Source organism: Cupressus sempervirens, chromosome 11 (genome assembly GCF_028749045.1).
Source record: "Cupressus sempervirens isolate cs-2001-9-10 chromosome 11, ASM2874904v1, whole genome shotgun sequence".
In the NCBI taxonomy this organism is placed as follows: Eukaryota; Viridiplantae; Streptophyta; class Pinopsida; order Cupressales; family Cupressaceae; genus Cupressus; species Cupressus sempervirens.
Window position 1 is genome coordinate 2,781,138 of NC_143128.1, and position 72,089 is coordinate 2,853,226.

A 72,089-nucleotide genomic window follows, 5' to 3' on the forward strand; every position below is an offset into this window, starting at 1 on the left:
ATCAAGGATGACATCTTGTGGCAATTCTGAAATGTACTCTGGTGAAAGATCATCAACTGATGGAACTTGAACACTAACGTCTTCATCCAAGATCATTGGAGGCTCATACAACTTTAGATTCTCAACATTGACAACTAATAAATTTGCATGTATGGAGGAAGATTAAGGCGGAAAGCATTGGTACCAATCTTTTCCAAGATCTCAAAAGGACCATACCTGGTAGGCTTGAGCTTCCTTCCTTCACCTTGCATTCTTTCCTTGCTGATATGTAACCAAACTCTATCACCAACTTGGAATTGGTGATCAATGCAATGCTTATCATGGCGAGCCTTGTATTTTGCTTGGCTTTGCTCCAACTGTGCTTCTACTACCTGATGGATTGCTTGGACCTTCTAGATGAACTTTAAAGCCTTTTTTGCATCATGGCATCCATCTACAATATCATTGTTCTCAAAAGCAAAATCCATTGGTGTCTTAGGCAAGTAACCAAAGCAAGTCTTAAAAGGAGACCTCTTTGTAGAAGAATGTGCCGCATGGTTGTAAGCATGTTGCACATAATGAAGACTTTCATCCCACAACTTAGGATGTTTTTTGTAGTAGCCTCTTAGTAGATGCACAACTGTCCTATTCACTACCTCTATCTGTCTGTCTGTCTACAGATGGAAGACTGTACTCTTCTTCAGCTTGGTGTCCATAAGTCCCCACAAAGATGACCAAAATTCCCTGAAGAATCGAGAATCTCAATCTGATACAATAGAAGTGGGTAACCCAAAATGAACCCATACATTTTGAAAGTACAAATGAGCTATCAGTTCAGCAGTGACCTACTTTTTACAAGGCATTAAAATACACATTTTGCTGAACTGATCAACTACTACATACAAATAATCATGACCCTTCCTATACATAGGTAAACCTCCCACAAAGTCCATAGACACACTTCCCCATGGATAGGATGGTACAGGTAATGGTGTGTACAAACCCAATTTCCTATTACTTGGTTTGCTAGTTGCACACATTACACATCCTTTTATATACTTAGTGACAGTTCCTTGCATATGAGGCCAATAACAATACTTTTGCAATTGAGCTAATGTCTTACTTACCTCGAAATGCCCTGCAATCAAAGAGGTGTGTGCTTCACGGATAACATGTGCCTATTCATCTTTAGGAATGCATAGTTTTCCCAAGTGGTACAACAAATTATCATGCACATAGCAATCTTTCTCTTCCACATGTTTACCCTGGATTAAAGCTGCATAGATATCCTTAAAGTTTGCGTCATTAGCATATTGTTCCTAATAACTTTCATGAACCATAGAGCTATTTTGAAGGATTATCAAAGCATTCTGAATAGGAGGTCTAGAGAGCATATCTGCTACTTTGTTATGGGAACCCTTCTTATACTTAATTACCAAATGAAACTATTGTAGAAAACCCATCCACCTAAAGTGCCTACTTTGTTGCAACTTAGATTGTGAGTGCAAATATTGTAGTGGCTGGTGATCAGTGTGGATTACAATTTCTTTTCCCATTAAGTAATGTTTCCATTTTTTAACACTCTGAACTAAAGCATAAAGTTCTTTATCATACAGAGGATAGTTACTTACTGCTCCTAAAAAAGTTTCAGAGTGGTAGCAGACTAGTTTACCTCCTTGCATGAGTACAACTCCCATGGAAAACTCGCTCACATCTGTCTCAATCTCAAATGGTTGATGTAGATCAAGTAGAGCTAACACAGGTGCAGTACTCAACTTTTCCTTCAAAGTGTTGAAAGCCTTTTGTTGTGGACCTCCCCATTGAAAAGTTTCCTTGGTAATGGTCAATGCATGCAATGGCGATGCAATAAAAGAGAAGTTTGCAATGAACTTTGTCCAGTACTGAACTGCACCTAAGAAACTCCTAACTTTTGTAACTATACTTGGCTTAGGCCATTTTACAATGCATTCAACCTTCACAGGGTCTAATTTTAATTGAGTATTCCCTACGACATAGCCTAAGTATACTAAAGATGTCTTTGCAAATTCACATTTTGACATCCTTACATAGAGTTTTTCTTTTCTCAGTATATCAAATACTTTCTTTACATGAATTACATGATCATCCCAAGACTTACTGAATACAAGAATATCATCTAAATAGACTATGAAAAAATCATCAATAAAGGGATGAAAGACATCATTCATGACTCTCATGAATGTAGCTGGTGCATTACAAAGCCCAAATGGCATAACGAACCACTCATAAAGTCCTTGTTTTGTCTTAAAAGCAGTTTTCCAAATATCAATTTTTGTAATTCTTATTTGATGATATCCACTACATAAGTCTAGATTAGTGAAATAAATTGCATGTTTCAACTGATCAAGTAAATAATCAATTCTAGAAAGAGGGTACCTCTTCTTTACTATTATCTTGTTCAGAGCCCTATAGTCAATGCACATTCTCCAAGTCCCGTCTTTCTTTGGAACCAACACAATAGGAGAACCACAAGGAGAAGTACTAGGACAGATAACTCCTTTCTCAATGAGCTCTTCAACTTGCTTCTTGATTTCTTCATTTTGCAAGATTGATAAGTGGTACATGCCGATATTAGGAAGTGGTGCATCTTACTGCAACTAAATCTCATGTTGTATCTCTCTCTTAGGAGGCAATCCTTTTGGTTCGTGAAACAAGTCATCGTAGGTGAAAACAACCTTGACCAATTCAGTCTTATGTTTTGGATCACATCCCTTAAATGCCTCAGATGTTTCATTTTCTTTGGCTTTTACAAGCATTGACACAAAGTTCTTACTAGAGTTGACTAACCTTTTCATTTGACCAGCATTGACTAATGCCAGATTAGTCTTAACCTTATGTGCCCGTACAATGTATTCAATATTGCCTTTAAACAAATGATATTTATTTTCCCCCCTATAGAAGATAGCCTGTCGATCATACAAATAAGGACTCCCAAGTACAAGACCACAAATATCTAAAGGGACTACATCAGCTTCTACCTCATCCACAAAGTTTGCAGTGATAACAAATCTTAACTTGCATTGTTAAGTTACCTATAACTCTGCATCATCGCAAACCCATCCAAGAGGATATGGTTTTGGATGAGGTGTTGTAGTCAAGTTAAGCTTTTTAACAACTTCCTCAGATATCAAATTAACTTGAGAACCCGTATCAAATAATGTATCGACCTTAGTATGCTTGATAACAACTCGGATATGAAATAATTCATTCCTTTGCTTATCATTCTTAGGAGAAGATTCTTTACTTGTACTTGCACTTATACTAGAAGAACTTGTAGCTGATGAAAGAGATATACCTTTTCCTTTACCTTGAATCTTGGTAGCAACAATCTTTGTCTCATCTCTGAAGTCAGATCCAAGATCTTGTTGAGTTATAGCAGCAGTCTTTTGTTTGCCTTTGTTTCCACCATATCGCTTTGGCCTCTTTTCAAGATGCAACTTCCAGCACTTAGAATCATCATGCCCTTCTTTCTTGCAATGTGAGCATGTGGGTTTCTCACCCTCTTTCTTTACTATTGCTATCTTTTTATGCTTCCCTTTTCCTTTGGACTTTTCCTTAGACTTAGATGGCTTTTTATTAGACTTATCAATGAAAGTACCATTACCCCTTGATTCTAAATGTGTTGCCTAGACACATACTTCATCCATATTACAAGGATTCAGGATGAGAATAGAATGCCTTAGGTAAGAATGAAGACCACCTATATACTTGAGTAATGTGTCATGGGTATATAATGAGACATTTAATGAAATAGCCTTTTTACAAAATTTGTGGGTGTAATCCTGGATAGGTTGACCTTTCCCTTGCCTAAAATGTTGCCAGTTCATCATTAACTATTGCATATGAACTAGGGGATAGAATTGCTTCTTTAAAGCAGTAAAAAATTCTAACCAAGACAAATTAAACTTACCATGCTATGAAGTTTCATCCTGGGACCTACTTTCCCACCAAGTTAGAGCTACAACACCTAATCGAAGAGTGGCTAACTGAATTCTGTCAACATCATCTACAAGGTTTTGAACTCTACAATAGACTTCTACTTGCTAAATCCAATCATCTAGTTTCTCGGCATTTAAATCCCCACAATATTTTGGCAAGTCAAATTTTACATCCAAATTGATTTGAGGCTTATATCCACCCTTAAAAATATTAGAAGACTCATAATGGGTAGAAGAAGGAGAAGAGGGGGAAGAAGGAGAAGAGGGAGAAGAAGGAGAAGATGGAGGTGTCTTTGGCGGATCACGATTAGGGCCTTTCTTTTTCCCTTTGTCCTTTTGAGCTGCACGTCTTCGCATCTTCTCTTCTCTTTCTTGTACCAAAACTTCTACCATTGTCTGCAAATTCTAAAGATTCTTCTAGATACTACGTGCTTCTAAACCTTGTCCACCACCTTTATCTTCCATTTGGGATGGTGAATTAACTCTTTGTTTTTCGATCTCAGGATTATATTCTTCAACATCACCTTCACCTTGATTTAACCTAGATCTTTTTAACATTCAAATCTGCTATACTAGTCCAAAAAAAGTTCTAATACCAAATTTGATCTGATTAGGATCTAGAAATATTATAGAGGAATGCTTATCATTATTACATAAAGTTAAATTTCAAAGCGTTAATTAGCAAATTAACACAACTTAAATGCTTAAATGAAAAAAATCATAAAAAGGTAATGACTAAAAGAAAGAGAGTAGAGAGACATAAGACAAAACACGATTGATAACAGAGTTCATCCATGGGTCAGACTACATCTCCGGGTCCTACTCCAATAGAGGGCTCGATACGATTTGCTCCAAAATCAATTACAAGTGTTCAAGATCTTCCCTTCAAGCACAATTGCAGCATTACTCTCCAATGTGCAGGAATAATTGTCAAGTCTCCAAGATCATAATCTCGTTCTCATCACCTGGATGCCTTTCCAAAGCCTACTACCCCCATTTTATACATCAAATTTAGCCAAAAATGGGCTAAAACAATTAACCAACATAATCCCCCATTTTGAGTACATATTTCAAATTTACCACTTTTACCATTATTTTTTTATGATCTCACACCCAAATTAAGGGTTTTTTTTCAACAAATACCCTTATTTAAATAAAATTGGGTGGATTTGTTATGCATAGATAACAACTCTTCCCTTAATATTCTATATACCATAAATAGCCCATTGGTTGGCCTTAATTTTAGGAAGCCAATGGTTAGGAGTTCAACTCCCATTATCTCATTCCTTTAATTCCAAATAAATAGCTATTTTAATTTGAATTTGAATGTTTTCTCTCTCTTCATGATTTTGTGATGTCATGCTGATGTCATCAAAATCCATACTTTTACTTGAATTTGAAACCATCATAATTTTTATATCTAATCTCCGTTCTTGATGAAACGAATGCCATTGGAAAGCTTTTGATGAGCTCTTTCATTAGGAATCCATTGTCCAATACTTTTAAGATGATTACTTTTTCACCCTTTTACGACCTCTGGTCCCAATTTGACCAAATTTTGACCAGTCATAATTTTTGCACTTGAACTCCAATTTTGCTCATTCGAGTTATGTTGGAGTCAAAATTGTGAACACTTTGTAATGATGTTGATTCTTGGAGCATTGGGGACATTTTACTTTTCAATAATTTTTATCCCCTGGATCAGAAATTCTACTCAATTAGAAACATTACAGATTTGTATTTTGATTTATTCCATTTTGGAAACTTTTATTGTGTGATTTTTTCTTATTTTCAAATCTACATAGTTTCCTTAAATTTTCTTAGAAACTTTGTTAGAATAAAAATTCTACTTGATTAGAAACATTGTAGATTTGTTTCTATTTATTTCTCTACATTCAAAATATTAGATTTTTATAATTTAAATATTATAATATTAATTAATATAAATTTTTCATTACATTATTTGAATCAATGATTAAATTCCTCTATCTATTATTAGAATAACATTACAAAGCTACTTGAAAATGGAAAACAAATGATAGATGATGAAATATATATTGAATGAAAAGATTATAAACTATGATCTAATTCAAAAATAACAACGATCAATAGTTCTCAAATGAAATAACCATAAATACATGCACCTGAAGCATGTTGGAACTGATTCGTATGATATGGTCTTGGAATTGGGAAATGTTATACTTGGATCTTGTGAATGGATTGACGTAATAATTCTCAATAAAATCATTGCTGCCTGCGCTCACGAGTATTGCTTTATTCAAAATTTTGTTGGCCTCTTAAATTCCTACTATTTTCTCCAACTTGGTTTTGTACTCCTTGAAGAACTCAACTTCCATCCACATGGGTATTACAAACTAGCAATTGCAAAGACAATAATAAAGAGAGTTAATTATAGATTTTCTCCATGCAAACAATAATATTCATCATTTTGAGAGACCTCCTTAATGTGAAAGTGCAAAAAGAGGAAATAATTATGAAATATATACTCCAAGTGGCTTTTCAATAGGGAGGGACCTTAAATTTTATACTACAATAGCAGTAGATTTTATAGCCAACTGTCTGATTGCATGTTAACTATTTTATATGATGATTTCAACATAGAGTTTTCAAAGTTTTAGGTTTTAACCATGGGATATATAATTAAGTTTCTAACATTCTTCTTTTGGAGCTAAAAATAATAGGCACTAGTTTTATCTTTGTTAGAACAAATTGGCGGACCATCTTACTTTCATGGTGGCTTGGAAGTTGCTGGTGGGTAGCCAAATTAGGGTGTCTTTGATAGTTTAAGAATCTAGTAGGCGGATTAATAATGGTAATTGTTTGCAATTTTTTATAATTATATATTTTACAATTTTTTAAATTTAAATAAATAATTTGTTGTAGAGAAATATAATAGTATAAAATTATAATTTAGTCAAATTATCTTTATAGAAAATTTTATATTCAAAATATTTTAACAAGAATAAAAAATGTAGTGGTAGATGGGTTCAATGTTATTTTTAGATTTGATCTTGTAAGATTTTAAATCTTTATATAAGTGTTGCATTCTATGAACTATCATCAACATGTTGAAGAGTAGTAGATAGATTTTAGATCAACTAATTATATAGTATGGGTCATTTCAACTATTATCATGATGTTAAATAAAAGTAGATGATTTTAATATCAGTTATAGCTCCTAAGAACTATTATTAAGATGTTCAACAAAAGTAGAATAATTTTTAATCAACTAATTAAATGTTATAGGTCCTATGAACTATGCTAATTATACTATTATGGGTCTTATCAACTATTATCATGATATTAAATAGTAGTAGAATAATTTAGATCAGCTCATTATAGATTATGAAGCAATTTAAATTAACTTCATCAAATTTAAATTTAGATAATCCATACAAAATTTAATAATAAATATGTGCTATAAATAAATAAACTATTATAAAATTATATTTTAATTAAAGTATTTCTGCATAAATCTAATACTTTAAAGAAACTCTTTAATAAAAACATCAGTTTTTTTTTAAAAAAATAGAAAATTGGTTTGAAACCAATCCACTATATAGTTTATCAAACATCCAAGTTTAGATACATAAGCATAGATACATATGTACAATTATAATTAATTTATATATTTATAATGCATGATACATTAATTTTTATTAACAATTAGTAATCTTTTTAATAGGTAGATCATTTTTAATATATAAAATTTAAGATTATACTATTTTTCATGTTAAATTGTTAAAATTCAGATATGCTCTCAAATTATTGATATTAGAAAACTTTTTAATTTGTTTAGATTTATTTACTATATGGAGTAGGAAGAGTTGGGGTAATTTAGTTTTTAGGGAATTCTATTATTATTTGTCAGTTTGATACTGACCATTTTTAATCCTTACATTATAAATATTAGAAAAAAATTAACTATGGATGCTCAACAAAATAATTCTGAAAACACTATCACAAGCCCAATTCTTGCAGATGACTTGGTGCAATCAAATTAAACTATTCAAACTTATTTGGATAGGTTGGGAACAATCATTTTCGAGTCTTGTAAAAAAATTACAGATAAAAGGGTAAGTGCACCGAGTTGTGGTGCCAAAAAGATGACACCCTTTTTTTCCTTTCTATTTTCAATAAGTGCGCATGCACTATAGCGCGCGCGTGTGCTATAGTGCGCACGCACTATGGCTTGTATGTGCCAAGCCATAGTGCGTACGCGCTATTTAAAAAAAATTAATTTTTCAAAGCGCGTATTCACTATTTAAAAGTATATTTAAATAGTGTGTACGCACTATAGTGTGTACGCACCATAGCGTGTGTGCATTTTTTGAAAAAAAAAATTTTACAAAGCGCATACGCGCTATTTGAAAGTAAATTTAACAAGCTTTAAATACTACCAAGCCTAACATTTGGTATTGCTTTGGGAATCCAAACCAAAGCTTTGGAGTCCATAAACTGGTCTGAGACGTGTTTTGCTGCAAACATACAAAAAATGATTGATTTTTCTTGTGTGCTCTCCGTCTAATTTCTTCGTGGTTGAGCATCAATAAAATCAGGTTACATGACATTCTAGGTCTCTTTGTTAGCTACACAACCATATAATTTATTTTTAATTTGAACTATTTTAAGCCTTTCATCCATAATTTCTTTTGAATGTATGTCTATTTTTTGTCAAAAACCAACATGTACTAATTGGGCTATAGATTTTAGGTCATTCATCGAATTTTGAAAAAACTTAGTTTTTTAGAAACTAGACTCCATTCTACACACTTTGAAAACAAGAAGTTTTGATTTTAGATTAGTTTTCAATCATTTATAGGGGGAGCACATAGATATTTCAAAATTTTCAAATGTGTCCAATTAAAAAATTCATAAAAAAAAAAATACATATTATAAAATTACCCAAAAAATCTGGGATAAACTACATAGTGTTAGGTAACTTTTGACCAGAGCGATTAAAGAATTTGAGAAAAAAATTTAAAATTTTAGGGGGACCACACTTTATACTATGTTATGTTTTTCTGGAAAAAACAACACCACTTTTTGTGGCCCCCTTTTTTGAGGACCTAAAACTAAACCATTTTGAAAAAAAATTAGTAGTTAGAAACTAGATTCAGAGGACTATGACTTTTGTTTTTGTGATATCTTAAAATTTTGAGCCCAACTATCTTAAAATTCTTGTTGAAGTCCAAAAATTGCTGATTTCAGGAAAAAGGTGTCCACTTATACCCCCCTTTTGGCACCACAACTTGGTGCACTTACCCAAAATTCATACTACAAGCTTTCATGTTCGAGGTGTCCAAGATTCTCAAATCTTACAGATGGGACAATATACAAAGGAAATTCATGAGGCATGGAAGAAATGATTTCGGTTCTTTGAATTTATGAAAGACATCCGCTATAATGAAGAGCACATGGATGGCGAAAACAACCTTTTCCTCACTGATGAATTCCACATGTTTTTGCATCACTATAATGAAATCTAGGAGTCGTATTATTTGACATTATCATTTTTTTTATAAATTTGTATGTTTGACTTATCAGTTTTGACGAACGTATGTTATTTTGCCTTTCTCTTAAACAAATTTAGTATTATACATACAAGACTTTTGGTATTTAGTATATTTGTAGATCTTCTTCTCTTATCCACACAAAAAGTTCCTTCTATATGTATGTGTGAATTGTTTAAATATTAATTAGAAATGAATAAATATCTATCTTATCTGAAACACAATGCCACTAAATTTATGTGATATTTTAAACCAATTTTATAAAAAATAGTTTACTAGATCTACTATTTTTAAAAAATGTTTGGTTACAAATTTATTTCATAGAATTGAATATATCAAGTATGAATTTCCAATTGAATCAAGAAAGAAGACAATATCAAATGGAGCAATAAAGAGCATACCAAAGAGAATACCATAGAGAGTATCACAAACAATGATGAGAACAAATGACACAAGCTGAAAGAGAAGAATAAAGAAGAAGGAACAATGAAGTCCAATGACTAAATTATGCTAGAAGAAGGGCATAATTTCCATTACAAGAATTGGAATTACAAAATAGGGAAAGAATTACTTGTCAATGAACATCTGATGAAGTATCTCATTTTCAAACACAAGGGAGACATGAAGTTGATTTTGAATCAAGTGAGAGGTACAATCAAGCATTACTTGCATTTGTGGAAATGAGTCACCAGAATGAAAATTCAAGACCAATAGAGAGTGTTTTGACAACAGACAGATAGCTTGAGAATGCCACATATGTTTTATATTTGTCAGGAATTTTATCTACGAATGAAAGTGTTCTATATGTCAGAAGGTCTAGTGTGCAATAGACGTCGACAAGAAAAGGGAAACAATATATTTTCTACTTTAAATAATATGGATCTAGGGCCACAACCTAAGGAGTTTGCGAACTTGACCCAAGTTGAGGAAATGCTAATTAGATGTGTCAGCCCCATACTTCAAGTTACACATGCAACAGGTGGCCAATATAAATATAAAGGGCATACAATAAGTTTCCCACAAAATATAGAACATGTTTCCAATATATTGCCACACACAATAGACAATTTGCCAATTATTATTGTTAGACGAAGACATCAACTTGGAACAAACTATAACTTTATTGTGAATAGGGACCGTGTCTACAAAGCACTCATATACAAAGTAGAGCACGATAAATTTTATTCAAATGTCCAAATTAATGAAAATGCTCTCAATGATCTACTTAGAAATGCATATGAAAATATCTTTTCTAGATTAAAGACAATCAATATGGGATTTGATTCATATGCAAATGAGATCATTTTTGTTGGCCTAGTCATGGAGTCAGATGGAGGAAATATAATAGATCATACAACATCAATGGCTTCAAGACCACCTAATGCCCAAAAATAAATGGAACTTATTTGTGCATGGGTCAGTAACCCGGATGTGAATCCAACATCATTGATAGATTGGCCAAGTATAGATGTATCTCCAATTAATGAATATGTCACATTAGGACTACTTGATATGGAATTTCCAACACTGTTTCTTGATGGAAATTGTGATTGGCTAGAGCCACAATTGTGGTAGGTTTATCTTCACAAATTTGTGAAACATTTGATGCATTATAGGGATCATCGTTTTGGAAAACATCCCAGATTTAGATATTTTGTGTTGAACATGATAATGAGACACCATGCACAAAACTCATCTTGGTGTTTGTGAAAAGAAGCTTTAAAGACATGCCCATTATCATCCATGAGTTACAACAACATATGGAAAACACACCCCACTCCAATTTTGAAAATAAATTGATGTGGTTTGGGACATCATTAAGGGGAACACGGTCTTATTGGACTAAATCTTGTGTAGAATTGATAGATTTTCTTCATCAAATTGGTACTCCTATTTCACATTAAGTGCAGTAGATATGTATTGGCCTAATTTGCATGCACTTATGTCAGGAATAATGCCAACTAATCCACAAGAAGCTCAAAATTGGAGAAGACAAAATATTATTGACTATCCTCACATAGTCACACACTATATGCACTTAAGACACTCAATGTTTGGAAAAGAGATTCTAGAAAAGGGAATGAATGTCAAGGACTTTTGGTGTAGATATGAATGGCAACATAGGGGGTCCCTGCATGTACATGGATTCATATGGATCAAAGGAGCACCTAATGTGGATAAAATTGATTGGTCAAATGAGGAGGAAAGAAGAAGTGTTGAAAGATATTTTCACTCAATTGTTCATGCATGGAACCCTAGAAATGATCCTCATCAACGAAATATACAAGCATGTCAATAAATATTTATATATATTCATGTAATGTGATATTAATTAGTGTAATTATTTTTTATTACCTTGAATTGTGGGCACTTATCAATTTTCAACAACATCCATGTCTCAAAAACACAAGACAACTTGCAGATGTGGATTTGGACTGTGACTATGAAGAAATATTAAACTATGTGGATCGACACATAATATGTAAGGAGGTTGTATGCCTATGAAAAAAAAGGGAAAGTTGGTTTGTAGGTAATTATTTCATCCCAATGAATATTTATTAGATATATATAAATAATTACTACAAAATGATAGGGCTAAATATAATATTTCTTACATGGATTGTAGGTATAATGCTCCCTGGCCATTAAACCTAGGGGGATCAAAATTATATGAAGACATGGAAACATGGGAAAATAAATTTGAACCAATGAGAAATGATGATAGAGTCAATTCACATAATCGCCACATACTACAATTATGGAGAGAAAATATAGATTGGCAACCTATTCTTTCCAAACATGCTATCATAAAATATATCGCCAAGTATGCAGCAAAAGCAGAGAAAAGCTCAAAAATGTACCACCAAATATTGATGCATATATCCAATATGGAAAATTTAGATTTTTAGTAGCACAAGAATATAGGATGCTTCTAACTAAGACAATTGTAGAAAGAGACATCGGTGCTCAAGAAACTTGTCATATGTTATTAGAGCTTCCATTGGTGGAGTGTAGTAGAAGATTTGTCAATCTAAATATCTGACTTAAGATGTTCAAGCTTGTAGCTCTAAATAATGAAAATGAAAATGATGAAGAGAAAAATGAAGAACAAACAAAATCATTCATTGATGGTTATAAAAAAAGGCCATTATGTATGGAAGGTGTTACATTAATTGATGCAGCTAGATTATGGATATATAATCCTAAGAGAAAAAGAGACAACAAATGGGAGCCTAGGGAAAAAGTTGCAATTGTCAGAGTATTTCCTAGGTTTGTATCTATCCCTTCATGTCAGTTAGGTAAATGGATTGAGTTTTTTTTATCAGAGTTACTTCTCTACAAGCCATTCTGTGATATTGAACAGGATATTGGTCATGATGATGCCTCTATCATACAAAATTGGGAGACATTCAATTACAACCCTTGGCATGTTCAACGTACAATGTCTACAGAAAATGTTGAAAAACCAAATGATTTTGAAATTGAAGACAATGAAGATGTTCATAGAAATACTAAAAAAAATGAATGGGAGATTATAGCTAGGTTGCACCAGGATCAAAATATACATTTCTCAGAAATAGACATGTTGGTTAGAAGAGACATTGATAGACAAACAAATTGGTCTATTGATTATCAAGGAGAAGAGTACACTGCCAGAGCAATCAATTTCATAAGTAACATGAAGAATCATGGGTTCCTTATCTATGATGAAATTCCTCAATGCATAAACTACATGACCCTTGGTAAGAAACGAAAAAGGTAGTCAACATAATCATGACACACTACCACAGAAATCAAAATGTAGAACCATTGTTTATGATAATTCAAGGAACAATAGGAATAGGAAATTCATATCTAATTGGTGCCATTAGTCAATCTCTTCAAAATGCAGCAATGCCCTCCCATTCTCCACTTCTATTACTTGCACCAAAAGGAGTTGCAACATTCAATATAGGAGCTTCTATAATTCATTAAAAATTGAAGATACCAATAAGAGATTTTTCTTAACCAGAAGGAGCAAGACTCATAAGTTTTCAAGAAGAAATGTCACATATAAAATATATTTTGATTGATGAAATGAGCTTCATTGGTCAAAACATGTTGCAAAATATGGATTCATGACTATGCCAAGCATTCCCACAATCTGCACATATAAGCTTTGGAGGTAAAGATTCTTATTTTGCATCATCAATAGCTAACTCATGTGTGAAATGTACTGTATTTGAATCAAATTTATGAATTAATACATAGTTTTTAAAATAATTATTTTCCTCAATTGTATTTTAGGTGTATCTATAATATTGGTGGGAGATTTGGGCCAGTTGCCTCTTGTCAATGATAGAGCAGCATATGACAGTAATCAGTGCTCAAAGTTTCTATGGCAAGAATTCAAGACCATTATCACATTAGATAAGATATTTAGGCAAGATGGGGAAGATATTGAACAACAAAGATTTTGACAACTTTTGACAAATCTAAGAGATGCAAACCCACAAATTGATGATTGGAGGTTGCTAATGTCAAGGACCCCTATCAACATAGATGTTGCAACAAATTTTGAATTTGATAATGATGTTCATTTGTTCTCAACAAATGAAAATGTTCATGCTCATAATTAAAAAATGCTACATTCATTGAAGCATCCTGTTGCATGTTGTGTTGCATCAAAAGCAAGTAATATTAATATAATAGATGATTTTTCAAATGATGAGCTTGATCTGGAATTGTTAATCTATAGGGATTAAAGGGTCCTTCTAACTTCAAATCTATGGATAGAGGCTGGTCTTGTAAATGGGGCTCTTGGATACATTCAAAAAATTGTCTACAAGCAAGGCAGTGCTCCGCCTGAGCCTCCAACATATGTGATGGTTGAGTTTGATGGTTATTCAAGACTACCATTCAAAGATCATAATCCAAAGATAATTCCAATACCACCAATACAGAAAGGTAGAACACTTCAACTACCATTGAGGTTGGCACGAGCATTGACTATTCACAAATCTTAGGGATTGACTCTTCCCAAAGAAACAATTGATATAGGACCAAGAGAAAGAGAAAGATTGACATTTGTGGTAGTTTCATGTGTAAAACCTCTCTAGTGTTTGAGAATAATGCCTCCTTATCACTGAGGAATATGTGATGCAGCTACATCATTATGGAGAAATGTTCTTCTTTTAGTTTCTTCTCATATTTTATATATTTCATCTGAATACTTCTACTTTGACTTATATTTCCTATTTCATCTATGTAAGTTTTATGAACAACAACATGAATAATTTATTTTCACTATTCAACTCATGAACACATACTTTTTTTCATCTATGCGAGTTTTATGAACAACAAAATAAATAAATAAATTTAACTCTTCAAATGATGTTTAAAGGTACACTTACGATATTTGATGTTACATTTTCTATGCATAATCATCAACACTATTAATAATATTTATAAAATTGAAGCTGACATTGATATGCATAGTCTGTATAAAATTTATACTCTCATTGATATGTTAGATGCCATATTATCTATGTAGAATCATCAAAACTATTAATAAAATGTATACAATTATAAAATTGATGCTTACATTGATATGTATATTATGTATAAAATTTATGCTCTCATTGATATGTTAGATGCCATATTATCTATGTAGAATCATCAAAACTAATAATAAAATATATAAAATTATAAAATTGATACTGACCCTTTAAAAAATTAACATATTTACAAAGTCGTTCAAAATTAATTATTCAAATGCATTATGTCAAATTTTATTTTAATATTTATTAATAATTAAAATTATTACTTCTAATAATTAAATAAACTTAATAAATGAAGATAATATTTTTTAAAAATAATAATAATAAAATAAATAAATATAATATATTTAAAAAAATAACATTATTAATTGTCCACCATGTCTCTAATAATTTATATATATATATATATATAAGTAGAGAGTTATCTTTCTCGAGGTGCCTATTTTCATAATCTAACTACAATAGACACCTCGAGAAGGATAACTCTTGACTTTAATATATATATATACATATATATATATATATATATACATATATATATACATATATATATATATATATACATATATATATATACATATATATACATATATATATATACATATATATATATATATACATATATATATATATACATATATATATATATACATATATACATATGTATATATATACATATATATACATATATATATATATATACATATATATATATATATACATATATATACATATATATATATATATACATATATATATATATATACATATATATATATATATATACATATATATATATGTATATATATATATATGTACATATATATATATGTACATATATATATATACATATATATATATATAGATGTACATATATATATATGTATGTATATATATATATATACATATATATATATATGTACATATATATATATATATGTACATATATATATAGATGTATATATATATATATATATATATATATATATATATATATATATATATATATATATATATATATATACATCTATATATATATGTACATATATATATATATATATATATATATATATATATAAGCTAGTATAATATCAAAATAGAAATTCTTATCATGCCACATTAACGACCAAATGTCATTTTGTTCTCATTATTTCTTTCGAGTGCATTCCGCTTGCATTGGACTGTAATTTGGGTTTTGGAAAGGGAGGGAAGGCGAATGGTTTTTGATTTGAACGGATTGTGGACTGGAATGGAAAGTGAAAAGGTTTTTCATAGCTTAAGGGAGAGGAACCAGTAGTCGTGAGGGCTAACTTTGTAAATATGTAGCCGCTACATGGGATGTCGTAAGACCTTCATTTTTTTTTTAAAATGTAAAATGGACATTGAACTACCTACAACTAAGGTTTGAAGGTTTGACTCATCACACAACTCGTTAAAATAGTGCACATAGTGAAATGTGTCTAAAAAATGACTTTTTGAACATGCAACCAAAGCTTAATCTGAAAATCTCTACTAATTGAATTTAAAATTATCATTTGTTGTTAATAGAATATTGTATAACTATATGAAATGTAACATATATGCAACTTAAATGGACCAAATAATTATTATTGATCATAAATATTTGTTATATATAACTTTTATAAATAACAAAAAAAGACAAATACTTTAACAAAAAAAAATTATTTGTTGTTACAAAAATAACACATTATTATATAAAATAAAACATATATCCAACAAAAAAGGACCATTAGTTGAACACTATTTATTTTTTACAATCTCACACATTTCATAAGAAAATACAAAGCATTTATTGGTAAGGGAGAGGAACCAGTAGTCGTGAGGGCTAACTTCGTCAATATGTAGCCGCTACATGGGATGTCGTAAGACCTTCATTTTTTTTTTTGAAATGTAAAATGGACATTGAACTACCTACAACTAAGGTTTGAAGGTGTGACTCATCACACAACTTGTTAAAATAGTGCACCTAGTGAAATGTGTCTAAAAAATGACTTTTTGAACATGCGACCAAAGCTTAATCTGAAAATCCCTACTAATTGAATTTAAAATTATTATTTGTTGTTAATAGAATATTGTATAACTATATGAAATGTAACATATATGCAACTTAAATGTACCAAATAGTTATTATTAATCATAAATATTTGTTATATATAACTTTTATAAATAACACAAAAAGACAAATAATTTAACACAAAAAAATTATTTGTTGTTACAAAAATAACACATTATTATATAAAATACAACATATATCCAACACAAAAGGACCATTAGTTGAACACTATTTTTTTTTTAACAATCTCACACATTTCATAAGAAACTACAAAGCATTTAATTATATTCACCTTTTTATATTTGTGATGATACATATTATTGATATGGTTTACTTTATGCATAAACATTGCTACCCCAATAGTTGTACACATAAGAATAGTATGTGTACACTAAGATATCAATGTTTATTTAAGTAAGCATATTATGTTTTGAGTGACACACACATATTAGATAGCTATGATATTTTGTTTGAGACAAAAAGTTATTTATTTCACTCATTAATGAATTTTGTTTTTTTTTTTTCTATATAATTTATAAGTTTTCATGTGTTCAAGTATTGGCATATTTTTTATCAACATTTGGATTTCTTTGTATTTACAAATAGATCAACTAACTACAATATATAGTGAAAATGTGTTGGAAGATTGGACTCTATGTTCACGATAGGAGGAGCGACTATTGGACCCCGCTCAACTATTGGGTCCTATCCCTATATGGCATGTCATGGATACAATGTTTCATAGTTTATTCACTGTGTCATGGATACGATTTCTTTATTTCATGCAATGGAAAAATCTATGAGAATGGCTGAAAGGAATCTGAACAAATCTCCCTCAGCTGCAGCTGATGTCGAAGAAAAATATGGCCCCATCAAAGAAGAGGAGGTTCCTCCAAATCACAAGCACTCCGAATTTGACAAATTGCTTTTTCTGGAATGTGCAGCTTTATTGGCTCTTATAGCAGGATTGCTTTCAAGCCTCATAGTTGGGCCTCTGAAGAAATGTTACATTTGGGGGTTAGAGTCATGGAAGTGGTTTTTGATGGCTCTACTTGTTTTCTCCGAAAGACTTGTTTCTAGCTGGATAATTCGTGTGGGGGTTTTCGTAATCGAGAGAAATTTCATTTTGAGAAAGAGTGTCCTCTACTTTTTCTATGGAGTGAGGAGTAGTGCGAAGAATTGCCTCTGGTTTGGCTTAGTTTTTCTCTCTTGGTATCTCATATTTGATCAAAAGGTAGTAATCGTTCCACACTCGTTTTTCATAATTGTTCTTCTCAATGGAGACGCATTTTCATAATTGTTATTGTTGTTGTGGATAGGGTTTTTCTTCTTATTCATCTGCAAATTCCTCTTTATATTTGTGATCTCTTTTACATTCTAATATTTGGTAAATTTTTGCTATCACTTGGAGCGAGCTACATAGGGACATTTCTACTTTGTCTTCTGTGTGCCTCATTTCTATGGCTATTCAAGACACTATTGGTGAAGATTTTGGCTTTGAATTTTCATGTGAAAACATATTTTGACAGAATTCAAGAGTCCATATTCCATCAATATGTTCTTGAAACTATATCTCCATCTCCAATGATGGAAATCCATCAATCCTCTCCTCTAGCAGATAAAACTAATACGAACAATGCAAGACAAGTAGAAATTCAAATAGATCCTCCTGATAATAGGAATAATGATAGGGCAGGGCACAAAGAGGAAGGGGGCACCAATGGGATAACCATTAAACAATTGCAGAAGCTGAATCAGCTGAATGTCTCTGCTTGGAAAATGAAGAGATGGATCCAAAATATCAGGCATTCGGGAATTGCTAACACGATTGACAGGTCTTTGAATTACCATAAACATGATCCGAAGATCGATAGTAAACGTCAAGCAACAATTAAGGCAAAGAGGATATTTGAAAATGTTGTTAAGCCTGGAATAGAGTATGCATCCAGTGACTTGTTCTTTGAAGTAATACCTTTACCTCACATAAGCTTTGTCATACAATGAGGTGCCGTACTAAGCTTTTTTTTTGTTGTCCAAGAATAAGAAAGCTAACATTTAATAGTCCATAGATAATGCCAATTCTAGTTTCTGGTGGATCATGGACTGGAAATTGGTATCCCAGTTCCTAACCATACTGCAGTCTCACCATGTACCCATTCATGTGTTTGGTAACTAAACCATGAACTAATACCAAAACGGCTCTGCTAAGCATCATGTGCAGCGGTTTGTATTGTATGATCACTTTGGTGCTAATACCATTGTTCTCAAACACCTAACTTTTACAAAAGCACCAAGGAAAAAGCATGAACCTACTAGCATAAATAGGACCAGAGAATATCAGGAAAATCCACAGCTCATGGTTCATTTACTTCTGGGAAAACGAATTTGTTTCAGATTTTTTTTTTTTCTTAGTTAAATTGAAGTCTCATCTTTTGCAGTTATATTGAGGAAGATAACCTGCTGAAGTTAATGAGGAAAATAGAGGTGAGCAGAGTCTTTTCCCAATTTACAAGAGCCTCAGATACAAGAAGGATCACTGAATCCTCTCTTTCAGACTGGGTGGTATGCTATTTCAAATCAGTTCCATATTGCTTTTAAATATCACTCACAACATATAGCTAGATGTAGTTTGTTCGAAACATTATGCTTATTTCATGTTCTTTTGACCTAATTTTGTTGTTTTATTCCAACGAAAGCAGCACAAAATAAGTTTTACTAGGCAATATTGATTATCTAGTTCTATTAGCTCTTTCTTGGGACATACTGACTAATGTATCTTTTTTTGTGGCAGATGAATGTTTTTCAAGAAAGGAAATTACTTTCCCAGTCTCTTAATGACTCCAAAACTGTAGTTAAACAACTACATAGGCTCATGAATGCAGTTGTGGTTATAATCATAGTAATGTTCTCTTTGGTACTTCTGGGCATTGCCAGCACCCATGCTATTGTTCTAATATTAACTTCCCTTCTTCTTGTGGCTTTCATGTTCAAAAATACCTGCAAAACAATCTTTGAAGCCATTGTGTTTGTATTTATCACACATTCATTTGACGTGGGTGATCAGTGTATTGTTGATGGAGTTCAGGTAAAAGTCGCTCCTCACCTTTCACAAATGACTGAAATGAGTGAAGATTCACCTATGAACAAAAAAAGAAAAAGTAGAAAATGTAATAGATTGGTTTTTTAATACAACCGTACAATAAATTGATATTTGAATGGTTCAAATGGTTGTGGAAGAAATGAACATCCTCACAATAGTGTTTCTGTTGAGTGATAATGAGAAAGTATACTACCCCAACTCAATATTAACTAGGAAACCAATCATTAACTATCATAGGAGTCCAGATATGGGAGAGAGTGTTGACTTCTTTGTGGATGCTACTACTACTGTGGAAAAAATTGCTGCACTTAAGGAGAGAATAAGCAGGTCCTTTTATTTGTGATTTTTTTTAGCAGTGGTATAATATGAGGCACAGTTGTACATAAATCTGCAAACACCCTTACATACGAAATACTTGATTGGGTTAATCACATAAAGTTTCTAGAAATTTATTCTTAAATCTTAGCAACAAGAGAATCATAAACAAACTCTTCTAGGTCCATTGATCCACTTTGGCCTAAAGGCCAGTAAGGTTAGGTTAGCTCATCTTATTTATGAAATAGGTATTTCCTTGATTTGTATGAATATTTAGGCACTGTGTTTGTTTATGCAGCTATATTGAAAGCAAGCATCATCATTGGCACCCAGACTATAATTTGTTTACTAGGGAGATTGAGAACACTAATAGGATGAGAATAGGCATTTGCCTCAGACATACAATGAATTATCAAAACATAAGTGAGAGATCAAATAGAAGATCTGCATTGCTACTGAAAATGAAGGATATGCTTGAGGAACTTCAAATTGAATATCAATTTTTTCCTGAAGAAATGCCCATTAAGTTTGTTGGGTCTACTGTAAGATGAGATCCTCATTCATCTCTAATGAGTTGAGGTAAATAAAGAATAACAATTTTTATTGGAAGTGTTTATTTTTCTTTGTTTTGTTTAATGACTGTTTCAATACTTATCTTGGAATCTGCATTGGTAATTATAATGACAAATTCTTTTGGATTGAGTTTTGCAGGGAACAAAGCTCCATTGCTTTGTGCACAAGGTACATGATTTTGGTTTTACATGTTCTTTGCCAGAAAATAGAATTTCTGAGGTATGAAGTACAGGTAGAAATACATTTTATTTACTAGTATTATTGTTTCTTTGAATATAATATTTTTAAAAATTTGTATGGTATTGTAGTGAGCTTGTGAGAGTAAACTTCGTAGGAATTATCACTCAAATCTTCGGCATTTTTGGCTTAAAAAACAAGGTGAGGCCTCTGTATGTTATGATTCTTGAATGGGCATAGATTGTCATGATAGCTCACAAAGTTTGTTGGGAGAAGGGGTGCTATCATTCAAATATTCCTGCAGCCTTTAAGGGAGTTGATATGCTCTATCTTTCTCTCTCATGTAGTTTCCCTCTTGCAGATTATTTTGAAGATGCTATTGCTATCAGAGGATTCTACGATTTTTATTCTAGTTGCAGGGAGTATATTCATTTGTTCATATGCAAAGTCTTCATTTACATTCCTAACCTTTCCATTATAATATTTTGATGAATTTGTTCTATCAATTTTGGCCAACTATATCCTTTTAAGGCCATTAAATTTACCTCATCTTATCTTATTTATGAGATAAATATTTCCATAGATTGTTTTAATATTTAAGTGTCTTGTTTGTTCATGTAGCCATATTAAAAGCAGGTCTCATCATTTACACCTAGAATATAATGTGTTTATTAGGAAGAATAAGAGCATTAATAGTGTGAGAAAAGGCCTTCACTTTAGATAGACAAGAAATTGTCAGAACATAGGTAAGAGTACAATTGAAAAACTGTTTTGCAACTGAAAATGAAGGAAATATTTGAGGAACTTAAAATTGAATTTTAGCTTTTGCGTTAAGAAGTGCATGCTTAAGTTTGTTAAGCCTTCTGCAGATAGGTATGCAATATCATTGAGTAGAGTTGATTAGCAAAAGATGTTGGTTTTATAGGTTTTGTATATTTTCATCTTTCTTTGGTACTCTCCACACTTCAGCAGAGGTGAATATTTTTTTGGGGGGAATTTTTTCATTGTCGATTTGCATACTGTTTCTATGACTATTGTGGAATCTGCACTGAAATTTACAATGATGATTTTTTGGTTTGTAGGAAACAAAGTTATATTGCTTTTTACACGAAGTATGTGTTTTGTGGAATTGTCTTCTCTTGCCAAAACATATAATATCTAAGGTATGAAGTGCAGACAGAAACATACTCATTGTGGCATGTTGACATCTGTTTTAGCAAGATTGCACGAGTATTTTTAAATCTGATTTTTATTGCACATCTGTATCAAGTATTCTTCTTGTGCTCTTACATAATATAATCTTGCAGTAGGATTTTCAATATTGTTCGTGGTAGAGTTGCATATTCAAAACTAAATCAGGTAATTATTCACATCATTAGAATACTGGGAAATATGACTCCTCAGAAAGAGCACAGCAATATCCTCCTCCCTCTTCACCTCTATGACTTGTGATCATACCCACATTTTCACATTTATTTTGGTGAACATTAGCATCTGTGAGTTTTGTGTCTACTAGTTACTATAGCTTGGCCTCAGACTGCTATGTTTGAATTAGTTTTTCAGAAACCTTTGAGCAATAGTGTTGTTTTTGAAATCTATGCATGATTTTTTTACAATGCATTAAAGAAAAATGTTTCCATCATCTGTACAGCAGTGAGCAAGGCTTGCAACTTGCGAGTGTAGAAATAACATAAATTGTCAGTAAGGAAAATAGGACTTGATGAATTGTAGTTGTCTTGTAGTTTACTTAACACCTTAATTATCCAATCAAATTATGGTCTCTTTTAATTTTGTATATATATAAGCGTTTGACAAATATAAGTGAGTTTTTGAGTTGTATGCTATAAAACTGAGCTAATGAGAATGAAATTTGCAAGAATTGTCACTCAATCTTCAGCATTTTTATCTTTGAAAATAATTTGAGCTCTCTGTATGCCACATTTCCATGCAACAGGAATGGGAGTGGATCTAATACTCTCTCCACAGAAGGTGGGAACTTTCTGCAAAAGTCCAATTTTTGCGGATATGCAGAAGGAATTGCATAGAGGCATGGTATGATGTAGATATTACAGCATCATATATTACATTTTTAAGGAGTGGATTTGTTCTCTCTTTCTCTAGCCTCTAATATTACAGCTATACCATTGAGCATGCTTGCAGCATGGTCAGAACTATTATGAAGCAGCAGCTCCTCAAGTGAGGGAGATTATTTTGATAGAAGACATGTTCCCTTCAACATAATTTCAGAGACATCTATGTCTTGTGTTTTTGTGTTGCAGCTTTACTAAAGGCAGCAATATATCCCCATTGAAGTCCTCGAGCCATAAGTCAGTAGTAATGACTGCGTACACATACAATCTTGTACAAAACAAAGAAATCATGTTCATCCTTTAATAAATATAATGCCAACAAAAAAGGCATTGAGAAGTTCATGAAAGTCATGCAAGTGCGTTAGTTTTCTTGTCAACATGTTATTACCACTTTGCATCTAATTTTCAGATTTGACTACAGTAGGGAGATAATTAAGTACTTGAAAAAAATAGGAGGTCCATTTGACATTATTACAGGTCATATTGATCCAAATATGGATCAAGTATTGAACCAGTTTTTGATACATCAAAATAGAACTATAACTCATTCCTTTGTAGTTTGGGCTACAACCTACCCATCTATACATTTAAAAGGAAGAGCATTCTTTTATCCACATGACAGAATCAATACACAACTTCAATGTCCTTCCATTTATGATCTCAAGCTGAAAGAACCTCTCTTTTTAAGAACTATAATTAATGTACGATAGGTACCGACAACTTTTTGAAGAAAAAATGACTCGCTTTGAAGAGTTATTGTGGAACTGAAACCCAACAAGATTAGTTTCTAGTGTTTGAGAAGAAATCAAAGAAATCATTTCATCTGTAAGTGAATCCAAAGAAGAACATAGAAATCCATGCATTCGATTTTTGGACATAAAAACTTACGTAATCAAAATTCTAAATAGCGCGTCTAATTAAATTTTCAAACTTTTAAATTTCCAATATTTCAAGAACTACAATTTAATATGAAAGTCAAATTTAAGTATGTTTTTATAGCTTCTTTCAACACTACAGTTATTCGACAACAATGAGCCAATGTTTAAAAAAAATTCATCTGGCATGTTTGCACTCTCAATATGTTATACTTTTAATTTCATTGTTGATAAAAAAAAATTAAATGAATGAACTTTCCATAACAATCTTTGTAAGTTCTAGAAGGGGTTCCACACTTAGACTCCACTACAGCAATGCAAATCTGATTACTTCACATCCATGGTGAATATAGATTTTTCCTTGCTTTGATAATGGATTTCAAAAACATTTTCTCCTCCTTTTTTGTATGGCTTATTTATTTTTATTTGCCAATGCATTTAGGGCAGCTTTGTTGGTATAAAATATTTCAACAAAAGAGAAGAGTAAGAATATTTGCACAAATACCCGGTACAATTATCATATGCATTGAAATAACTAAAATTTTATTGAAGAGCAAATGAAAGAGTCTCAATCACCTTGACGAGACCACGACCTAAGGGGCTATGAAACATAACATTTAACACATTTTCAAATTCTTTTCCTGATGCAAGTTTTCTATTGTGATTCTTTGATATCACCTCTTTATAGAAGTAGGATAGCAACACTAGTAGTCCACTCATTTGGGTTATTGCTTTATGTGGCACCATTGAAAATTCTCTTGATGTTTGGAGCAAGAATTTAGCAAGTGGTCCTTTAATGTCTTGAGTAAGTTTTCTTTAGCAGCTTTGCATCCCTCATCAAACCAAGGGTAGGTTAGGAAAGTATTTGAACTTGTCTTCATAGGATGAGATCTCCTACATGTCATCAAAGTCTTGTGCATTAAAGTGATCAGTATATTGCTGCAATATACTCACTTCTATAATCGGTTTCCTTGAGGGTGTTGCTCAAGTGCAGCCACAAAAAGCTTTTAGTTTTCTTGCTTCACAAGGAACATAACTTTTGTCTAATTTTTTTCTATTAATGTGTTTGGTTTCCCCTCATTAAAGTTCATTTGGCTGGATTCCAAACTTAACAAAGAGATGTAATGTTCAGGTTTCATTTTTGGTAAGCCAATCCCCAATATTGAACTCCAACAACTTGGAAATATAACTTCAAGAGTAAATCACATAGTAAACCATACTTTCCCCCATTATAGTTTTGCAGTGACAATGGAGTTATATGCTTCATATGTGGGTTTAAATGTGATAATATGCCAATTTTGTGATAGCATAGAATTAGAATAGGTTTCTAGGTTTAGTATGTATGTTCCTTGAAAAATAAATATGTGGATTTAAAGAGCATTTTTTTTCCTATTTTGTTATTGACTATTTAAAATTAATATATTACTAGGCTTATACCCTATTTGGCTTAAAATACACGACTTTCTCTAAAGTAGCATACGGAGCTTTGCTATCTAGATTTCTTTTCTTTCAAATCTTCAAGCTTTTAATAGAAAAGTAACAAGAATACACCCTAATTTTTGCCCCCTTTAAATTATTTTGAGCCAATACTAATGTAGGTCTTCTTTATCTACTTTTATTATTCAAACCCATGATTCTTTCATTGGGATTGTGATCCCTCTATTCCCCTTATTGTTTCAATACATTCATTCCTCATTGATACTTTGTTGTATCCTTCAAAATTTAGAACATTAAATATATTATTATCATGTTCTTTCATAGGAAAAATAATTTGTTTTCTCTTTGTGAAGGGCATTGACCTTAGTTTTTGCCTTTATAGGTAGCCTCTATAATTCCTACTTGTGATGCAATGTTGGTAGATGTAAAAGAATGTGATTCATATCATCTTGTGGCTGTAGTATGATGTTAAGGAATGTAAAAGTATTTTAGATATTAGGTTTTGTGTTCCCATTTGGTTTGCAACAAAATTTGTGTTGTTTTGAGTATCAACTTATATACAAAGATAGTGTATCAATTTATATAAATGTTTTGCATTCCTACATTTAGTGAATTTGGTGATATGACTCTTCTTATCACTTTGTCAATATTAGGTGATGTTATGTTGGACATTTGTAAGTGTCCTGGAGGTTTGCATCATTTTTGTAGTATGTATGCTAATGTGCATTAACAATTCTATTTTTGTGAGTTGAATTGAGTTGTTTAAATCCATTTGGTAAAATCCTAGGTAGCTCCTAAGATTGGTAACCGCAAGAAAACTTGAAATGCTTGTATATATTTTTCCTTCATTTTTTTATTTGGATAAAAACCAAAGACTATCTTGATTAATTCAAACCCCTTGATCATTATATCAACCTCATAAATGCATCGCTGTGGACTAATTTTGACATGAAATATAAATCCACATAGAGGAACCAAACATATTCTACCAAAAATAAATTCAAAATCTCTCAAAACATTATCTAAAGAAACTTATCAATCTTTCATACCATGTACAATTTGGCTATGGAGGTAGCTACCCAAGATATAGAGGCACGATCAAAAGCGTTATAACAAGAGAGAACCAATATGAGAAGAAAAATTGTATTCTCCTCAAGAATGCAACTGGATGGAACCAATAGAATTAAGTTCACATGAGACCCCTTGGTTAAATAGGCCAAGGTGAGATATAGGAAAGTATAATATTATGTAAACATCTTAGTATTATGCCTTTATACATAAAGTGATAACTTATTACCCACGTAATGTAGAAAAGTGCCAATATGATAAGTCCACCAAAGGTGAAAGTGACATTTAAGGTGGAAAAGTGAAAATGTAATAATACCACTGAAAGGAGAATATTCCTATGTAGACCTAAGTATGCTTAAGTAACATGTGTATTTAGGGCCTAGAAGAAGTACTAGGTACAACACTTAAAACACACCAATGAAGATGAAGAACGCAAGGTTTATTAAAGACATTTCAAAGAATATAAGAAAAGAAGAAGGAGGAGGAAACATGAATGGTTGATGAAAATTTAAAAACTAAGATATGTGATTTTAAAAGGAAAAGATTAATAATTTTCAAAATCACAACCCTAGAGTCTTTTTAAGGGAGCTACAAAATAATGAAACAAAGAGAAAATAATATTATTAATGCTCACTTGTTGGATTGTGTGAAGTTCCTCTTTTAATGGCCAAAGAGAAAAGTAGATACAACTTGTTTATGGTAGAGACACATTATACACGTATGGAGCTAGTTGAACCTAGAGTTCAATGGATAACTCTTATGGGTTATGAAGTAGATCCATTTTTTGTAACATAACATGTGGATGCAATACTCGCTTTTGAGAAGGATCCCAATGCTGAAAGATGGGGAACTTATCAAGAGAAATCTTAAAAGGTATGGGAGGAGCTGATAAGAATTTCAAGGAAGAGGAAGGTGTAGAAAATAGTTGATAACATTGTAGAGAAGTAAGGAATTTCTAAAGAGTAGATGGAAGAAAATAGAAAGAAAAGTGAATCTATGCATTCTTAAGAAAAGGTTTCTACTCGTATGATGGTACAAGGTGAAGTTATTGTTGAGTTTGAACCTTTAGACATACCAAACTCACTTACTCCAGTGGTCTCATCGACAAATATTTCTCCTTCATTGTAGAGAGTAACAAGAATATTATCAAAGAGAACACCACCTACAAAGGTTGTGAAGGGTGAGGTTTCAAAGGTAGATTTAATTGCTGAAAGAACTATGAGGCCTACAAGAACACCTAGACCTAAGGCTATGTTGGCGATTTGGCTAAGGATAGTTTATAGGGTTGTCATTAATGAAAACATAACACGAATTTACAGGTAACTAAGTAAGAAGACAAGTTTAGCTATAGGATACTTAGAAAGTTGTCTAAGTATAATAGTGGTAAAAAAAAAAATCATGCAGTTTTGTTTAGTGAGCTTCACATAAGGCATATGAAATTAGATGATCTTAGAGGAAGGTAGTATGGACATCATAGATGATGTGTGTAAGGCTGCTAAAGGTTAAGATAATTTTTGAATAAGTTTGTTAATCTCATATTGGTTTTGACAAGATAGTAACAAAACACTTAGTCATTATTCAGCAGAATTACACTCCAAGCCAAGTGATTAGAACAAGCTAAGAAATCAATGTGAATCGAGTGATCAAGGCATCTCGAGCATTAATTGCTAGACAATAGATGCTGAGTAATATACATAGTTAGTGCCAAGCAAATAGTTAGTGCCAAGTCACTCACAAGACAAGTAAACATAGTATGCTAAGTCATTTAGAAGATAAGTTACAACATTGAATATACAATGAATGTCGAGCATCAAAGACTTCAATTGCTGAGTGAAAAATTTTGGACATAATTGTTTGTAATGGCACAAACTTTTATGTAAACCATTTTTGGGCCAACTTAACGATTGTTTTACAATTCTAGAAGATGTATATAGATGTATATTATGAATCTCTATGCAGTGCATACAATGAATCAAATTGAGGGATGTTCTAAGCGGCAAAGTGGATCAACCTAAGCCATTGATTCTAACCTAACCCTAGCCAAAGTTTGTGTTTACTTAAGGAGACAAACCCTACATAGTTTGTATTGCATGAAGGAAGAGAAGGAGATGCAAGAGAGATGAATGCTAAAAATAGCAAGCATTCATGATGGCTATGGTGGTTGTGACAATGTTATGAATTGTAGAATTAGTGAGAGAGAACAAAGAAAAGTAAAAAGAGGATAGAGGAGACATATCTGATTAGAAGGATTGGATACACACCAGGAAAGAGAAATTCTAACATCTAGCAATAGAGTGTTAATCGAAGGATCATTGTGCTAAATCATTCTAACAAGTGATGCAGAGAAAATCTCCTAACAAAGTAGTCTTAACAAGCTTGTGTAAAACTCTTAACCAATTAGTTTTTTTATTTCAAGTTTAAGTCCTTTAATAAGGCACACTTTTAGTAGGGTGTTTAAATCCTTTAATAGGGTGAGACCTAATAGTCTTTGTAAGCCTTTAATAGGGCAGACCTTTCATAGGGTAGATCATAGTTTATGGTCAAACTTCTTGTGACCTTAATTGGCTACACTTTACAGTTGCAATCGTGAAGATTTGTGGGTGTCATCCCCACCCTAGTTTTACATTCTTATTGGAGTTTTTTTGGGTAAAAAATTTATTGTGTTATGTGTTATTTGTTTCATGCTATGGATGAACATGTGTAGTTAGTTATTTTAGTTTACATGTTAAATTATGAGATGTATGTATGGTGAATGTTTTATGGTTAATGTTTTGAAGTCTCTCCCCCCCCCCCCCCCCCAAGAGTTTACTTTCCCATTGTTATTTTCGACAATTGGTATTAGAGCCTTGTTCTTTGGAAAGGAAAGCTTTACAACTTTGAGGAAAAATCTTGATGATGGAAGTCTACAAGTTGGGAAAGACTATTGAGAACTAGAAGATTGAAATCTAGCTTTCCCTTCACCAACTCATGGAAGAAAGAGATGAACTGCAATGTTTGTTGAGGAGAAGGAAATACATATCTATTGAGCAAGAGAAGGAAATAGATATCTATTGAGAAAAATGACACTCATTATCAAGAAAAAGACACTATTGAATTATTTGCAAATGGAAACTCAAGTGAGTATGATGTAGCTATTGCAGATTTGATGGAAAAGAATGATGTCTAGGTCAAAAATCTTAAGATAGAACAAGAAGTCCAATCAGTATTGCTATGTGAGGTGAATGAGGAAAAGAAGAAATTTGAGGAGGAAAAAGTCATTATTGAATATTACAAAAGAGCATTGACCAATAGATTGTAAGAGAAGACATCAAATGTCCAAAAGATTTCTAACATGCAAATAGATATAATGAATCAATTGATGATTGCCAATCATTAATTGGATGGAAAAGATATTGAGATCACAACCCTAAAGTTAAAAAATTAAAAACTAAGGAATGAACTGAGAAAAGAAAGGAATTTGCTGAAAGTTTCAACAAACCTAGTGAAGCCTTCAAATACTTTGAGAAACTGATGAGATCTCCTAGATCTAACAATGATACACCAAAAATGAGGAAGGAGAATCATCTCAAAGTGGTGAAAAATGAAACAAAAAAGGTAAGAACTACAAACCCACTTTTCATTATTATGGAAAGTTAGGTCATACAAAAAATGTTTGTAGGAGCAATAATGCAAATCAGAACCCTAAGTAGAAATTCAAGGGTTATTGTCATAAGAATAACAAAAAAGGGCATCAAACACATGAATGAAGAACCAATACCTTAAGCATGCAAATATTTGAAGGATATTGTTGCAATTGTCAGAAGTATGGACATAAAGCATATGAATGTAGATCTAATGCCAAGTGGACATCTAACAAGCAGAAAAAGGTACAAAAAAGTGGAAAATCCTACAATTAGAATTACAATACAAGGTACACTTGTCACTATTGTCAAGAATATGGACATATTATTGAGAATTGCATTAGAACACATTTCAAAGGCAACTACAACATATGGTTGAGTGAGACTACATGTTTTAGCTGTTTGAAGATTGGTCATATCAATAGAAACTGTCCAACTAGATCACCAACACCAAGTAATGGAAACAATATAGGCAAGGAAAAGGTCAATGTTGGGAAGGTCAAAGTCTAGATGAATAAAACATGGAAGAAGCAGGAAGATTTCAGCACATCAATTTCAGATGAGGTCACTTCATCCAATGGATTAGGTGATCACGTCACCTCCAACTGGGCAATCAAAAGGTATGTGTGGGACTGATATTTCAATAATATATTTTACATCAGTTTTGAGAATCTAAGTTTTGAAAAGATTATATATGCATGAATTAAGATGCAATGTATTGGTTAGAACCTCGAAGAAATTTATAGTTTTGTTAGTTTTGATGTTGTTGTTGAGCATGAAAGCTTTCACAATTACTACTGAGCATGAATGCAATTTCAGTTGTTGCTAGTAATGAAGGTATGGTAGTATTGGTTGAGTTTTCTATGTAGATTGAGAAAAGTGAAAATCATGTGTATGCTGAGTGAGTTGGAAACCCTATGTTGAGCAAGCTTACAACTATGCAAGTGTTAAGAATTTATTGCAGAATTTTAAGAGTTATATAATTGTTTCTTGACTCATTTGCATTCACCAATGATTGAAGAGAGAATGAAGGAAAATTGCAATAGGAGATTGTTGTATTTCTGAACTAAATTCAACTACAACTCGATATATTCATAAGATTGGAAAGGTATTTTATTGGTGCCAAGTTTTGTTGTTTGAATATTTGTGAACCCTAAGTCTCAAATATGGTAGCTAGCACTTCTGCAAGTGTTAGGAAGGAAGAAAAGGAATTTTTTAATGTGAAATTAATTAGTAATGATGTAAGACAACCACCTTTCTGAGCAATACTTGAAATTTCTTATAAAGGAGACTTGTTTGGTGCACTATCGATGATACCACCAAAGGTTCTTATAATTTAGGATGTCAGGTGTTGTTATACATGCAAAGTTGGAAGTATGGGAGACATGGAGATAAGGGATTTGTATAGTCAACTTTGTGTAGATGGAGTCTTAAGGGAAGAGAATAAAATTGTAGAAAAGATAGGGTTGACCTGTGCCCTAAATTTTCCTAATGTATTCAAAATTGAATGGATAAAGATTATGCTTGATATAATACATGATGACTTCATATGGTTGGAAAATGGACCAATTAAGATCACTAAAAGGATCATCAACCGAGTGACATGGTATCCTACCCTAGATAGATCCAAGAGCATGTGAAGTGATTCAAAGGAGATAATTGACAAGAAAATAGGTGCAATATGGAACAAGAGAAGAATGTCTATAGGTTCTATCTCAAACCCCCTAATTGACTTTGTTGTGAGAGTGATAGCTCACAAGTTATTTCAATCTAGCAGACCAAATAGTGTATCTTGCATGGCTATAGATTTGGGATACAAAATAGTGAAGAGAAACCACACCTATGACCTTGCCAATTTGTAACTTCAACAACTATCTGAAAACATGGAGATGATAAGGAAAACAAAGAGTGCATCTTGCAAATTTGGTTCTTTAATGGTTTGTATATTCTTTTATGTACAGAACACATTTCCTACATTTGGAAAAGTTTCTTGGAAGAAAAATAGGTCTATTACAATTCAGATTGTAGAATTCATAGAGAAACTTGGAGATAAATTTGAGTTAGTAATGACTAGTTATTTTGAGGATTTTAAGAGATCCATGAAATAGAGACTAAGGATTCTTGTGTCATTAGTAGAGAAACATTATAATAATGTTTTCTTCTTAGTGGATATAGATTATACATATGTGCATGAAACTATTCCTAGGGTTAGATGGCTTAATCCCTTTCCATATGAGATCAATGTTAATGAGGCATCTGCAACTATCACAACTCTACTGGCAAAAGAAATAGATAAAAGTGGCACCACATTTGGAAACTATGAGGAAGCAAAGTCCATAATTACAATTGACTTGAAGACAACTTCTATGGTAAGGAAGAAGAATAAATTTGTTAAGAAGCTAAAAGAGAGATTTGGTGAAGGGGGAGAAGAATATGAAGATGAAGAAGAGGATGAACAAGTCCAAGCCCCTTTGGGACTCACTCAAGGACAAGGAGAAGATGATGAAGTAAATAAAGAAGTTGTCAAGGGAGAAGAAGTTGATGAAGCACCCAAGCCTACTGAGAATAAGAAGAGAAAGGATAAGGAGCCTAAGGTGGAGAAACCCAAGAAGAAGTTTGTGAAAATTACACAATAGAAGCTAGTAGTACCTACTACCAGGTCTAGCACAAGGGAAACTACCAAGAAAGTTAAGGTTGTTGAGAAACCTAAAGGAAAGAGTACTATTACCTTAGAAGAGCCAAGCTAGCTAGTGAAGAAGACATATGTAAGGAGAAAATACACTTTAGTGGCTATGTTAGATGAGGAGAAGACAAAATTTGATGACATGTGTCAATTCAAGGTGGTAAGCCATAGTCCTTCCTCTGACTTAGATAATTTGTGTGAAAATATTAATCTAGTTTTGCACACATAGATTTTGATAAGTTAGGAAAGGTTGAACAAAATAATATTGAAAAATCCATATATGTGATGATGGCTACATTCAGATCAACTCCCATTGAGATTGCCAACTCCCTACCTAAGAGTCTATATGATCGAGTTGAGAAGAAATGACAATATAGTTTACAAATAGAGAGATAGATTAGGGAATCCACTCTAGCCCAAGTAATGCTAGAATTGGATAAGAGGAAGATTACGAAGGCTATGGAAAACCACAAGTCAAAATTTCCCCAAAATATAGAGCTTTCCATATATTGAACAAGAATATTGAGGATGTGGTGATCAAGAGTACAAAAATCTAGAAAATGATCTATGGGTCATCCACTCCTGCAATAAAAGAAAAAGGTGAGAAAGAAATGAAAGATCCTAAGAAAGATGAAAAAGTGATAAACATAAACACAAGAGGAATCAATAAAGGATGGTAGTGTAGGAGGCACTGAGGAAGCAAAAACAATTGAAGAAGCCACAACTAAAGAAGAGCAACAAGAGGAAAAAAATATACAAGATGTACAATTGTCGAATGACAATCCTCCACATGTAGAGCAAGTAAGTCAACATGACTCAATACAAATCAAGGATGTACCTAATAATTCTTCTCAGAACATCAATCCTTTGATTGATGATGACTTGAAGAAGGTATTGTAGGATTCCACCATGGTAGCAAAATTATGCTTCAATCTTGTATTGGTGAGAACTGATGAAATTGAAAAGGTAGAAGTGGTAGTAGTAGGGGAGAAACAAATTGACACATCCAATGTTCCCCCTACAACTATAGAGACAAAAGATCAAAGTGCAAGCACTAAATAACTAAGTGTTATTATTAAAACACTAGTGTATCATTATCTCTAGTGCCACTCATTTCAACTAAGAAAGCCTTAGTTAAAGTTGAGAAAGATGGAGCATAAGTCAAATTATGTCAAGAATCTAGTCATGTACCTACTCCACAAATTCAAGGTGAAGCTCAATAGGAAGTGAGACAAGGTGACAAGTATGAAGAATTTAAGGTGACTACTGCTCCAAAGGAATAAATTTCCATCCAAACTCTGGTTACCTTACCATTTTATGTGACTCCTACTATTAGTCAAGTTCTTCAAGTGCTAAGCACTCATGCCACACTATTGCAAATATCAAGGCTCAGTGCAGAAACATCAAGGAGCTCAAAAGAAATATCTTATGGAGATGTAAGCCTAGATGAGGTGATTCAACTACCCAAGTTTGATCTTAACAAAATCACCATTGAGCATATGAAAATTCTACAGGAAGCTCTATAGAGGAAGAAACAACAAGAGTTGCTAAGAAGGGATCATATTTCTTGATGCTTTCAGTTTTATGGCTACAAATGAAGACAAACCAAATATTGAGCAACTAGCACACATTGTTGATAAGATTAGTGATGAAGACCTAGATGCAAATACTAAACTATTAGAATGGTTTCAAAGAAAATTTCACACTAAGGTACTTGAAAAGATATCTAGTGCCCTTGTACTATGATAGGTTGATTTAGCAACCAAGATGGAGAGTGTGAAGAAGGTGTTGGAGAACATTTTCTCTCTTTACACCAAGTTATGTGATGTGAATCTTTTCACACATGAGATTGAGAGGCATGTTGACCATGTTAGATTGTGATGACTAATTAGGGAAGTACTGTACATATACCATAATTCCTCGGTAAGGTTTGGGGTCAAGCCATGCCCCGAGAAAGGGTTTGTGGGTGGTAGCCTCCAATACAGCTAGGAAATTTTTTTGGGCCCTATTTTATCGAGATTTTGGGTTGACATGTAATTATCAATTGTAACCCTAAAGTGGTAAAAATACTTGTATAAAAGGGGCTTAGGGTTAGAGATTATTTCATAAGGTGATGCAAAAATTGGCTTGTGGTGGTATTAAGCTATAAGGGATTATGGATTGTAATTCGGTTGTAATCACTAGATCATAAAAATATTGGACTTGGTGTTTGGTGGACATAGCCTAGGGTTTGGGTTAACCATGTTAAATCTTGGTGTCTTGTGTTCTTTTCTGTGTGATCTATTATTTTCTAATATTGTTTATATTTGCATGAAATTTTTATTTATGTCTATTGTTTAATCCTACCAAACCAACTAGAGGAAGATTTAAAGACTACAGGTAATACCTTAAAACTATCTCCTGGTCAAAGTCAATCACATTTTTAGAGATTGCTATCCACTCAAGGTAGGCTTTCCAAGAAGCTAACATTCAAGCTAATTTGATTAGCATCTAATCAATGTTGACCCCACACATGGAAGTCTTGCAAAAGCAACTAACCTATGCTGAAACATTGATGAAGAAAGATTCTCATCTTTCCACTCATGATGGACTAGTTAACCTTGTTACCAAGCTAGATATCCAATTCCATCTCTAGAGGTAGCGTGAAATAATTGGGATGCAAAATTGAACTTCATAATGGAGATCCATAAATCAGTTTTGGATAAACATACTATCAGTGTACCACCCATGAAATAAGTGTCAAAAAGGGAGATAATGAATATAAGGGGGATATAGTATAGAAAGGGATATAGTGAAGTGAAGGTGAGTAATGTAGAAATAGGGTACACCTAATATACTCAACAGGAGTATTAGATTCAAATACAAAAAAGAAACATTTACTCAAGGGGAGTAATGGAGTAATGGAGGAATGAGGTATGATAATTTGTCATCCATTTTACAAATTTTGAAGTTTTGAAATTTTGTATAATAGCTAAGTCACATATATATATTTTATGTGTTGTGCTCATAATAAGGATTATATATACATGACAACATGTTTTTTCCACTCATGTAAAAGGGGGAGATTTTTAATCTTAGATTGGCTGTGATAAGGTAGTGACAAAACACTTAGTCATTATTCACCAAAATTATAGTGCAAGCTGAGTGATCAGAGAAAGTCGAGCAATTAGTGCAAGCTGAGTGATTAAGGCATGTCAAGCATCAGTTGCTAGGAAATACGTGTCGAGTAATATACATAGTCAGTGTCGACCACTAGTATGTGTCGAGTAGATAGTTAATGTTGATCACTTATAAGTCGAGTAAATAAAGTATATCGAGTCATTCAAAAGATGAGTTACAACATTGAAGATAAAGTGAATGTTGAGCATCAAAGACTTCAATTGTTGAGTGAACAATTTTAGACATAGTTGTTTGTAATGGCACAAACTTCTATGTAAGCCATTTTTGGGTTAACTTAACAATTGTTTTATGATTCTAGAAGATGTATATAGATGTATATTATGAATCCCTATGTAGTGCATGCAACCAATCAAATTGAGAGATTTTCTAAGCGGTAAAATGGATCAACCTAAACTATTGATTCTAACTTGACCCTAGCCAACTTGTGTTTACTTAAGGAGAGAAATCCTAAATAGTTTGTATTGCATGAAGGAAAAGAAGGAGACACAAGAGAGATGAATTTTGAGTACAAAGAGCACTCATGATGGCTATGGAGGTTGTGACAATGTTATGAATTGAAAAATCAATTAGAGAGAACATAGAAAAGAAGAGAGAGGACATAAGAGAAATATCTGATTAGAAGGATGAAGTACACACTAGTAAAAAGAAGATCTGACATCCAACAATAGAGTGCTAATTGAAGGATCATGGTGTTGAGTCATTTTAAAAAGTGATGTAGTGAAAATATACCAATAGAGTAATCTTAACAAGCTTGTGTAAATCTCTTAACCGAGTGCTTTTTTATTTCAAGTTTAAGACATCTAACGAGGCACACTTTTAGAAAGGTGTTTAAATCCTTTAATAGGGTGAGACCTAACTATCTATGTAAGCCTTTAATAGGGAAAACCTTTCATGGGGTAGATCATAGTTTATGGTCAAACTTCTTGTAACCTTAATCGGCTACACTTTACAGTTGTAACAGTGAAGATTTTAGGGTGTCATCCCCACCCCAGTTTTACCTTCTCCCTTAGAGGGTTTTTGGGTAACAAATTTATTGTATTATGTGCTATTTGTTTCATGCTATGGAAGAACATGTGTTGTTAGCTATTTCAGTTTACATGCTAAATTATGAGATGGATGTGTGTTGAATGTTTTATAATTAAAGTTTTGAAGTACTAATTCGCACCTCCCTCTCAGAGTTTACTTTCCCATTGTTATTTCCAACAAATTTTTGGTAAGTTTTCCAATAATAGGTATAACATCTCAAAATAGAGTACTAGAATACTGAGTTTTTGGTTAAGGAATTATTTTTACTTGTCAAAATAACTGCTTGGTAATGTTGGGCTGACATGCTAAAAGTTGACTCTCACATGTAAGAACTTAATATGAGATTTGGTAGCATGTGAAGAAGGATAATGATGATAGTGCAAATTTTTTAGTATTAAGGAATATATTTTTGTTTAGTGAACTAACAAGTTTTATTGTAATGATATGATTGTTAAAAGCACACTCTGTATGTACTATATAGATACAAATTTGATGAGTAGAGAAGGGAAGATTTTTCTATGAATATTTGTATGTGTGGAACTACAAGGATGCATTATACATTCAATATATAAATATAGTTAAGGTTTTGTATCTATTCATATAACTTGTAAAGTTTTATACACACATTTGGGAAGTGGGATCGACTTGCATTTTGTATTGTAATTATAAATCCTAATAGCATTGAGCCATTTGACAAGGCCTAGTCCTCACATAAGGATATATACACTATATAAATGTAATAGAGTCATAATATGGTCAATATCTTTCACAAGATACTTTTGATTAGTTGGTCATTTTGTGGGTACTATCCCCACTGAGGATTTTTGTTTGGCTATAGGATTTCCCTAGATAACTAAATATGGTTTTATGACTTTCTTTATGTTGCATGGTCTCATTTTTTAGTTTACTGATGCACATGCATGTTTAATATTCATAAATGATATCCATAGTTGGGTAGAAAATTGTTTAAAGTACATAACTAATTCACGATTGGTATCAGAGTATAGTTACTCAAAAGAAGTTTAGTAACTTGAGGGAGATCACTTTAGATTTAATACATTTGTTAAATAATCTTGAAGCAGCACTTAAGGAATTAGATCTGGTTAATGATGAAAGAAACATGTTCAAAATCAAGCTTAAGGATGCACAAGACTTTAATCAAAAGATGAAAGATCAAATTGAGAGTACAATATCAAAGAAAAAGGACTCACTAGAATAAATCAAGTTTTATAAGTCACTACAAAGTTTAAAAAGGATAATGAGATTTTGAAGCATGAACTTGGAAACACATAATTGAAGATGAGTATGCTAGAAGATGAGAAAAAAAAAGCAATTAGAGTTGAGATCTGAGATCACAACTTACTAAGGTGACATCTAAACTTGAGGGAAAAAAATTAAGTATGCAAAACTTGAGAAGTTTAATTTTTGTGATTCCACAAAACATGCCCCATTTTTTACTTCAAAAATGGGGACCCCTCCTTTTTTCTTTTAGGTCATGGGAATCTTCTCTTCAGAATAGAGTGTCTCCCAAGATGCCTCTGAGAGGAGTAAAATGGTTTGGGTCTCATACTTGGGAACAAGTTACATTATCCAAATCTAGTGGCAAGAAAAGTTAGTCTTTTACATAGTCTATGTAGTGTGCACCTTGTACACTTACTTATATGCACATGCGTAAGGTCAACAGAATGATGCTAACATATTTGCAATCTTTGCACATGCACATTTTTTACACCATGTGCATCTATGCAAGTGCACAATGTACACACCTCCCCCTCTGACCATTTTCTCCAAGTGCACTTGAGCACCATGCATAGTTGCATATGTACACAAGTGTGCAATGTGTGCAAGTGTGTAGAAACAAGCAACTTACATTTTTTGTTAGTTTATCTGGAGTCTTAGGGTTCTTTCCTTTTTTTGAGTCGTTAGGAGTCTTTTCACCTTCTAAACACATGGCAATTGGTTTCGTGTAGATTACCATGGCATCCTCATCATAAACAAATGCAATAAAGATTTCACCTATGTTAGTCACTTTCACTTAAAAAGTAGTCTCAAGAATTTAGGGTTTGTGAACAATGTAAGCCTCAATGAATTCCTCATCTTATGCAAAAAGGCTCATAAGAGACATGAGTTCATGTGTCCCATGATCCAAAATGGTTTAGTGGATGCAACATCCCACTTGACATCATTGCAATCTTTTGAGCTTGTTGTAGCTTTGGCTCAGAATTATGTCCCATATGTGGGTGGTGAAGAACATCATGGGAGAGATTATTTTAAGACATCTAACTAGATAACATTGAAAGGGTTCTCCACCTTCCCAATGTTGATCAATACTACAACATCACTTACTACACAATACTTAACTAGTAAAAAAAACACAAATAAGACTTGAGGATTCAACGAAGACACCTTAGTAGTTTAGATTGAAGAGGCACATGGAGCTCAAGTCCATGCCAATTTTAGACAATAAGAAGGTAATAAATCATCAAAATATAAGAAATAAATGCCTATAAATTCTCTTATAAGACCCCATCTGAGCAAAACCCAAAAACCATTTTCAAATCTAGGAACTTTATTTTTTTGGTGATTTTCTCACCTCGGGAACCTTCCATGGTCCCCCTTTTTCCCAAGGTGCACAAGGTGCAAAAATGGGATTAAATCATCATAAAAATGAGAAATAAATATATAGAAGTTCTTGAGGACCCAGTCTGAGGAAAACCTAGAAACCATTTTCAAATCTGGGAACTTTGATTATTTGTTGATTTACTCACCTTGGGGACTTTTCAACGTCCCCTTTTTGTCAAGGTGCACAAATGGGCCTAAATAAATAGAAAAATAAGAAATAAATACATAGAAGTGCTCCAACATCCCATCTAAGCAATATCCATGAATTATTTTCAAATCTAGGAACTTTGATTTTTTGGTGAGTTTCTTGACTTGGGATCTTGTAAGTCCTAAAGTGCACCATTTAATGAATAAAAATAAGAGTGCATGCATACTTAGCACCTATTTAGGAGTCTTCTTATACATATTTTTTATAAAGTTAGCATTTTAGCATGTTTTCTACAAGGAAAAATGCCTAGCTCAAAAAATTTCATGAAGGAGAGGGTTTCCTATAGATTCAAGAATGTGATATGTATTCAAGGTTAATATTTTGATGGAATAGAGTATGATATTTGTGCTCTCATCCTATGTTTAGTGTTTCTTGCCAGAATGTGTGTTTCCTTTATGAATTCTATGTTCATGAATAGAAATGGATCCAATAGTCTTATTGTTTTTTAATGCTATTGTGATTATTTTGTTCTAGTGTTTATCATATTTAGTAGCATAGTTCCTCTACTATGCTGAATTGGAAAAAGGATAATTCATTGGAACTAAAATTAGAGCAATTTTTATGTTGTCATTGATCTCAAACCTTATTGGTGAGATAGTTGCTACTTGAGTAGATTGCCATATCTAGATGATTGATGATGAGGATTTGAGAAGAAGAGATAACAAGAGGACCTAGTGGAAAGGTTGAGTTATGTGGAATTACAAAGGGAACTTGATCTATTGGACTTTGGTAAGATAATGTGTTGTTTAATCATAGCACTAAGTGGAGAAGATAGTTTTGTCAAAGCCTAGAAGAGTGAAGTAAACTAGATTGCTCCTTAAGCCAGTTTTTTCTCTAAGGACTCATCTCAACTTCTCTTCTAGCCTATTAGTGTTCCCCTTTGTCACCCTATCATCAAGAGGATTTATATCTTATCGACCAATCTTCCCTATCTAGATACACCAATTTCTTTACAACTTGCATCTATGATGGTAGAGCATCTTGGGTTGATGTATTATCCTACACATTTGTGTTCATTATGCTAGTTCTTGTCAAGTTACTGTCATTGCTGAGTTGTAGTAAGTACCAAGTGCAATTAATTTTGTAGAATAAGCTGAGTTGAAGTTATCCCACATCATGTTAACAATCATGTTAACGTTTTATCCCATTTTAGTCTATAGTTTGTGCCGAGTTCCATAGTGTGTGTCAACCTATCCTTCATGTGTCGAGTGATCCTTCATGTCCTGAGTATTCCTATTGATGCTGAGTGTCAATGTTTTGGATAAGTTTTTGACATCTTTGATGGGAGCCAACTTGCAGGACTAATTTTGATCACAACATATATGATTAGATCTTATCTTGGGATGTGTGTAGACTATTGTTAGGTTGGCCTTTCTATTTTGTAATGTTCTAGAATGTTTTGTAAGTCATTTTGGCAAGTATAAATAGGGTGTTTGGGCTTAGAGTTAGGGTATAATGGGAAGGTTTGGAATTTTTGTGGCATATGTGTTTGGAAGGTGCAAATTTGAAGTTAGATCTTGGATTTGGAATGTATTTTATATTTGGTTGTAACCTAGAAGTCCTTACAGTTGGGTATGTATGTTGATCATTTGATGATTCAATAAAAGAATATTGTTCTCTCTCTCTATGTGGTGTTTTTCTATTTGTGTGTTTACTTCCATTATGTTAACTCTGTAAGGTTGGTTAGGATTGATGGGAGTGCCTTTTTGGCCCTAGTTATTCTTCCCCTCCTTTGTTAGGTGGTATTAGAGATTGAGGTTCATTCTTGTGGAGATTGGATCATGCAGAACTCTGATTTAGATTTGGTTATAGCGTTGCAGATCTATAGATTTTACCTATAACTTGTAGAGGGTTACAATCTTGAAAGAGCTTGATTTGTAAAGATGGTTCATGGCAGAGGAAATGTCGATAATGTCGTATTGGATACATTAAGATAAATTGCAACTAGATTAGATGTTGTGGAGACAACCTAGAGGAGAGGAGAGAATCTTGAGGATGTGAGTGATGATGAAGTAGTAGCACCAAATCCTAATCCAAAACCTGAAGAAGATCAAGATGAGGAAAGATTGTTGAGAGTATTTTCTCAGGCACATTCAAAGCCTATTGTAGAAGTTGTTCCTTATCATGGAAATTTTGAGACCAATGTTGTGTTGGATTGGATCTTTGATATGGAGAAGTTCTATGAGTATGCAAATTCTCCTTATAATATGAAGGTAAAACTTGTAGTTACTAGGTTGAAAGGTCATGCTTCACTATGATGGAAGCATTTGGAAACTGATAGACAAAGGAGAGGAAAGGAAAAGATTAGAACTTGGGTGAAGATGGTGAAAAAGGTAAAGAACAAATTCCTTCCTGCTAATTATTAAGTTAGCTTGTTGAGAAAGATGCAAAATTTGAGAAAAAAAGACATGAGTTTGAAAGAGTATACTAAGGAGTTCTATATATTGGACATTAGATCTTGACATGTGGATGATGATGTTGAGAAAATTGTAAGATATCTAAATGGATTGAGATCTAGAATTCAAAATGAGATAAGTTTTGTGAAATTGGAAAGTGTGGAAGAAGCACATCAATATGCCTTGAAAGCTGAGGAGATCTTGACAAAGAAGCATGAACAAAAATAAAGAGGTAGAGGTGGTAGATTTCAGAGAGGCAGAGGTAGATCTTATGGTGAAGGTGGTAGATTTAATAGTTCTATGCAAGATAAAGGAAAATATGAATGAAAGAATGATGACAAAGACAAGACCAAGTGGAAAGGTGGTAGTTCATATCGAGGAGGTACTAGTTCTTACTGAAGAAGAGTTAATTATTATTCTAGAGGTGGTTTTTGTGGTAATTATTTCAAATGTGGTAAAGAAGGACATAGATCTTTTGAATGTAGCTCCTCCAAAAGTGAGCAAGGTAATAGAAATGTTGTGATTCAAGAAGACATTTAGAGTTCACCAAGTGGACCTAAAGTTGGAGAAAATTTGATGGTGAGAAGAACCTTATGTAATAAGGGAAGTTATGAGGAACCTGTCCTTAGAAGATGTCTTTTGAAGACCAAATGTAAGATGCTTGAAAAAAAATTTAAAGGTGATAATTGATAGTGGAAGTTCTAAAAATTTGGCATCAGAAGAGCTGGTTACAAATTTGTAGTTGAAGAAACTGAAAAATCCTAAACCCTATCATGTTTCATAGTTCAAAGATGAGCATTAGATATTGGTAAGTGAGTAATACATTGTGAAGTTCAAGATTGGACATTAATTTGATGAAGTGTTGTGTGATATTATGCCTATGGATTGTTGTCATGTTTTTTTGGGTAGACCTTGGCAATATGATAGATATGTTGTACATGATGGAAGATTGAATAAATATACTCTTTGGGTGAATGGGAAGAAGAAAATATTGCTACCTTTGATTAAAAGTCCAAATGAGGTCAAGTGTACTACTATGAGAGTTTGCATGGTTGATGAGAATTTTTTTTAAAAAGAAGTGAAGAGGAATCAAGTTTTTTTTTGCTATAGTTCCTAGAGGATCAAGTGTTGGTAGTAATGATTGAGCAATTATAGATAGTGGTAGCCAAGTACCAGAAGAAATTACAAAATTGTTGAATGAGTATAAAGAGATTGTTGTAGAGGATATTCCCAATGGTTTACTACCAATAATAAGTATAAGTCACTATATGGATCTAAAATCTAGAGATAGTTTTTCAAACAAACCACCATATAGATTTACACCTACAGAGAATGAAGAACTTAATAGATAAATGCATGAATTTTTTCAAAAGGGGTTAATCAGAGAAAGTTTGAGTCCATGTGTTGTACCTACTTTATTAGTACCTAAAAATACTACAAAATGGAGAATGTGTACTAAGTCTAGAGCTATTAACAAGATCGCTATAAAATATAGGTTTCCTCTGTCGAGGATGGATGACATAATGGATTGTTTCAATGGAGAAAAGTATTTTACCAAGATTCATTTCAAAAGTGACTATAATCATATCAAAATCAAAGAAGGTGATCAATGGAAGACTTCTTTCAAGATAAAAGATGGTTTGTATGAATGGTTGGTTATGCTTTTTGGTTTGACTAGTGCACCTAGTACTTTCATGAGGTTGATGATGTGAAGTTCTGAAAAGATTTTTGGGTGAGTTTGTGATTATTAATTTGGATGATATTATGATATTTAGTAAGGCTAATGAAGAAGATCTTAATATGTTAGACAAGGTTTGCAGAGATCAAAAGAGGAGAAGTTGATGATTAATACGAAAAAGTGTTTTTTTATGCAAGAAGAGATTGTGTATGTTGGTGTTTTGAAATGCTCTGGGTTTCAAATTACCTTGATGAGAACAAGACACATCTAGGGGCAACTAACTCCCATCCTTAACACATCTTTTCAGACACCAGGCCAACTATAAGGCTATATCCTTCTTCTACTTTAGGCTTTAAAAAACCTAGGTGGGTGGACCTCAGATTCAATTAATATGGTACCAATGCGAAAACATATTCTTGAATCTATTGTAGTAGATTTAACCCTTATATCTCCTAATAACTCATGCAATGACATAGATATATAGTATCTAAATCAAATTTTATGAAATTCACAAGCTGAGTGAGGGCATTCTGTTCTAGCTCTTCAACATGAAAGGGAAAAGCAATTGATTATTGATGTTGATTATCAACATAACCCCAATATGTTGTAGCATGAAAAAGTGATCCTATAACTAATCAATGCCTTATCTATTGGGAAATTTTCATGAATTCAATACATACATCTGTGATATCAAGAACATATTTCATACACCCAGACATCAAATCCATCCTATCACTTTTTGAATCAGACATCAGTGTTCATTATGACCTCATTCTCATGAAATATCCTTCTCAAATAACCAACAACCCTATCAAACATGTCAAGAATTTACTTGGCCCTTTGTGCCAACAAAAAAACATAGATGTCATACAACTTTAAAAGGATGCAAATGGGTCTTAGCTCTTTGTTCTTAGACCACATAAGATTACAGATTACTGAGATAGGAGATGAGAATAAAAATGAAACTAAAGAATTTCTTGCTCATTTGTATTTATTTCCTTGAAACTATACATTCAGATGCATGAAATCAAAACATAATAACACCTAAAACATCTAAACTAGTTGTATTATCTTTCATACTATTGTTCATATAAGAGAATTATGCTAAAGAATAAAGGTGGAATCATAGTTCTAGATCCAACAAACTAATCTCACAGAAGGACTAAAAATTTCCAACCAACAATAGTATCACAGATCTGAGAAAACTCAAGATTGGAACCCCTACCATTGATGAAAGAAAGAAAGATATAGACAAGAAGTGAATTCCTAGATCTATTCTGTATCTAACATGTGTCCACTTGAAATTCAATCCCTTGCATTTGCAAAACCTCTTTCATCTTTCTACCCCTTTTGATCTGATTTGGTTTCATCATTATTTTGTAACAAACTAGCAAATATCTCTACTGAATTATGAAAACCTTTATGCAACCAAAATATCTTATATGCATCAAGAATGTTGTTAAAACCTTGATTCAACTGACTTAAAAGTGATCAAATTTGACCCAATTGTATTTTCATTGTCTTTTATGTTCATTTAGTTCATTGGTATGCTAGAAATCAGTTTTGAACTTCAACACTAGAATTCAGTTGCAAATTAGGAATCTAGGACAAAACCTCCTATAGCTCAAATAGATGGCTTCCTATGCAAAAATAAATTCCAAAATCAAAAAGTTCATCTTCTCCCAATTCCAACAATATATAATATTGCTATACTAGCCTTCCAGAAACCCCCTGAAAGTCAATTTGAAAAAATGTCCCTCTACTATATGGCTCAGGTCTACACTTCTTATTTTTTCGAAAATTTAAAAATTTTGAAGTTTGAACTTAGAAAATAATCCTTTTGCAATTAAAAAAAATCTAAACATGCATATTTTAAAGAAATAATAAAAAATTATTTTTTATCATTTTTCAAATTTCTCCTACCCTTCAAATATGGGTCAACTTGGGTTTGACTAGGCTAGCACGTGGTAGCACCTGATTGGCCAACCTCTGTCCAATCACTTGCCACTAGATTTGACACCTCATCACTGGCCTAGGCCCACTACCACATGGCACCTGGGTGCATTCCCACATTATTTAACCATCTTGCAACTTCATTTTATGGGAATGCACCTATCATTCTATTTGGACACGTGTCAGCATCCTATGTTTCGGGGGTCATGTCATCACTATTTGGATTCTTTGCTAAAAGTTCCTCAGATTATGCACTAGCTGGCCAAACAGGTCAGGACCCACATGTGTTCAGGGCTTCCAAAATCCCATGTCCCATAAGACAACAAACAAGATGTGTGCTTTCATATTTAAACACTTAAGAAGACACCTCCACAGTGAATGTGGGACAAAACAATTTCTTTTTTTTGGCTTCTCAATGTGTTGCATAGGTCTTTGTGTTTAAGACTGCAACTCTTTCCTTTGATGCCACCTCTTGTGGGTTTCCTTCATCTTGAAATGGTGGCTTTCTTCCTTTGTAATTTTCAATTTGCATGAACCTTGACAGTATGGAAACTTCATTACAATCTACCATATTAATACTTTCACTGAGTTGAAGCCAATCATTGTCAGTATTCATTGGCTGTTGACAACCCACCATCGTTGACTTCACTCCCAGTTGTGGCAGCTACTCATCTTGTTATGAAAATAAAGACACCCCCTGATAGCCATAATTTTTGCATCCCTCAAGAACTTGAACAAGAGTATGTTGCAATGCCAACAACTGTGTAGTAGTATTCATCGGTAATCCATTTGCAAATTCTCTCACTCTATTGGGCCAATGCTGATATGCATATTTTGCAAGCCTTTCTAGCAAATGCTTTTTAGCTTCAGAAATACTATTCCAGGCAATTAGGCACCTATCTTTATAGCTACTCCCCTACTCGGCATGGAGCTCCTCCTTATAGAATGGCAGCTTCTTCCTTTATGTCTTCTCTCCATTTTATTGCTATGTTTACAATATACTCCTTTGCTTTGTGGCTTTCACATTTGTCAGTTGTGGGCTTCCTCTCATGTAGCTTCTCCCCTATTTGGCTTGAAACGTCCACCCTGGTACCTCCAAATCATCCTCCTCCACACATTTGGAGATGCTAGCTTTGAAATCCTTTTCATACACCACCCTCTTCATTTGGAAGAAGTAAATTTTTTCCACTATCTTCATAATTCTTCTTTTAGGTTGTAAATGGTTTTAAAAGAAAAATCTATGGATAGGAAATCATAGCATTACATCCACTGCTCACATGGTGTGTTTTTTTTTAAAAGAACTTCATCCAACCAAAGCTTGATAATGCAGGAGCATCCAGAGGTATAAGGGCAATCCTGTGTCACCCAAAAAAATGTAATTAGACTTAGTTTCTATTTCATGTCTTTACATTTTTGGATACCCATTTGGCTCAAATAAAGGTCCCAACTCTCATAGTTCAACTATTAGTGCATTTGAAAATCTCAAAAAAATAGGAGCATGTATTTGGGCCATCATTTCGGTAAACTAGAAGGTGTGAATTGACTAGATGAATGTAATCATGATTTAGAGCATTCCAGAAAAAGAATCAGGTCAATAGGCCACACAGTTTGAAATTTATTACAGTTTTTTGAGTTTTGGAGACCTCCTAAGAATGCTTCAAAGTCAGGTTTGGGGCATTAAATGACCTCAAAAAGGGTCACAAAATGGGGAACGAGCAAAGCTGGTCCATAGGGCTATAGAGCACTTCGAGAGATTTCTAAAAATGTAAACGGTTCATCAATTGGAGCTACGGTTCAAAAGTTATGCCTCCTGGAAGTTCGGCTACCATTTCTGGATTCTTCTAGATTTGCACCGACTTCTAATGCAATTTTTGGAACCTTCTATTTTGTCGATGGATGCCTACTAGCACTTTCTAGAATGTACTCCTAGTCCTTAACCCTCTGGCATCTATTTAAGGAGATTTCTGGCATTGTAAAAGGCAGTTCAGGGTGGAGTTTGAGAGGAGGTGCTATAAGGAGAAATATTCTCCAGATTTATGCTATTGTAAGCCCTTAGGGCATGTTCTGAAGTTTATTTTCTCTATACTATTTGCACTGGCTTATCTTCTTAGTTAATATAATTTCCCTTTTCTGTCAAAAAATGGCGGATGAGCGAAGCTTATCCATAGGTCTATAGAGCGGTTCGAGAGCTTTTTGAAAATGTTAATGGTTTGTCAATCGGAGCTACGACTCAAAAGTTATGCCTCCCGAAAGTTCAGCTACCATTTTTGGATTCTTCTAAATTTGGACCGACTTCTAATACAGCTTCTGGAACCGTCTATTTTGTTAGTGGATGCCTACTAGCACTTTCTAGAATGTACTCCTAGTCCATAACCCTCCGGGGTCTATTTAAGGAGATTTCTGGCATTGTAAAAGGCAGTTCGGGGTGGAGTTTGAGAGGAGGTGCTATAAGGAGAAATATTCACTAGATTTATGCTATTGTAAGCCCTTAGGGCATGTTCTGAAGTTTAATTTCTCTGTACTATTTGTACTGGCTTATTTTCTCAGTTAATATAATTTGCTTTTTCTGCCAAAAAATGGGGGATGAGCTAAGCTTGTCTATAGGGCTATAGAGCGCTTTGAGAGCTTTTCAAAAATGTAAATGGTTCCTCAATCGAAGCTATGATTCAAAAGTTATGCCTCCTGGAAGTTTGGCTACCGTTTCTGGATTCTTCTAGATTTGCAGCAACTTCTAACACAACTTCTGGAACCTTCTATTTTGTCGGTGGATGCCTATGAGCACTTTCTAGAATTTACTCGTAGTCCTTAATCCTCTGGGGTCTATTTAAGGAGATTTCTAGCAATGTAAAAGGCAGTTCAGGGTGAAGTTTGAGAGGAGGTGATATAAGGAGAAATATTCTCCAGATTTATGCTATTGTAAGCCCTTAGGGCATGTTCTGAAGTTTATTTTCTTTGTACTATTTGTACTGGCTTATTTTCTTAGTTAATATAATTTCCCTTTTCTATTGAAAATGGGGGATGAGCAAAGCTTGTCCATAGGGCTATAGATCACTTCGAGACCTTTTTGAAAATGTAAACGGTTCGTCAATCAAAGCTACAGTTCAAAAGTTATGCCTCCCGAAAGTTCGGCTACCATTTCTGGATTCTTCTAGATTTGCACTGACTTCTAATGCAGCTTTTGGAACATTCTATTTCGTTGGTGGATGCCTACTAGAACTTTCTAGAATGTACTCCTAGTCCTTAACCTCTGGGGTCTACTTAAGGAGATTTCTGGCATTGTAAAAGGCAGTTCGGGGTGGAGTTTTAGAGTAGGTGCTATAAGGAGAAATATTCTCCAGATTTCTGTTATTGTAAGCCCTTAGGGCATTTTCTGAAGATTATTTTCTCTACTATTTGTACTGGCTTATTTTCTCAGTTAATATAATTTCCCTTTTCTATCAAAAAATGGGGGACGAGCGAAGCTTCTCCATAGGGCTATACAGCGCTTCGAGAGCTTTCCAAAAATGTAAACGATTCATCAATCAGAGCTACGGTTCAAAAGTTATGCCTCCCAGAAGTTTGGCTACCATTTCTGGATTCTTCTAGATTTGCATTGACTTCTAACGCAGCTTCTGGAACCTACAATTTTTTTGGTGGATGCCTACTAGCACTTTCTAGAACGTACTCCTAGTCCTTAACCCTTCGGGGTCTATTTAAGGAGATTTCTGACATTGTAAAAGGCAGCTCGGGGTGGAGTTTGAGAGGAGGTGCTATAAGGAGAAATATTCTCTAGATTTATGCTATTGTAAGCCCTTAGGGCATGTTCTAAAGTTTATTTTCTCTGTACTATTTGTATTGGCTTATTTTCTAAGTTAATATAATTTCCCTTTTCTTTCAAAAAATGGGGGATGAGTGAAGCTTGTCCATAGATCTATAGAGCACTTCGAGAGCTTTCCAAAAATTTAAACGGTTCGTCAATCGGAGCTACAATTCAAAAGTTATGCCTCCCAAAAGTTTGGCTACCGTTTCTAGATTCTTCTAGATTTGCACCGACTTCTAACACAGCTTTTGGAACCTTCTATTTTGTCAGTGGATGCCTACTAGCACTTTCTAGAATATACTCCTAGTCCTTAACCCTCCGGGGTCTATTTAAGGAGATTTTTAGCATTGTAAAAGACAGTTCGGGGTGGAGATTGAGACAAGGTGCTATAAGGAGAAATATTCTCCAGCTTTATGCTATTGTAAGCCCTTAGGGCATGTTCTAAAGTTTATTTTCTCTATACTATTTGTACTAGCTTATTTTCTCAGTTAATATAATTTCCGTTTTCTGTCAAAAAATGGGGGAACGAGTGAAGCTTGTCCATAAGGCTATAGAGCGCTTCGAGAGCTTTCTAAAAATGTAAACGGTTCGTCAATCGGAGCTATAGTTCAAAAGTTATGCCTCCCAAAAGTTCGGTTACCATTTTTGGATTGTTCTAGATTTGCACCGACTTCTAACACAACTTTTGGAACCTTCTATTTTTTCGGTGGATTCCTACTAGCACTTTCTAGAATGTAATCCTAGTCCTTAACCCTCCGAAGTCTATTTAAGGAGATTTCTGGAATTGTAAAATGCAGTTTGGGGTGGAGTCTGAGAGGAGGTGCTATAAGGAGAAATATTCTCCAGATTTATGCTATTGTAAGCCCTTAGGGCATGTTCTAAACTTTATTTTCTCTATCCTATTTGTACTGGCTAATTTTCTCAGTTAATATAATTTCCCTTTTCTGTTGAAAAATGGGGGACGAGCGAAGCTTGTCCATAGGGCTATAGAGTTCTTCGAGAGCTTTTTGAAAATGTAAATGGTTCATCAATCAGAGCTACTATTCAAAAGTTATGGCTCCCGAAAGTTCAACTACCATTTCTGGATTCTTCTAGATTTGCACCGACTTCTAACGCAGCTTTTGGAACCTTCTATTTTGTTGGTGGATACCTACTAGCACTTTCTAGAATGTACTCGTAGTCCTTAACCCTCCGAGGTCTATTTAAGGAGATTTTTGGCATTGTAAAAGGTAGTTCAGGGTGGAGTTTGAGAGGAGGTTCTATAAGGAGAAATATTCTCCAGATTTATGCTATTGTAAGCCCTTAAGGCATGTTCTGAGGTTTATTTTCTCTGTACTATTTGTACTGGCTTATTTTCTCAGTTAATATAATTTCCCTTTTCTGTCGAAAAATGGGGGGTGAGCAAAGCTTGTCCATAGGGCTGTAGAGCGCTTTGAGAGCTTTCTGAAAATGTAAACAGTTCATCAATCAGAGCTACAGTTCAAAATTTATGCCTCCCAAAAGTTCGGCTACAGTTTTTGGATTCTTCTAGATTTTCACCGACTTCTAACGCAACTTCTTGAACCTTCTATTTTGTCGGTGGATGCCTACTAGCACTTTGTAGAATGTACTCCTAGTCCTTAACCCTCCGGGGTCAATTTAAGGAGATTTCTTGCATTGTAACAGGCAGTTCGGGGTGGAGTTTGAGAGGAGGTGCTATAAGGAGAAATATTCTCCATATTTATGCTATTGTAAGCCCTTAGTGCATGTTCTAAAGTTTATTTTCTCTGCACTATTTGTACTGGCCTATTTCCTCAGTTAATATAATTTCCCTTTTCTGTCAAAAAATGGGGCACAAGCAAAGCTTGTCTATAGGGCTATAGAGCGCTTCGAGAGCTTTTCGAAAATGTAAACGATTCATCAATCAGAGCTATGGTTCAAAATTTATGCCTCCCAAAAGTTTGGCTACCATTTCTGGATTCTTCTACATTTGCACCAACTTCTAGCGCAGCTTCTGGAACCTTCTATTTTGTCGGTGGATGCCTACTAGCACTTTCTAGAATGTAGTCCTAGTCCTTAACCCTCCAGGGTGTATTTAAGGAGATTTTTGGCATTGTAAAAGGTAGTTTGGGGTGGAGTTTGGCATGTTCTAAAGTTTATTTTCTCTGCACTATTTGTATTGGCTTATTTTCTTAGTTAATATAATTTCCCTTTTCTAATGAAAAATGGGGGATGAGTGAAGCTTGTCCATAGGGCTATAGAGCGCTTTGAGAGCTTTCCAAAAATGTAAACGGTTCATCAATCGAAGCTATGGTTCAAAAGTTATGCCTCCCAGAATTTTGGCTACCGTTTCTAGATTCTTCTAGATTTGCATCGAATTCTAACGCAGCTTCTGAAACCTTCTATTTTGTCGGTGGATGCCTTCTAGCACTTTCTAGAACACACTCATATTCCTTAACCCTTTGGGGTCTATTTAAGGAGATTTATGGCATTGTAAAAGGCAGTTCGGATTGGAGCTTGAGGGGAGGTGCTAAAAGGAGAAATATTCTCCAGTTTCATGCTATTGTAAGCCTATAGGGCATGTTTTGAAGTTTATTTTCTTTGCACTGTTTGTACTAGCTTATCTTCTTAGTTAATATAAGTCCCCTTTTCTATTTTTTCTATTCTATTCTTGGGTCATGACCCCATCAAGTGGTATCAAAGCCGGTTTTCCTGAGTGTGTAGATAGAGCGCTGACTGTGGGGCAATTTGCACCAGGACTGTGTGGTTGCGGTTTTGAGTTAGAAGATGCCTCCACGAAGAGAGCGTGGTAGAAGGGCCAGAGCTATTGATCTTGAGGAGGTTAGAGCCCTCCAAAGATAGGTACAAGCATTGCAAGAGGAGCTTCATAGAGGAGCAAATGTTGCCGCAAATGACAATAGTGAGGATGACAATGAAGAGGAAGTAATGGAAGTTGATGGGGAAGTTCTGAATCCTGTAGAGGAAAACCTTTTTAGGGCCATTACTAAGTTTGGGAAAAGACCTACAATTGAAGTGGGTATATTTTCAAGAAATATGAAACCAGATGAGTTGATCGATTGGATCAATGAACTAGAAGAATACTTTGAGTATGAGGATATAAGGGACCCAGATAGGGTTAAGTTTGCAAAGGCCAAACTGAAAGGCCATGCCAAAATCTGGTGGCAAGAGATTCAACTAGAAAGACTTAGAAGAGGAAAGGAGAAGATCACAAGATGGGATCGCATGGTGGACAAATTGAAGAAGCAATTCATTCCTGTGGACTACGAGCTTGATCTGTTTAAGAAGATGCATGGGTTAAAGCAAGCAAGAAGATCAGTCCAAGAATATGCAGAGGAGTTTTACTAACTCCTAATTAGAGTGGGGCATGCAAAAGAAAATAAGGAGAAGGTTTCTCATTATATCAGTGGGTTGCGACCTAGCATCCAGGAGGAATTAAGTCTGGTAAGAATGACCAGTGTTGAAGAAGCATACCAGTTTTCCCTATGAGTTGAAGAGAAGCTGAGTAAAAGGTTTGAAGGAAGACAAAGAGGGCGTGTTCAAGGAGGAAGGGGAAGCAGTAGATCATCTGGAGGCTGCAATGAAACTCAAAAGAAAAATGAAGATGATGGTACTAGTAGGAACCAGAGGAATGAGGGTTTCAATCGCTCCCGTGATCAAGACTTTGGAAATCAAAGAGGAAGAGGTAGAGGATGTGGACAAGGAAGAGGAGGCTTCCGTGGTACCTATTTCCATTGCAATGAAGAAGGTCATCTTGCCTTTGACTTCCCTCAATGAAAAGGAAGGACAGATAGGAGAGCTGAGGGCCAAGCTAGGGTTGCTCATGTGGATGAGGATGCACAATCATCACATTCAGAGGATGCAGAAAGAGGAGAGACCTTGGTAAATGAAAGAGTCCTACTAAGTGGTGAGAATGAACTAGGACAATGAAGGAGTTTGTTTCGTACCAGATGCAAGTGTGAGGATAAATGTTGTGATGTGATCATTGATGGTGGTAGCACTGATAACCCGGTATCAGAAGAGATGGTCTCTAAGCTGAAGCTCAAGAGGGAGAAACATCCCCAGCCCTATCAGATTTCTTGGGTAAAAGATGATCATAAGGTCCTGGTAAGTGAGCAATGTTTAGTAAAATTCAAAATTGGGAGTTACCATGATGAAGTTCTCTGTGATGTTATTTCGATGGATGTTTGCCATCTATTGTTGGGTAGACCATGGCAGTTTGATAGACATGCAATACATGATGGACATGCAAACACATACTCTCTGACAAAGGATGGAGTTCGCCACAAATTGAAGCCCATGAAAAAGGAAGGTGAAAAGGTATGTAGTAGTGCTAGGATTTGTCTTGTTGATGGAAGGAAGTTTTTAGATGGCATGAAACATCAGCGTATGTGCTATGCTTTGATTCCTAGGAAAGATAAAGAGGGTAGTAGTGAAATACCATTTGAAGTTTCAGATTTACTAGGGGAATTTAGAGATATTATCTCTAATAATGTTCTAGATGGATTACCACCAGTAAGACAAATTAGTCATCAGATAGATTTGATTCCAGGAGCTAGTTTACCTAACAAGGCTGCTCACAGGATGACTCCTACTAAAACAAAGGAGCTAAATAGACAGGTTCGGGAGCTGTTGAGGAAGAGCTTGATTCAAGAGAGCCTGAGTCCATGTGTAGTACCTGTAGTACTTGCACCAAAGAAGGATGGAGAGTGGAGGATGTGTACAGATTCTCGAGCTATAAATAGGATAACCATCAAGTACCAGTTTCCTTTACCAAGGATGGATGATCTTATGGACTGCTTGAGTGGAGCTTAGTACTTCACAAAGATAGATCTGAAGAGTGGCTATCATCAGATATGGATTTGAGAAGGAGATGAGTGGAAAACAACCTTCAAGACTAAGGAGGGTCTTTATGAGTGGTTAGTCATGCCCTTTGGATTGACGAACGCCCCAAGCACCTTCATGCGGCTCATGAATGAGGTACTTAAGAAGTTCTTGGGAAAATTTGTTATTGTCTATTTGGATGATATTTTAATTTTTAGCGAGACTTTGGAAGAACATTTACTGCATATTCATAATGTCCTTGAAAGTCTAAGGGAAGAGAAACTGTTAATTAACCTAAAGAAGTGTGTCTTTGCAAAAAGGGAGTTAGTCTATTTGGGATTTGTTATATCACTTGAAGGTCTCAAAATGGATCCAGAGAAGGTAAAAGCCATCTTGGAATGGCCTACTCCAAGGTCTGCTACTGAGGTAAGATCATTTCATGGTCTGGTCAGTTTTAACAGGAAGTTTATTAAGAATTTCAGTGGCATATGTGCACCTCTAACTGATACATTAAGAGGGGATAGAAAAGAGTTCAAATGGACTGCAACAGCTGCGAGAAGTTTTGAATTGATGAAAAAGAAGGTGACAGAACAGCCTATGTTGGCACTTCCATATTTTAGAAAAGTATTCCAGGTGGATTGTGATGCTAGTGGTAGCGCTATTGGGGCTGTATTAAGCCAAGAAGGTAAGCCTATTGCATATTTTAGTGAAAAATTGAATGATGCAAAGAAGAAGTATTCTGTTTATGATCAAGAGTTCTATGCAATAGTTCAGGCCTTCAAGAAATGGAGGCATTATTTATTGCCAAAGGAATTTGTTTTGTATACTGATCATCAGGCATTACAGTACCTAAATAGCCAAGGTAAATTGAATCAGAGGCATATGAAGTGGGTAGAATTCTTGTAGAGTTATACATTTGTGTTGAAGCATAGAAGTGGAAAATCTAACAAGGTTGTAGATGCATTAAGTAGGAGACAGTTGTTGCTTACAAAAATGCAGGTTGAAGCAGTTGGGTTTGATGAACTCAAGAATTTGTACCCCGAGGATCCTGATTTTGCAGAAGCATGGAAGGCTTGTAAAGAACCTGTTGCTGTAGATAGAACCAAGTGGTTAGACTATTTGATTCAGGATGGCATGTTGTTCAAAGGTAGTCAATTGTGCATTCCAAGGAGTTCCATGAGGGAAAATCTATTTAAGGAGAAACACAGTGGAGGGATGGCAGGACATTTTGGTCGGGATAAGACCATTGCCATTCTTAGAGAACATTATTTTTAGCCTCAAATTACACAGGATGTGAAGAAGTTTGTACAGATTTGCCAGGTTTGTCAAGTTGCCAAGGGGTTTAGTCAAAATACTGGCCTATATCAGCCATTTCCTATTCCATCAAGGCCATGGGAGGACATAAGTATGGATTTTGTTCTTGGATTACCAAGGACACAAAGGGGTAATGACTCAGTATTCATGGTGGTTGATAGGTTCTCCAAAATGGCACATTTCATTCCATGCCACAAAACTCATGATGCTATCCATATTGCAGACTTGTTTTTCAAAGAGGTGGTAAGACTACATGGTCTTCCAAGGAGTATAGTTTTTGACAGAGATACTAAATTTGTGGGGTATTTCTGGAGGACATTGTGGAAGAAGTTGAGAACAGACTTGAAATTTAGTTCCATGCATCACCCACAGACTGATGGCCAAACAGAAGTGGTAAATAGAAGTTTGGGAAATTTGCTGAGATGCTTAGTTGGAGATAAGCCCAAGGGATGGGATTTGATTCTACCACAGGAGGAGTTTGCTTATAATAACTCTGTAAATAGGAGTATTGGAAAATCACCATTTCAAATTGTATATGGGAGTAGCCCAAGGACTGTACCAAAATTGAGGAAGATAGAAAAAGGGGAGAGGACAAGTGCTGAAGCTGAGGAATTTGCTAAACACATCAAGCATCTACATGAGGAGGTTCAAGCACACATTATCAAGATGAATCAAGAGTATAAAGCTAGGGCTGATCAAAGGAGAAGATATAAGGAATTTCAAGTAGGGGATCTAGTCATGGTGCACTTACGAAAAGAAAGATTTCCAGTTGGTACTTACAACAAGCTGAAAATGAAGAAATTTGGCCCCTGCAAAGTTTTGAAGAAACATAACTCAGGAAATGCATATGAGGTGGAGCTGCCAGATGGTATTCACATTTCTCCCATTTTCAACATTGTAGATTTAACAGAGTATCATGATGATGGTGCAGATGAGGAGCTGGTTTTAGAGCCATGTCCAATTCTTGCTTCTAAGAAGGAGGAGATAGAAGACATTCTAGATCATCGTGTGGGTAGGAGTACCAGAAATAGGCAGTATGAAGAGTATTTGGTCAAATGGAAAGGATGACCGATTGAGGACTCAACTTGGATTTCAGCAGCTGAGGTTTCCCATTTGGGATTCCCTCTACCATCCATAAAGTGATAGGGTCACTTTTCAATCTACCCTGGGTGTCTTATGCAGGAGCATCAAGAGGTATCAGGGCAATCCTGTGTCACCCAAAAAAATGTACTTAGACTTAGTTTCTGTCTCATGTCTTTACATTTTTGGATACCAATTTGGCTCAAATAAAGGTTCCAATTCTCATAGTTCAACTATTAGTGCATTTGAAAATCCTGAAAAAATAAGAGCATGTATTTAGGCCATCATTTCGGTAAACTAGAAGGTGTGAATTGGCCAGATGAATGTAATAATGGTTTAGAGCATTCCAAAAAAAGAATTAGGTCAATAGGCCCCATGGTTTGAAAGTTATTGCAGTTTTTCGAGTTTTGGAGACCTCTTAAGAATGCTTCAAAGTCAGGTTTGGGGCATTAAATGACCTCAAAAAGGTTCAAAAAATGGGGGACGAGTGAAGCTGTTCCATAGGGCTATAGAGCACTTCGAGAGCTTTCTAAAAATGTAGACGGTTCGTCAATCGAAGCTACGGTTCAAAAGTTATGCCTCCCGAAAGTTCGGCTACCATTTCTGGATTCTTCTAGATTTGCACCGACTTCTAATGCAACTTCTGGAACCTTCTATCTTGTCGGTGGATGCCTACTAGCACTTTCTAGAATTTACTCCTAGTTCTTAACCTTTCGGGGTCTATTTAAGGAGATTTTTGGCATTGTAAAAGGCAGTTCGGGGTGGAGTTTGAGAGGAGGTGCTATAAGGAGAAATATTCTCCAGATTTATGCTATTGTAAGCCCTTAGGGCATGTTCTGAAGTTTATTTTCTCTGTACTATTTGTACTGGCTTATTTTCTCAGTTAATATAATTTCCCTTTTCTGTCAAAAAATGGGGGACGAGCGAAGCTGGTCCATAGGGCTATAGAGTGCTTCGAGAGCTTTCCAAAAATGTAAATGATTCGTCATTCGGAGCTATGGTTCAAAAGTTATGCCTCCTGAAAGTTCGGCTACCATTTCTAGATTCTTCTAGATTTGCACTGACTTCTAACGCAGCTTCTGGAACCTTCTATTTTGTTAGTGGATGCCTACTAGCACTTTCTATAATGTAATCCTAGTCCTTAACCCTCCGAGGTCTATTTAAGGAGATTTCTGGCATTGTCAAAGGCAGTTCGGGGTGGAGTTTGAGAGGAGGTGCTATAAGGAGAAATATTCTCCAGATTTATGCTATTGTATGCCCTTAGGGCATGTTCTAAAGTTTATTTTCTTTGTACAATTTGTACTAGCTTATTTTCTTAGTTAATATAATTTCCCTTTTCTGTCAAAAAATGGGGGAAAAGTGAAGCTTGTCCATAGGGCTATAGAGCACGTCGAGAGCTTTTCAAAAATGTAAATGGTTCGTCAATTAGAGCTACAGTTCAGAAGTTATGCCTCCTGGAAGTTTGGCTACTGTTTCTGGATTCTTCTAGATTTGTACCGACTTCTAATGCAGCTTCTGGAACCTTCTATTTTGTCGGTGGATGCCTACTAGCACTTTCTAGAATGTACTGCTAGTCCTTAACCCTTCGGGGTCTATTTAAGGAGATTTATGGCATTGTAAAAGGCAGTTCGGGGTGGAGTTTGAGAGGAGGTGCTATAAGGAGAAATATTCTCCAGATTTATGCTATTGTAAGCCCTTAGGGCATGTTTTAAAGTTTATTTTCTCTATACTATTTGTACTGGCTTATTTTCTCAGTTAATATAATTTCCCTTTTTTGTCAAAAAATGGGGGACGAGCGAAGCTTGTCCATAGGGCTATAGAGCGCTTCGAGAGCTTTTCAAAAATGTAAACGGTTTGTCAATCGGAGCTACGATTCAAAAGTTATGCCTCTTGGAAGTTCGGCTACCATTTCTGGATTCTTCTAGATTTGCACCGACCTCTAATGCAGATTCTGGAACCTTCTATTTTGTCGGTGGATGCCTACTAGCACTTTCTAGAATGTACTCCTAGTCCTTAACCCTCCGGGGTCTATTTAAGGAGATTTCTGGCATTGTAAAAGGCAGTTCGGATTGGAGCTTGAGGGGAGGTGATAAAAGGAGAAATATTCTCCAGTTTTATGCTATTGTAAGCCCATAGGGCATGTTTTGAAGTTTATTTTCTCTGCACTGTTTGTACTAGCTTATCTTCTCAGTTAATATAAGTCCCCTTTTTTTTTGTTTCCGTTCTATTATTGGGTCATGACCCCATCACTTGAACATTTTCATTTGTTGATTCTTTTCATCTAGGACCCTTCCCCTATGCTGGTCTTAATTCCTCTCGACAAATGAAGATCCCATAAATCAAAAATTGCCACCATGGCCACCCATAACAAATATATTTTTTCTTTCAATATCACCTTCATTAGGAGCCCATGCTAATGTCTTAATAGGAACTACATCTACCATGAAGAAAATTAGAGGCTTTGATCTTGAGAAGACAAATTTTTCAGGTTGAATTTCCATACAGAAATAGTTCCATCATGGCAGCCAACTAACAAGAGATCATGTGGTGTTGCAGTTGACCACTCCAAAGTAAGAGGAATACTTTGGTGACTTTATCTTCTTTGAAGCTTGGAGCATTTTAAAATAGGGTCTAGTTATATAAATCAAGGATCCAAGCTAGCTCTAGCATTAGTTAGAGTGAATGACATATTCACTGTACCTGGAACATGAATCTCCCATACTTGCATTGACCCATCTCCCAATAGCACAGCTAGAAATCACAGACAATGTTGGTTCTGTAGGTCCTTCTCACTTGATGGTTGTAATTTAGTTCCCCATTTTCTTTCACACCAACCATCTACTCTTTGTTGACCAAAACCCCATCATATTTTACCTTCTCAACAAGTTCTTTTTCCAATCTTTTCTCCATATTCTCCATGAGCAATAATCCAGAGTCAGTGCTTATCAATATCTTCTCGCCAGCATTCTCACTTTTCTTACTATTACCTTTGACTTCTGATTGAATTCTAACATGTTTTATTCTTTTCAACAACTGCTTGGAATGTAGTTTAGAAATTAAGTCTTCAAATTCATCATAATCTTGCACTCGTGTGGGTCTCCAAAGTCCAATAATTAATTATTATGCTTTGAAGATACCCAACTATCCAATCAAAATTTTTATCAAGCCTTCTGATGATATCATTTATATGCCATGACTAGTACTATCCAAATGGAAATTCTTGAGTCTCTGACTCCATGATATCATTTTCATTGATAGAAGCAAAGTGAATATAATCTTGATTAGACCTTCCCTACAAAGAATCCATTGACTTGTCAAAGCCAACATTGTCATCAATCCTATCAATCTGGTATAATTAGTTGAAGCCCAAAGTGGGTGGCTAAATTTTTTTTCATTTCCAAATGACTAAACTCTTAAAATGCTCTAATGAACATCCAATACTTATTGGATTCAAATTCGATCACTGCTCTACCATTAAAAAATCATTTTACTATTAATCTACAAACTATCAAATGTGTGCCAAAAGGTCCTTTGATTGGCCTTAAAAACTAACCAAAACACCTGATTTGGCTCTGAAATTAGATACACTTATTCTTCCTTCTACACACTTGTACCCTGTCAAATCTCATCTCATGAAGAATTCCTATTCAAAATATATTGACTGTCAAAGTTGCTTAATTCAAATCACCTGCAAAAAAACATGTTAGAAAGCCATAAATCATGTTTGAAATCAGCTTCAAAAACTAGGTAAACTGACACTGGGGGGCACAAAAATTGGGACATTGGATCACCATCATGAGGAAAACATAAATTTTGGATTAGTACTCATGACAAATAACAAGATGCAAATGACAAGCATTCAAAGTGGGCTACTTAGAATTTGCAGACTAGAAACACTGATAGAACATATTTTTTTGCAAATGGAATGGACCTAGGGAAGTGCATAGACAGATTCATCAAAACTTGTAAACTGACACACTTGAATTATTTCTAGAGGAGAACATAGCAGTACAATCCATTCAATCTTGCCTATCACAAATTTTGAGATATGACATCACAACTAGGGGTTCTAACAAATTTGCACTTCTTGACACTAGTAAAAAGTTGCAAATTGCATTTGAAAACTGATCAAACTGATTCATCATAAGCTCAAAATTAAAACATAGCTAGTCTTTGAATTCTAAAATGCAATGCAAAAGGGATTTCATCATTTTGGTCAACTGGGTAATAATTATGGCAAGTCAAATAGAGCTTCCTAGAATTCAAAATTAGTTGCATCAGCATGACATCAATAAATGACCAACTTTGAGGGATTCAAACCTAAATCAAATGATTTGAAATGAATTGGAATATGAAACATAGGCTCTCTAGTATTGACAATAGATATTCTCAAAGTGGCAAGTAATGAAACATAACTGGATGTGAGATATTCAGTTGCAAACAAGGCCTTGTGTCGCTCTTTGACACTTAAGCAAAAATGTAGATTTGACAATTGCTCAAAACAAGACTTTATACTTGGAATGACAATTTAAATTCATGAAACACATTGACACATTGAATGCAAGGTGCTAGAAGCATTAAGCACCTCTTATTCTTCAAATCGACAGTCGGGTTCATGTGCATCAAAAGCATTTATAGGGCTTAATTTTATGAATGGTACTCAAAGTCGAGGCTTCAATTTTGAGTTCCAAAAGTATATTTGGGATTTTTTGATTTTAGATGATGTTTTAAGAATGGACCTAAGAATTTCAAAGTAATTTTGGAATGGCCTACACCTAAGAATGTGCATGAGGTAAGATCATTTCATGGTTTGGCTAGTTTTTGTAGGAAGTTTATAAAGAATTATAGTGTTGTTTGGAATACTATAAATAAGAAAATGAGAGGAGATAAAAAGGAATTCAAGTGGACACATGGAGCTGATAAGAGTTTTGAGACTTTGGAACAAATGGTTGCTGAGTTACTTATTGTGTAATCGATTTGGGAGCACATGTAGTTAAAGAAAGAAATTGAAGTGTGAGATCGATTTTGGATAAAAAAGAAACCCAAATGTGTGGTCGATTCGGGAACACATTAGGACAAAGAATACAAATAAATTTTGACTTTAAAAAGTTAAGGATAAGATTGATAAAACTAAATCAAGGATTGAAGTTGATAGGTACTACCCCCTCATGATTGAAATTGAAATGAGATAGAGAAGAAACAACAAATTGATAAATTTGATCAAATCAAACAAAAGATAAAGTTCTTGATGTAAGATGAAAGCTATAAGAATCATAGAACCAAGGTATATTAAAAAGCATAAAATTTTATGCCCCAAATGTGAATTAGATGAAAAGAAGTGGGGTAAAAGAAAATAGAAGATAGAAGTTTGGAAGATATGGAAAGAAACAAAAAGAAAAAAAAGAAAATTTCGTAAAAAAATATAATGCCCCAAAATCAATCAACTATTAAAGATAGAAATTTTTATTGAGATCATGAAAGAAGATAAGGAAATGAAGATTAAAACATGACCACAATTGATTAAAAGTCCACAAGAAAGATGAAGGGAAAAAACTCTCAAACTCGAAATGCAGCCTTAAAATGCAAACTAACATAAGTCTAATAATGCAAGCTACATGAAAATGCAAAGGTGTACTTGCAATAGAGAAACTATAACATAGGATTTTGTTTCTATCATTCATTACAAAATGTTAAAAAACTTATTTTCGTCATTGGGGCATTATTAACAAACATTAGAAAATCAAACAATCATCACTAGTCACAAGCACAACTATGAAGATATGAATGTGATTTATATTAGATTGGAATGTGGAAAGATTATAACATAAGCATCAAAGGCATAAAGGTCAAGATGACTTTGATGTAACATTATCTTACCCAATTTAATGTAGCAAAACCATGCTTGCACCAAGGCATTGATGCCACGATGATTGTAAAAATAAAAGTAATTGTAAAAAAATAGTCAAGGATGATGCCACAAATCTCCTAAGTGTTTCAAGGGGACAAAAAGAGACACTCTAGAGATTGAATACCACACCCACAAGTAGAAAACAAATAAAAACATGCCCCATGCCACAAGTTCTCTAGCTATGCATCTTAAAGAGACTTATCAGACAAGGACACTTAGTGAAAATCAATAACAATCAACACATAAAGAACAAATCATGACATAGGTCAAGCATTAGGTGTTTGTGTTTGAAAATTTAAGTGTATTAATTGATACTAAGTTTTAAGGATAAGGATCAAATGCTTGCAAGTAGGTATGATCACATGAAAAAATTGGGTAAGACCAAACTGATAAGTGTTTAAAAACACTTAATGTCAGGGGTTGTATTGAAAAATATAGTTGAGGTGGTGTTGAAAAACATCATTTACAAGGTGTCTGAAAGACTAGAGCAGCCAAGAGACCAAAGAGAACATAGTTATGCCCCCTAGGTAAAGACCAATTCCAAACCAAGGTAACAAGTACAAGGCATAATGGAGAAAGGCCAAGTGTTGAGGACACACACTAAGAAACAAGGGTGCAAAGGCCTCAAGTAGCGGTTGTTTCTAGGTTTTCACAACTTGGATTTTTTCTTTTTTTGTTATTTTTAGAATATATAATTTTTTGGAGATACATCAAAGCACTTATTACTAAGATGCTCATTTTTTAAAGACATTTTCCAATTTGTAGAATTTTGACAGTATATCATTTTTTTGGATTTTTGAAATAGATGATTTTTAAAAAAAAATCAAGATCAATAAATATGTACAAAGATAGCACCAAACAGAATGGGCATCATGGATAGAACTTCTTAAAGTGTAAGACATTGACATGATTAGGGAGCTACTCTCCCTCTATTGTAGACAATAAATAGGTGCCTAACCCAAAAGTTGTTGTAATGATGTAAGGTCTAAGCCAATTAGGTTCAAATTTATCCTTTTGATATCTATTCTATTGATTCTTAGGATTTTCATGAAGGACAAGATCTTCCACCTAGAATTCTCTAGGTTGAACCGTTTTGTTGAATGCTTTTGACATGCATTTTTGATAGACCCTCATATGGTCAAATGATGCTTTGTGTTTCTCATCTAGAAGTTCTAACTCTTGAAGTCTCATGGCATGGTAGTCTTTATCTATAACTAGACCTTTGAGGGCAACTCTGAGTGAAGGAATATCAAACTCTAAAGGTAACACTCCTTCAACACCATATGTAAGGGAAAAAGGAGTAGCCCCAGTAGGAGTATGAATACTTGTTCTATAGGCCCACAAAGCTAGATTTATTTGTAAGTGCCAATCCCTACCATCCTTATGAATTGTTCTATGTAAGATTTTGAGAATGGTTTTCTTCGATTCTTTTGCTTGACTATTTCCTTACGAGAAGTAAATGGAGGACCAATGTTATTTTATCTTGAATTTCTTACAAAGTTGTTTAAGGTTCTTAGTTTTAAACTAGCCTCCATTGTCAGTGATAATCTCAAAAGGAACTCCATATCTATAGATAATATGATTCAGAATAAATAGAGAAACAAGTGAAGAACCGTCCACTAAGGTAACATGTAACTTCAAATCATCTGATCCTACACAGGAATCATCAACTAAATCGGGGTTAGAAATATATGTATGAACAACATCAATGTTGATATCAACTGTATAAGGCTCCAAGAGGGAGTCTCATTCATACTCATTGGAATCTATTTCTAAATCTCAAGTAGGATGCTTACACCATGAAGGCTTGGGAAACCTTGATGTGAAAGCCTCAATTTCATCAAGGGTCACACTCTCTTGTTCTAAATTTATAATTGTCTCATGAGATACTAGACTATCTAAATCTCCCCAAAGGAGATTAGTAGAGGGGACCCAATCTTCAGACATATCTTGTAGTTTTTCCAAATTAGGTATGTACTCTTGTTCTTCTTCACTATTTGACTTATCAAGGATAGGAACAACATTATTGTGATTTTCATATCCTAGACCAATCGGCTTCCTAGACTTACATCCAAAAATACCATGATCAAGAGGTTCAAATCTAGCATCCAATATATTACTAAGAAGGCCATTTCCAAGATAGCCCATCTTCTCGACAAAAGTATACCCTCTTCCATAAAATTTAGGAGAGGGAGTGAAGTTCTCATTGTGCATATACTTCTCTTCTCTATAAATCCAATCTCTAATAGCCACATCTTCTTTCTCATCTTGAATAGGCACTGATGATTGTACAAATGGGTCAAATAATGTCATGGCTAAAGAGGAAGGTTTCATCTCTTGTGAAGGTTTACCATAAGACCTAGGTGAAACTGTTAATGCTACAAATGAGTTGAGTTGATATCCCCATATGCCAAGGCCTATGGATTTGAATTTTTCTTTATATTTAGCTAAAGTTACATCAAAATAATTTGCTTCTCTATTGAGGCGAACATGAGTACTTGCTGAAATCAACTTAATAGACAAAGTATTATCCCCAAGTATACAAACCTTTGTTCCATTGTAAGGGAACTTAACACACTGATGATAGGTAGATGGCATTGCTTGCATGTAATGAATCCATGGTACACCAAGTAAAATATTGTACATAGGGGGTCCAACATCAACTATTTGGAATAAAATATCTATTTCAATAGGACCAACCCTAACACGAAGGACAACCAACCCCTTCGAACTTCTCTCTGCCTCATCATAGGCTTTGATAATAATCTTCCTTTTGATATCAATAACTTGTCCAGAATAACCTAATGTCTTTAATAGACTCAAAGAACAAATATTAGGCCCAACACCCCCGTCTATCAAAACTCACCTAACACAGGTTCTATTAATCATGACCTCAATATGAAGGGAAAGATTGTACAGATGGCTCAAAGATTTATCATATTCCTCCCAAAAGGAAAGGTAATGAGAAATATGATTAACCAAGTTGTAGAATTGATCAACATCTAATTTTTTGGGCACATTTTCCATGTGAAAAGCATCCTCAAGGACTTGTTTTGTGTCAAAGACAACTCTAAAAGCTCAAAGATCAAAATTTGAGTGGGTTTCTTTGCAATTTATCAACAAGATTATAATTCAACCTAGGATTGACCACTGGTTTTGAAGGAACATATTTGGATTGCACTTGTTTTGGATTACTTGGTTGGTTGGCACCTTGAAGGTACATATTTGGATAGCATAATTGTGTATGTCAAAATGAGGAAAGGGCTCTTCCTCATAAAGAAGAATAGATGATTAAGATTAAGAGGCAATAAGATTTAATCAAGGGTGGAGAAAGAATGACCCGTCATATGAGACAAAATTCCACCAATGAGAAAAGATGAGGAAAATTAAATGGAATCCCACATAGAAATATGTGCATTTAAGTGTAGAGAAAATTTAAAAAGACTTATTTAATTTTTATTTAATTTATTTCCTTTTTCAAGTGGGACTTTATTTAACTAAAAACGAGCAAGTTCCTTTAGTTAAATAGGAAATATTTAATTAAATTAAAGGAGGGGTTTTTCTCTTAATTAATTAAATATGGATTAATTATTTAGTTAAAAGAGGTGTTGTCTTTTGATTAAATAAGACTTGGGATAAAATGATCAAACCTTTTAGGAGATATTGAAATAATTAAATTAATTACAATTTTATCAAAGAAATTGATTTAATAAAATATCGCAAACCATTAATTGAAGAAATTTGATAAATTGAATAACGGGGGGCCATAGTCTAGGAAACCATTTTAGGTTGCATACACCTATATTGGCTTTTCCCAATTTCAATAAGGTATTTAAAGTTGAATGTGATGCAAGTGGTAGTGCAATAGGAGTTGTATTGAGTCAAGAAGGTAAACCCGTTACTTTCTTTAGTAAGAAGTTGAATGATGCTAAAAGGAAGTATTATGTGTATGATCAAGAGTTTTATGCTATTGTTCAAGATTTGAAGAAGTGAAGAAATTATTTGTTTCCTTAGGAGTTTGTGTTGTCTATTGATCATAAAGATTTACAATACTTGGGAAGTCAACATAAATTGAACTAGAGACATACAAAGTGGGTTGAGTTTTGCAGAGTTTTACATTTGTGATTAAGCATAAGAGTGGAGTTAGTAATAGAGTTGTTGATGCATTGAGTAGAAGAAATTCACTATTGATTGAGATGAAGATTGAAGTTCTTGGTTTTGATCAGATGAAAGAGTTATATGATATTGATCCTGATTTTTCTAAGGCGTCGAGAGAGTGTAGAGCACCAAATCTAAGAGATCACATAAGTAAATATGATGAATATTTTATTCAAAAAGGTATATTGTTCAAGGGTATTCAATTGTGTATCCCTAGAAGTTCTACGAGAGTTAATCTGATTAAGGAAAAACATAGTGGTGGGTTGGCTTGACATTGAGTTTGTTGAAGGAGAAGTATTATTGGCCATAGATGTAAAATGATGTTTGTAAATTTTTAAAGAGTTGTGGAGTTTCAAGTTGCAAACTAAGTAAGTAAGAATACTAGATTGTATACACCTATTTTTATTCTCAAGAAACCTTTGAGTGACATTAGTATGGATTTTTTTCTTGGATTGCCTAAAATAGAAAAGGGGTATGATTCTATATTTTTTGTTGTGGATAGATTTTCTAAAATGGCTCATTTTATACCATGTAAGAAGACATTAGATGTTGAGCATGTTGCTGAAATTTTCTTCAAAGAGATTTTTATATTGCATGGATTACCAAGAAGTATTATTTATGATGGAGACAATAAGTTAGTTAGTTATTTTGGAGAACTTTATGGAAGAAAGTAGGTACTGAGCTAAAGTTTAGTTCTACATTCTATCCACAATCTGATGGACAGTTAGAGATTATGAATAGATGCTTAGGTAATTTGATAAGATGCTTAGTTCGAGATGAAACACATAATTGGGAGATAGTATTGGCAAAAGTTGAGTTTTCATCTAATAAGTCTATGAATAGAACTATAGGGAAGAAACCTTTTGAGATTTTTACTAGAATGAAGCCTAGAGGAGTATCAAATTTAAGGGATGTTGCTAGTGAAGAGAAGAGAAGTGTTGCAAGAGAAGAATTTGTTAATTTTTGATGCAGGAGCATCTTAGGTGTAAGGGAAATCTTGCATCACCCAAAAAAAAATTATTTTCAGCCTTTTCTATTTTAATAAGAACTAGTAGATAGGGTGGTTACTATTTGTGGGAACTTACTATTCTTAGTAAGTTTGTCATATGAGCTCAAAATGTTCTCATTTTCTATAGGAAGGTTCATTTTAGAGTTGTAAGCTTACCAAAAAAAATTCAAATAGTATCAGAGAAGTTATTGTGGTTTTTCGGTGGAAAAATTTGCAGAAAAACCTTTAGGCTCACTGTTGGAGGCCTTAGAGTTCCCAAATGAGGTCCAAAAACTCAATGGAAGGTGCTATCACCATTCTAAGCTTGTAGATCAGGAGCTGGTGTTTCCAAAAAGTGGTTATCATACCCAATCAAAACACAGTTTGTGATTTATGACCTTCGAAAGTTGGGCTGCTGAAATTTATAAAATAATTTGTCAAAGATGTATTTGGTTGACTCTATGTGTATTGTTAGGTTCTTTCAGCCCTATGTATTAAGTTTAAGCATCTAGAACCTTCTTGGGTGGCATAAAACTACAATATTTAAGAAAGGTTGAAGATTGTCTAGGATAGCTCTAGGTGATAGTCCACAGCACTATCTTACGAATTTCTATAATGAAGGCACCCATTTGGATTAGTATATTGTAATTGAAAATTGTGTAATTCCACATTTGTGATGATAATAAGAAGTCCATATTTTTTTTCTCACATTTTCTATTGTTTCTTTCTTTTTGTTATGAGTTTACGGTATTAAGGGGAATCCCCTACATCAATTCTATGGAGTCTTTGCATAAGGACGTAAACCTAAAGTTGGAACTCTTGGTCTGACTTTTTCTGTAGTAAAAATTTTTAGTTAAATCATAGAAAAGTCAAATGTTCTATTTCTAAGTGAAACATAGGGTTTTGGATAAACCATCTGTAAGAAATAATCGCCATATAAACCCTATATCATCCCTATTCATAAATTTTCGGGCGCGAAATTTTGAATTTTCAAAAGAGACGAATATGCCATCATATTCCTTTTCCTTTCTCCCAAGTTACCTTTCTTCCTATTTGTCCCAACCGTCGGATCCGATTAGATCTACCGTTGGCGTTACCTCGCTATTGAGAGTTGCATGCTCATTAAGTATAGCGAGATAACGAGTATTGAGTTTTTTAAGCGGTGGGACCATAAAGTGAAGATGTAGCGATCAGAGATTTTCTTATTAAATATTTTATTGTGCAGGTACACTTTGCAATTCACCATCAAAAAAAAAAGGGAGAGGGACCCACTAGAATATCTGACATTAGAGCCGGAATGTTGATTTTTCTGAAAGTTTCGCCACCTCGCTATCGGAAAATTCAGACACTTCACTGTTAGGGAAGTAGCGAGGCCATGTGAAAATCTAAAAATGATGACATTGCATCTTGCTTGTATCATAATTACACCAGGTGGCATGACCAGTCATAAATACCGTTGTCAGAATCAGTTTTAATTAACAGAAGTAATTACTGGGTAACCCTTGCATTTTCCGGCATGGAATCCTTTTAAGTGCCGGAGCTCACTACCTCGCTATCGGAAAATTTTGGTGCTTCACCGTTAGCGAGTTAGCGAGGCCCCGTAAAATGGAAAAAGATTGGCAAGATCTTTGATGACGTGTAATGACAGATGACTATGATAAATTTTGACATGTGTCAACTATGCAAAGATCCGATTCTCATTAATAACTATCTGACTGAATGTACAAGAAATCTTGAACGTCAGCTTGAAGTGGATCAACGGAGCTCGTTACCTCGCTATGAAGAGTTGCAAGGAAGATAATTACAGCGACATAGCAAGTTGGGCCCATTGCCTTCTTTCTTAAGAAGTCTTGTAGCATATCTTTTGATCATTTCTTGATCTGATCAACGATTGTCGCCGCTTCGCCATGGCAAGGTGCTTGTTCTTTATGCATAACGAAGTAGCGACATGCTGACACGTGTTCTCCGTCGTCAGTGGGTCTAAATATAAGTGCCATCAAAAGAAAGAATTCCGTACGTGGCAAGTTCTCATTGGGTAGACTAACTAACATGGAAATTGTAACTCCTAGTTGTTCTCTTTGTACCGCAGGATCGTAGGATCTTTGAAGATCAACGACGCAGTTTTAAATGAAAAATGTAGTGCCACTCTCTGTATTAATTAGACAAGAAAGCTTCGTCTGTGAGGAAAAATAGAGTATAATACAGAGAGATTTCCTTAGTTTCATTTCACGCGAGAAAAGATTTGAAGCCATTCTTGTGCAGAAGCCATTACTGAAAGAAAAGCGTGCCAAGGTTTGATAAAAAAATTTTTTTTTGTCAAGTTGTCTGTTCACAAAAAATTTACAAGAATACAGAGGAGAATTGAGACAGAATTCAAGTAAGTAAAACTACCATCATCTTCGTGAGCTTTTAAGTTTTAAAAAAGATAGCCCAAGATGCCTCCTAAGAAGGGATTTACAGGTGCAATAAACTACCTGGATAGAAATGTGCATGATGATTTGCTTGAGTTACTTCCTGAATCTACTATAGAAACGGTGCAAGTTAAGAGGTTAACCTCACTGAACCCTAGGCTAAGGATAGCTAATGGATTATATGATAAGGGTAATTGGGTCCGGGATGCTCAAACTTCTCAAACTGGTTTGAGTTTATTCAAAAAATGGTTTGCGGAAAGGAAGTTATATGCCCCTCATGCCAATATATGGAATTTTGATCTTGGGAAGCTTGTTGTCCCCAGCGTGTTTATGGATTTTGACCTGCTTGAAGCTATAGCAAAAAACTATGACCAAGCCACTAAGGTAGTGAGAAGAATGGATGGTGAGGCTTTAGTTACCATCAGTCCTAAGGAGATTAGGAAGGTTTTCAGTCTGGGACCCCTCACCATGTATCATGTGCCCATTAATTTGATAGATTTAGAAAAGGAATATATAACCAAGAGGGATGTAGTTAGACAGGGTGCACTGAAAGCCCACATAGGTCGGATTGGAGGCCTCCCAACCATAACATCATCTTCTAAAGAACCATTTAAGAAATCATGCTTTAATGCCAGGGTAGTGGAGATATATAGGACCCTGTGCAGAGTCTTCGGAGAGGGCGAAGAAGATTTTATTCCGGTGAGCTTCATGTATATGATCACCCAAATCTCTTCTTTTGGTGTGGAAATAATTTTTGATTTTGCATCTTACTTGGCAAATGAGATTCATCAGGGATTGGTGGGGATTGCACAGGGCAAGGTGGAAAAGGTTTGGGGTCAGTATTCCTTATTGATGCATATGTTTCTTTTTAAAGGGGCCACTTATTTTGGTAAAGAAATGGTTTTAAATAGAGAAAAAGAAGGGGAAGCACTGCCAGTCCAATTATGGAGTGCAGACATGACCTGGGAAGAAGAAAATGCTAGCTTCGTTAGATTTGATAGGCACTTTGCCTCCAAACTAAGGTGCCTCATATTGAGTGATAATCCTAGAATCCCTAAGGCATTAATGCACCTTGTTAGGCCTATGGACAAAACCCATAATCTAAAAGTTTCACATAATTGGGGAGATATTATCCCATATTCAGTCTCAACTGTCATCAGGGTCTATGGATTCAAAGGAACACCCCATGTGTTACCCTATCAGGTACCTTTAAAGGTAGGGATAGCTGAATTTTTGTGGCAGTTAGGAGGAGTGGAGGAGGCCTTTTTGCACAAAAGGGGGATAGGATCAATTTTTCCTACTTGTACTATAGCCCACCAGTTTGTGATAACTAAAGAAGGGTGGGTCTTTCTCCATAAAATTTTGGATCAATATAAGATGGCAGTGTCTCACTCTTGTTTTTGTGATACAGAAGGTTTCTTTAACTCTGCCCTTAGATTTAGAATCAAGCTTCATCCAGTTCAGCATGAATTCTATTTTCCTAAAGATATAATAAGAAATGAACA

The 72,089-nt window shown here is 34.2% G+C and overlaps 1 protein-coding gene across 1 annotated transcript; it reads left to right on the forward strand.

The window, feature by feature from the left end:
• Positions 1–17,909: 17,909 nt before the first annotated feature.
• LOC149527944 (mechanosensitive ion channel protein 4-like) lies at positions 17,910–46,873 on the forward strand. Its single transcript, XM_089811194.1, has 6 exons — positions 17,910–18,121; positions 18,634–19,041; positions 19,543–19,666; positions 19,896–20,189; positions 21,231–21,311; positions 46,715–46,873. The coding sequence occupies exons 1-6, from the start codon at positions 17,910–17,912 to the stop codon at positions 46,871–46,873; spliced, it is 1,278 nt and encodes a 425-aa protein (XP_089667320.1).
• The last annotated feature ends 25,216 nt before the right edge of the window (positions 46,874–72,089 follow it).

Coding starts and splice junctions, on each gene's coding strand:
- LOC149527944 (XM_089811194.1), top strand. CDS start 17,910: ATGGCTGAAAGGAATCTGAACAAATCTCCCTCAGCTGCAGCTGATGTC. Junction 18,122..18,633: donor AAGAAATGTTACATTTGGGG/GTTAGAGTCATG, acceptor ATATTTTGACAG/AATTCAAGAGTCCATATTCC. Junction 21,312..46,714: donor CAGAAAATAGAATTTCTGAG/GTATGAAGTACA, acceptor AATCATTGTCAG/TATTCATTGGCTGTTGACAA.